The following is a 63,278-nucleotide window of genomic DNA, read 5'->3' on the forward strand; positions in this document are numbered from 1 at the left end:
TCTGAATGCCAACAAAATGCTAAAGGTCAAATCTTATTAAACTTCTGTGGCCGGAGAGTTTTACAGCTTATTCCTCTGTCTCCATTTAAACCATTAAAACAATTCCACTGGGAGACATGCTACTTCATGATGAGGATGAACCCACTGAAGATTTTTTGGGGAAAAGTTTTTGAAATGATGATACCGAATTGACAAAATGCTCCGGACATCTGTCTACACACCGATTAATGTGGAGTATAGGAAGACACAGCCCACGTAGGTGATGACGTCAGGAGTCAGCTCCCTACAGTGCAATGTGAAACCCGACCAACCGGATCGAATGTGTCAGACAAGAACCTTGCTCCATACTTTCAGATGTGAAAACCCCTTTAACATAAAAGTTAAACTGTGGCTTTTTTTCGTGGTTTTATGAGTTCATTAGGAACAAAGGAGTCAAGGCTGCTGCTCACTAGAGGATAATCAGGCAGATTTTAGAAGCGATTTGCCCCTTTGGACAATCATGAGGTCGCTTCTGATAGGAGGTCACTCTGTGTCAATTATCTGCCCAAATATTCTTATAGTGCGGGGGTGGGTTGACCGAATTAAACTTAATGTTGGAGCCTCCCCGATCTCTTATTCTAAATATCAAACATGTTAGTTTTTTGCGTTTATTGGCTCCGACAACGTGTGGTCTGTCGTTCTAGTCAATTTGTCCATTTGTTACAAGATTAAACAACAGTTGAATCTGACATACATGTCTGTTCGTCACCTGTGTTTTTAGAATCACTCAAAAGTTGAAAATCCACCAGTGTACATCAGTAAGAGCCTCAGTCAAGCTGGTGAATACAGCCTAACACCATGAGTACCATTAAAATTACTTTAGTACTATTAGAAAAGAATAAATCAGAGTAAAGTCTGAATCGTTCTCCACATTTAAGCACATATTACATTTCGCACAAAATTGTGTCTGAGAGCAAAAATCTGAAAACCATCTCAGCTGCGTTTCTTTTTTTTTTCAGTCTGAAGTTGTTCTGTGTACCACTGGAGCGAAGCAAAGTTCTTGCAATCTTCGGGCCAAACCGGTCCTTCATCTCTCCAAGTCTGATCAGCTGGTAAAGAAACGCATTAAACCAGCGAAATGTCCGCAACTGACCCACCCCTGCACCCCCCCCTTCCTATTCCGGCCACAACCTGTTTCCATTAGCAACTGAAGGGAAAAATACTTCCAAGAATATACCGAGCCCCGGTTGCTCGAGCCCCCTGGGAGAGTCAAGCTGTGAGCCTTTTCCGTTAAATCCTCTGGGACAGTGTTCAATCTCTCTTACTAATTTCCCCTGATAGAATGGGACCTGGCATTTGCAATGAAAGGGCGATATCACAGTTGATGGGAACACATGTATGACTGGAGATGTGATGCCATCGCTACGACCCGAGTGTTTCGCCGGTCAAATCAGAACGAACAGGGCCTTTTCTTAGAGGTACAGAATACATATTGCCCAATTACTGCCTCTAAATGATATCGAGCCATGAAATTCAGATCTCATTCATAAGCTCCTTATATTGTTTCCCCCTTTTTCTCGCAGCCAGCAGGGAATGTGACATCACACTGGTAGGCAGGGATATTGAAACTCCGAGGGAAATTGGTAGTCGGATATTTTCCATTTGGGTCTGATTACCTTGGTGAAGGGGAATGGCAGGACAAGTGGCATCTCCCCCGGGGTTGGAATGGCCACTCGCGGTACAGTATAGATGAATATTTGATCAGCAGCAACAGTATTAAATCTGCACTGCTTGATGACACAGGAGAATGTGGAGCCTTTACAGCCAGAACCACAGAAAGGCTGATATATCCACTTTCCTGGGAGCGTTGTTTTACTATAATTTGAAAGGGTTTTGAGTTGATTTATTTGCATGTTACCCACATCAGACTTTTTGTCTCAAATACAACCACATTCAATTATATCCATATTTTCAGCTAAAGGTTTTATTAAATGTTGTATTTTTGCCAACCTTTAGCAAACTGGAGATTTTATGAAAATGCTGACTTAAAGATTGTTGAATAAAAATGATAAATTAACTATTTTGTCACATTTATGATCGTCAAACATTTTCAGGTACCACCTTATTTAGATTTTATGTTTTTTTCTTTGTTGCTATACACACTACAAAGACCTCACATTTTAAAACATCAACCATCTGAAACATTACAACAGTTTTATAGGATATTGCTTTTGGTCTAGCCCTTAAAATACAGCCTTTAATGTGAAGGAGTAGGTGAAATCCTGTTTGTTGCAGATGGCAACTTTATGAAGTATAGAAGAAAAGCATCTCAAGCTGCCACTTGTCTGGATGAAGTTCTGCTGATGCTCGTGGCCAATGGCAGAAAATGAAGGCATCAAATCAAAAGTTACAAATGTTGCTTCATCCAAAGAAACCTGGGCTTTTGTCCCTTTTGGCTTCCTCATCACAAAATGATCCCAGAAAAGGTGAGATGTTTGCAGCTCACTCACATTCCCTATCTAACGTTCAGACATTGGCTGTGAAGCTGCTCTAAATGACTCAGTTCTCCTTCCTCTTTGATTCAGGCTGCGACAGTTCAGCTCCCACGTCATCTGCTACTGCCTTGACGAGACCCTCCATTCAATTTATTCAATCATTTATAGACTCAATAATTCAAGGTTTGTGAGACAGTGACAACTCTGACCCTGTGATGAGTGCAACTCAACCTATAACTGAACAGACGACAGAAACTGAACTTAAGCCGGTGTGAGTTACAGTTTAGCCCTTTATCTAATCAAGGGGTCTGTCATAGACGGAGCAGGGGGGGGTTATATCCATCCCTCTCTCCAGGATACTTCAGCTTGACACCTAAAGCCTCTGCAGTGACCTTGACTGCAGCAGCCGCTGAGCTCATGAACCTTCTTTCCTTCATCACCTAAAAAAGACAATACAATCGTCCTTGCTTCAGACAGGAAGTCCCAATAAAAAGAAAAACCAGAGGGACGCTTCAGAGGCTTGGCCATGTGTGATGCCACGTGTTCAATACTTTACCTGCTGGTTGCTTACCCATATTTCCCTCCAAATTGCATGACTAATATCTAATACTTAAACAAAACCTTTGTTTAAGTAGCTACGCCCTTTTGCACCTGAACCCTATGCAGCCAACAACCTGACCTACCCTTGATTTGAAGGTTGCAGCAGCCACAGATAATCATTTCAACTCATTTCTTGGTGTCAAATGATATCTTGAGATTCCTGAGAAATGAAGGAGAAATTCACTCTCCTGATTCCTGCATCCTGATTGGCTGCAGCTCAGCAAGCGTAACAGTATCACTCTGGTGGTTGAGAAACATGAATATATTCTAGGACGAGAAGATTCCAAGTGGGACCTGATTTTTGGGGATAAGGTTAACAACAAGTGTCTCATGTTTTAAATCCACCTATGCTATTCATCAGCTTACTCAAAATTGTTTTTTTTTACAGATTTTAAGATCAAAGGAGGAAAGACAGGTCCAGTTTCAAAGATAAAAAAAGCTATCACATTTGTAATTGTGTATTCTGACAGAAGTCTTCTGTTAAATCTCCTGCCATTTGTGGCTTTTGATTTATGCTTTCTTTTGTTCTCAAAAGACATTCTGATATGACAACGAAGGCCCATTGGGCTTTTCTATTAAGCAGTAGACCTCCATGTCCACGTGGGTGTGAAGCAGTCGCCTGCCAAACGTTTGATTCAGACGGGACTCTGATATCCGTTTGAGGTGTTTTTTCTGACAAAAGCAATTAAGCTTCCGTTCTGTGAGATTCCAGGAGGATAAGAGCAGCGATGCTAATTGATTATAGGGATGTAAGCATGTGGTTTGTGTACAAACACAAGGAAATGCTCATTAATTTCTGAATAACTTATGCAGGGAAAATGCGACTCATTAACTAAAACCCTAAACGCACTCTCATGAACTCCGTTTTCTTCGTGCTCTTGTGGGTTTGCAGAATTGGACGCCACTGAGCTTCTGAGAATTCTCCACAGGCGCTGATGGGAAAACATGTTTTTACTGTGATAGTTAGTTGAATGATCGAGCCGACAAACAGTCGAGGGAAAACACTCTGGAGAGTGATGCCAGGCTTTTTGAAAGAGGACAAGAAAAAACTAAAAACTCATCACTCCTTTCCAGCCCATTCTTAATGTGAAGCCCGGCACATCAAAGCAATAAAAGGCAGAAATAGATGATAGTCAAGATACAGAGATTAAAAATTATCCTCAGAAGAAGAGGGCACAACTTGTATCTGCAGAGCAACATTTATCACCGCATTTTTCATTAAATATTTAGTCAGGCTGTATAGTTTCTAAAGTAATGTTTGTTTATAATTTTTTGCTCAGTCCAAAATCAAACCCTGTGTATTCTAAACACGAAAACGCCAAATAAAGAAACATTGTCTATTGATATTCAGTGGCTATTAGTCTCTGAGCAGCCTCCAGTTAATGCTCACTAACCATCTCATGCATATTCTTAATGCTCTGCTTAGTATTTTCTACCCACGGGCCCTTGGTAGACTCCCGGGGAGAGGACGGCCTCAATTCAATTAAAATTGGGAGTTCGGTGACTCCTGATCCAATCAAGCTCTTGGCTCTGGTCCGTGACCATGACGTGAATGATAATGCCACTGAGGACAATCGCAGAGACAGACAGAGACATGGCAAATTGTGACCTGGCAGGAGGAGACTGTGATGGAAATTTATAGCACTGGAATAAATTAAAAGCCTGATATCTATGAGTCGTATCAGCGTGATGGTCGAACGGGAGCAGAGCAACGATGTTTGAACGGTGGAGGGAAAAGGTTGTGGAGGAGGAGAAAGCTTTGCCCGGCGCTGCTCCGTCAGACTGATGGAGAGAAGAAACGTTACATTAGCTGATGGCAGAAAGAAAAATGTCACTGGAAAGTTTTGTATTTATTGTGGTAAAAACGTTATAGAAATGTATACAGAAGGACAGAGGGGAGCAAACACAACAGCTAGAGCACAGAGGTGATCCATCAATTTATTATATTCTGTCGGGTTATTTGAGGTTTCTCTCTGGGTTCGGGTCATTTTATCCGAGTCATCCACATAACATTGCACTCTTTTAACCCTGTTGGACTCACGATGGATATTTAAAATAAATCTATGCATCAGAACCAGAGAATATAGCAAATAAGGATAAAATATACCAAAACAAGATGCAGCGCTCTGGTCATATGGTGAATATAATCCAAATGGCACCAAACTAATTGTGGCCACCTTTGGTTGACATGCTGTATTTCTAGGGCTTACTTGTGGCCCAGATCTGGAGCTGGACACAGAAATGCCACTATTCAAGACGGTATGTGAGCCAGAAGACGGTATGTAGAATCCCCCTTTTCTAAATCTGCACCTGCAGAATGAGAGAAACTCCAACAGGTGTAGTAAGCTTTAAAATGTAAGTTTCAATCTAAGGCTCAAAGTTAGATGTGTGGAGTTAAACTACTAAAAGGGTTTTGGTTTGAGGACATCTGTGAGTTCACCTTGACTCAGGTGTGAGGGTTAAAGATGCCTGACAGGCCGTCTTATGACTTCTTTTTGAAATGATGAATCAATTACAATTTGAAACTAAAATTATTTGCCCCGGCCACAAAATGGTATTTTTAACTTTGCACACAAAACCCAGAGCATCTTTTAACCTTCAAGTCCTCTCCTTCCTTTTATGCTCACAACTTCAATGGTTATGGGTTGAAACCATTAAGACTTACCATTCAGGTTACAGGTGGATATGATTGCGGTGAAGTTGTGGGATACAGTTGTTGTAGAAGTTGTACATATAGTATCTCAATCCCTAGGTTTCTTGTGTGGGAACCAGCTCCTGCAGCACACAGCCCCTGAGCCTGTTAATCTGAAGTTGTGGGACATTGTCTGTCTGGGGGTCACGTCTCTGGATGTTTTAATTCAGGTTATCCACATTTGAGGTATTACAGGCCGCTCATTAAATTTACCAACCATGGCCTTTGACTTGTTGTGACATTAAGCTTTCAATTAAGAGCTTTTGTAAAGGTGAAATTATTTAGTATCCCTCTGACTGGATCTCATTAGGTGTAAGAGCCTCTCAGCCTTTTGTGCAAATACAAAGTTACGGTGCCTCATGCACAACCAGTGCTGCCATCATTTGACATTTGATCAATTCGTTGTGTAAAGTTTGCTGTGTCCAGGCAGTGATTGGCATCATCTGGCTGAGTGGTTAATTTATAATGGTTATGAAGAAGTTGAAGAGGCTTGAAATGTATCCTTAGTAAAGATGGTTTCTTCAGTAGTTTCACCAATGTTTTTGGTTTCCATGGGAGACATGTTTACAAACTTTACAAAAAGATTCTGCATCTCAAAGATGATTTCAAAAAAAGTATTTCAAAACTGTAACAAGAGTTGGGTAAGATTTGCCTAATTATGGCTGTGGCACCACTTTCAATAAACTGAATTAATAACTTGAACACTTTTTTTGCACAACAATTGTTTGTGTCCAGAGCCATTCAAGTATTTTGAATTTTCCCTGATGGTGAAATTCAGTCACATCTCCATAACATATCGTTTGTAATCCCACTGCAACATCTCTACTGTCACATGATAGCAGAATGACAGAAGAATCCCAGAGCTCCTCCTCTTGTCACAAACATCAAATATCGTTAACAACCAAGGGAGGAAATAAAAGCCTCTGACAGCTGTGTGCTCCATCTGCTCCCATCAAGTCCAGCGCTGATGACATCCAATGGGTCCCCGGCTCCTCTCTCGCACAAACAAACTGGCCTTGACCCCGGGGTCGATTTGAATAGCACCCCCTTCCTGGCAGGAAGTGTGACACTGTTTGATTCCCTGGAACACGGTTGATTACTGTTCATCTCCTGAGCTGTGAACGTGCTGGATGGGGATGTTGTTCCAGCAATTGGTGATTAACCGTTGGTATTGCTTTCACCTTGTGAGTCTGCGTGTGAGTGGGTGTGCGTGTCCTTTTCCCTCTTATCTCGCTCTAAGTGCACACTCTAAACCTGCCTGTTTGGAATGTGGTGATGCTGGTTGCAGCTTTTCTTTCTGAATCTTTAAAAGTGACCTGCAGTAATTGAGCTGCTGCTAGTAAAAAAAAAATAAGCGGTTACCGCACAAAGAGCTTGGTGAAGCTCGACTCAGCACGCAAACCCCCGAACTGGAGAGATAGTTGTTGTTGCAGTTGTCGAGATCAACAATGGCTCGTTGATGAGTCCCTGTCGCTGCTGCTGCTGCTGGTTGCCTGTCTATTCAAACTCTGTGATTATCGACCGTATCATGTGTCCAAATCGCACCAGATTTGACACTGCACCTCCCTGGGTCCATAACAACACACAAGACAAGTGTAAAGGAGACGTGATGAAGAGTCCTTGATATAAGCGAGTTGCAGGCAGGCAGGTTTATGGAATAAGTAGATGAATTTGGTGCAACAATGTGGTAAATGTATTTGTTGGAGGTGTCAAGTAGAGTCAAAGTATAGTGGATCTATTTTAGAGAGATCGTAATCCACGATGGGGGTTAATACAGCTGAACTCCCCTCAATAGCTTCAGTTATCTGCACCCTTTGTTTCATAATAGAATGACCTCATTTTAAACGACTCAAACGCTGGACCCCGATGAAAGTTACGATTCAAAGAATAAAACATTAATAAGATCAGATTCACAGTTTCATCTATTTAGGCTAAACAGGCTCATCAGTAATGGATGAGTAGGGTTTTTCCTTTTTCTACTTTCTGCTGTGAGCGTCGGGTTCTTCAAATCGCTCTGTTGGATATCGGGCCTGATGTGACTGCTAATGTCCCTGTTGAAAACACTGTGATCTGATGCTGGCAGATACAGACCTACAGTACAGCCACAGGAGAGATGGGCTGCATGTCGTGTGGATCACAGACGAGTCATCTGCATGCAGCCGGGGAGGTCCGACAAATGATGGTGATTGGCAAACACTCCAGACGGTCCCCTGACGATTAGCTTAGTCGGATAGTGCAAATGTGTTCAGCACCTTATTGAGAAATGATAATGATCTGATGTGCATCCGACGCCCAGGAGAGCGAGGAAGATTGAAGGAACCGACTGAGACGCTCGGCCGTGCGAACCTTTTAATTCGGAGCTGCAGCCTCACGTCGAACAATTACTTTGCAAACATCTGTGTGAACGTTCGCCGTGTGCACACAAACACACACTCTGCACCTGACTGGCAAACAGTCAAGCAATTAGTAATTCAGCAATCAGTGTTTTCCTGCTTGGTTACTTTCCTCCCATGTGAACATTTCTATCCCAATACGCTTTTTATGGATACAGAAAACGTATTTGGTTCTCTGATTCACTCCCGGCAAAAGTGTATTTTGATTACCACTCGTGCTTCGGCATATCGGCTTTGATCTGGTGCTTGTTTGAGTACGGCGGAGAGAAATCATGTTAAATTGGTCATTTTGTTCATGAAGCTCTAATGAGATCGACAAAACTTCCTTGAAGATGGTTTTACGTTTTATCTCAGAGTATTTTTGGAACATGTTCTCATGTACTTTCATTCCGTCCTTTAGGCTCTCTGCCAACCGAGGATCTCAAGTCACATTAGAGACCTTTTCAAACCTTTGCTTGTTCTCTTGAAGCAGCATCAAGATATATATTTTTTCTTAATGAAAAGCCTTTAAGCTCCACCGAGGAGGAAGCTTGTCCCTGGATGTTCAAAGGCACCGTGGCGATCTGCAGAACGTCAGGGAAAAGCCGTTTACGGGCTGATGCAATCGTTCTCTCTGTGAACCCTGCAGTTGAGTAATAACGTTGCAGTGAGTCACTGATCCCACTGTATCTGGGATAAATCTGGCTTCTCTCCTGAAAAATAAGAAACAAGACTCCAGCGCCATGTAGAATCTGACAGGTGCCTCCTCCTCCTCTTCTTCTTCTTCCGCTATGATTCATGTTTTCATGTGCGACTTCATTTTCTGACCTCCATTGATCATCAGGTCGGCTACAGTTTGCCAATCATTGGTGTCTGCTTTTTTCTTTCATTCTTTTATTATATCTTCAAGGTTTTTACACACACACACAAATGATTGTCATGGCAGTTATTTCATTTCGGTCACCAGTGTTGACCTTGAGGCGTTCAGCAGCTGATTAATGTCGAGACAAAAGTAATGAAATACTTTTCCCATTTCCTCTCCCTCTGGGAATGACACAGCCGTTACTCATTCTGGCAAACAGCCTGTTGACTCCAGTCAATTTGGAAAAATGTGATGACACAAACATCCACTCTCTTATTGTGACGTCTGTACAATGGGTTAATACATGAAAATACAATTCTGCCTCAAGAAATATAACAATTTTCAACCACCAGCATGTTCATCTACTTCTTTTTTACCTGGGAATGAATCCTGTCAATTTATTTGAGGATATCTTGCGTTTGCTCCATTTTCGTACATGTGTGTTTCAGGAGGACGTAGTTGGAGGTTCTGTCTTTAAGCTATTTTTACTCTCGGCATCAGGAACATGCAACATGATTCATCACTGTGATTCCAGAGCTTTGTTACAGTAGCTGTTTCTCTCAACAGTCTCAGTCCCTGTTTTACTTCAGTGGAAATTACGGTTAAATTAAAAAACAATGTTTGTTTTTTTAACAATTAGTAGATCCTATTTTAACTTGCTGTTTATTGTAGAATATGAAAAAAAATCAGGCTAAGATATGACTCTATGCTTAAATGGTAGTAGTTTTTTTCATTGTCTTTACAGAATAGTATCATGGAAACAGGTAACCCGAAAAACATGTAGAATAATTCCTGGAGATGTTCATTAATGATAATAAACACAAAAACATACAGTTGGGCCATTTGTGGCTCAGGAACTAGAGTCGAACCAACCAGTAGTTCGATGGTTTGATCCTTAGCCCTTCCAGTGAAATGTAGATACAGAAATAATAGATATATCTAGAATGCTGTACATATTGGATGAAATGCAGTTAATTTAAAAAACCTTTTTTGGATGAAGTCAGCCGTGTCCTACAAAACAAACAGGGACCAAAAACTCTCGTAACTATTTCATCAAAGCAAAGTTAGAGTTGTTTCATTCAGAGTTTGTTGTTTGGCTCAAACTCCATTCTGGGACACAGACCCTCTATCTCCTGGCAAATAGGGAAACTTCGAATCTCCTCTCACCACCCACTTGCTTATTCAGCTGTGAGCAAGCAATAAGTGCATCATCACAACATTTATTTCCAAAAATGTGAGGACAAAATAAAACACATGCAATATCCTAACCCCAGTGTTTGTGTGTTGGATGCAGCAGTGCGTCATTCCTCAAGGGAATGGGAGCCTGTAATGGAATTTTGAGCTTCTGCTAGTTACGGCACAAGTTTTAAGATAATTGCATTTTCTGTACATGGAAAACAAGCAGATGTTCACAAGCTGCTGATATAAATATTACTGCATATCCCGAGTCTGCTTTAAATGACCAGGATTGTCTGACCATCACAGGTGGACATGAGATATAAGAGGTGATTTTGTTGGGATAAATGTGACAGATTCACAGGGCTCAAAATACTCTGCTAAGCCAAAGGGCAACTCAAACTGGAATAAAGCAATCAATGGATTCAGCCAAGCTGGGAAAATCCATTCTGGTCCATGGATTTCAATCTGAAATGTCAAGTTGTCAATCAATACCGTGAAACTGATCCCCAGCATTTCATAGAGTCGTCTCCAGCCCCGTGATTGGGGATTTGACAATCGAAAATTATTCAGACACGCAACACAGTTGGCGTATGATTTTTATTCATGTGAAATACCATTCCACACACATAGAAGAACATCGGGTGGAGTCAATGAACAGATATCACAAGATCCAAAGACGAGTATCAAAGTACAGTTCGATGGAAATATAACATTCAGTAGACTATCACCAAGTTCATACTGGTATTTTCACCTGTAAAAAGAAAATGAATATTGGTTTGTATATTTTGCTCTGAGGACAAACAATAAACCCATGACACATGTATGTTTATGTTTATGCACAAGTGTCTCAAAGAATAAGGCAACAAATCAAATTATTAATCTTTTATTCCGCATGAGAATGTTCCCTCAGTAATGCTATGATAGAAGACTAATGAGGCATGATCATTTGTCAGTCGGTAAATATTCTATACCGCCGCACTCCTTTCACAAAAATATACATCTATAGTAAAGTAATTTTATGTCTAACTATATCTAAACATGGATGAACAATCATGGCGGTGAGTTGTTGTTGTGCGCTGAGGCACATCTTAAAGTGCAAAATGGAAACAAAGGTATTAGTAAATAAATAGAGCTTTCTTTTCTTTTTTTTTAATCGGAGTGTTTTCCCCCACAGACTCGACACTTTCGACAAATTGCCGAGTGCATCAGATAATCATTATCAGGTCTGGCTCCGGGCGAAAGGGAAAAGTCTAATTCAGGTTGCGGCTCTCGTGTGAGATCCATGTTCGGGGCGCTGCCAGTAGCGATCCTAAAGGGGGATATTTATGAGCTGTGAATTATTCAGCTCTCTGTATTTCACTGTCTTATTTTTGAAGGCATTGTGAAGGGCTTTTTTCTTTTGACTTTTCAAACACAATGCTGCCCTGTCAAAAATTCAAATTTGGCTTTGAGAAACCCCCCCGTCCCCCTTCACTGGTTTCAGGTTAGATTGAATCCTTTTTAGAGCGTCTCCTGAAATAGTGAGCATAGGTAACTGTGGGTTTTCAGATATTTTAATCCTTCAAATCTTTCTTTTATTGTCTCTTATTACTAAGCTTGCTCTTGTTCAGTGGCCCAGTTGTGTTGGTTCCCCAAAGCTTTGGTCTAAGTTGCTTCAAATGCACAAAACACATCAATTGTGACAGACCTGACCCAGATGCATGCACAACAATCTAAACTACATCCAAACAAACCTTTAATGTGGTGCTTATTAATGATATTAATGTTTTATTGCAACAGTTTACACGATTTGGCCCCAGTCTCACTTGCAATGCAACGGGCATCCTCTAACACACAGGTGTCCACTCGTCTGTGATCTTCACTGTTTGAACATCAGACCCAGTGTCTGTTGTATTGCCAAAAACTCCAATTCGGAAAGTGCTATTAAATCTTTTTAACCTCAACAGTTTGTAGGTCCGTCGGAACAGATGTTTTTGAAGAATCCTGTGATGACTATTTAACACACATAGGCTCTATAGCAACACTTCCAGACGAAAAAGACACAACAGAACAAAACACAGTCCTGCAGATTTACACCCCCAACCCTAGCTAGATCAGTTTGATGCATATTCTTTAAACGGTCGAATGACGAACATCTTGAAGGAGTTTCCTCTTGGGTTGCTGTAAGAGACGATCATCAGGTGCCCCGTGTGAGGCACAGTGTCCATAGGGTAGCGATCAGGGATAGTTTTCACGAGCATGTACTAAAGCAGCCCTTCTTTTTCATGCAGTAGTATAATTTACTGTTGTTGTGATTGCTGATCCCCTGCACCACAAACAATTGCTCACAGTTGTCATAAAGTATTGAGAACAGCTCTGTTACACAGTCACAATGATTAATACATTGATAAGAACTTTTACAAATGTGTCAAGACGACTGTTTTTAAATCCATGCACTTCATGCATAGATGATGGTCACCCTCCAAGGCCCGCAAGCCCCCCTGTGGAGACAGAGCTGAGTGTTTACTGCATGTGTCCAGCCACTTTCCAGCCAGTTACCTTCACATTCAGACCCAAACACCTTCCTCCTGAGAGGTGTTGACCCGCTTCCCCCCCGGCTCAGCCTGAAGCCCTGCAGCATGTGAATGAATGACACCATCCACACAATCATGGGCATATCCCTGGAAACCTACACCTGCCAGTTTCTTACCGCGCTGTTGTTATTCCCAAGAGGTTATTTTTTATTTTTGAACAATGTTGCACCACATGCACTGCTCCCACACATCGCTGTGCACACCAAACCTTACAAAAACACTTTTCCAGACTCTGGAATACATTTTCTGCAATGTTCCCCACAATATTTCACAGATTTCTTTCTACTCTTTTATAATTAACTGTATGGCACACTCAAAAATACAAAACTGGACAGTCACTACACTTCTCTCTATAGCTGCCACCATAGTGAATGCAACACTGCTCAAATAGACATAGCTAATGAATACTAAATGCTGTATTATGAATAGTGATATGTATTTTCAGCTGTCCAAGTTAACACTCGCCTCTGTCTCTTTACATGTGAGGTCCTGTTGTCCTTGGTATTCCATGAGCTGTTAGCTTGTCTCTGTCCCCAAGACAGATTCCTGCACATGTGGTGTCCTTGGTGCCTCCAGCAGTCATATGTTAGCCTGTTTTACAGCTGGGTGATTGTCTGTAGAATTCTTCTATTTTTTATTTTGCTAGCTTTATCTCTCAGTCATTTATCTGTAAGGCAGCCTTTAGGTGGTGGTCAAGGCTGAAAACGCCACAGCTCCTATTTCATGCCGCTCCGCAGCACCTGATTGGCTGCGATGAGCATGACGCTGATGATGAAAGCGATGGCGAAGGCGCATATCAGGCTCTTGCGCACACAGGTTTGCTTCACATGCTGCGTCGGGCTGGAACCTGCACAGAGAAACGTAAAAAAAAATGTGATGGGAGGGAAAGGGTGAATGAAAATAATACCTGAAGGTCCATTGAATCTGGAGTTATTTAACGCTTGAACGACATCTGATAGTCATTTCCGAATGAAGAAGCTCATCACAGAACCTTACAATTACATGAACACAATTATACGGGATGAACACAGCCAAGAAATCTTTGTTTTCACACCTGTATGCTGCGTAACTGCATCTAGATTGAAATGTTGATTGGAGTTTTGGAACAACACACAAATGGACTGGCACCTGACTGGCATATTAAACGATGCTCATCAAACCAGCAGCCCCCTGAGGAAAGGTGCAGCGTACGAGCAGCAGCATCCGAGGAAAGAGCCAAGGCAGTCGGACCAGAGCAAAGTGTGTTATTGATTTTTCTAGCTGCTTAAAATTAATTCAGCTTTTTGATTTATCTCTCTTTCCTCCAGAGGTAATTGCTGTTCTCAGAGAAAAACACCTCACAAAAGAGTTCCTTATTGAAAACAACAGATTAGGTTTGTAAAGGCTCCAGCAGTCGTTGAATTTACACTTACGAAAAATGACCATTTGGACTACCTAAAAAGCAAAGAATCCTCAATTGCATCCGGTAAATTCCCCCTTTAAGGAATATTTCAGCTATTTTCTAATGAAGATGTATAATTTACTTTGTTATAGTGCGGACACTTTTACACTTCTGCTTCCGTTAGGGATTTCCTGCATTTCAATGACTCCATGTATCCTGTGCGGGCGGCGCTTTCACTATGGCGCAGTAATTTATAATATCATATATGGAGGCTTTCTGCTTCAGTAATTTCACAGAGATCAAAGCCATGCAGATCATTTCATTCATTGAAAAATATAAAAATGTTGTTCTGGTGCCCAGAGCCAAGATAAAACTTTATTTGAGTATTGCCAGTTACACATCCTTCCCTCTGTCTCCCTTGCTTCCTGTCTATCTTTGCTGTCAAAATCTAAGGGAATCATGGATTTTTGATTTGACAAATGATAAGCTGGGGTGAATGTCCAGTGTTTGTGTGCAATTTAGGGGAAATTACTCATTTACATTTCAAACGAAAATAGTACTTTTGGGAATATTGCTTGACCTCCAAATAGCATATGCACCTGGGCCACTTAAGGAAATGATACAGCACCTCTGGACCCTGCACAAAATGGATATGAGCCTAAAGTGGCCCATTTATAAAAAAGCAAACGTGGCCCAAAGATCCCCCCAACAAAGAGGGCCTTTAGTGGCAGATATGGCAAACAATTAGCCCATGTGGTAAATGGCGACTGTGGCCCAAATAGAACTGGCCTGGATCTGGAAAACAGGAGCAGACTACCCAGGTGCCATAACTACACGTGCTATGTGGGCCGGATTACGGTGTGAGCCAATTCTGGGCCAAACCAATTCTTTCAAACCACAACATAAACAGCACAGGTCTATTATTTAAGGGTTTTCCTTACTGTCTATATCCACCTGGCACTGCCCAGGGTTCTCTATGTGGTTCTCCTCGGTCATGATGATGTTCTCGATGTCTTTCATAGAGAGGTGGTCACAGAAGGTGTCGTACAGAAGCCTCTTCAGCTCCTCTACTGTCAGCTTCTGCATGTCTGTCTGGAGATACACACACACACACACATGTAATTGAACATTAATGCGGATACAAGGCTGGACACAAGCACACACGTGCACATGCATACAGCATGTAGGCACACAAACAAAACAAACACGGAGTGAACAATAACAGCAGTACAGAAAATATTTACTTTATTAGGGAATCAGGTTATGGAATTATAAGTAAATTATAAATACAAAGTTTGTATATGTGTTTCACCTGAATTAATTTGACCTCCAGAATTGAAGGTCCCCTCCCATGGAAGTTCCTATGTGGTGATTAAGCGGTGTGGTTTAACGATTGGAAAACCGAGTTCAAACTGCAGCATGTTGGTAAACCTCATTAAGATATTGCTAATTTGTTTTCTCATCCATATTTAAAAGTGCTAATAATGAACTACCTCTAATATAATAGCAAAACAGAAGGACGTCTGACAATTAGGGACAAAATGTGATGAAATTATTTACTCAAATGTAGGTTTAAAAAAATTATAGCTAAAATGTAACTTAAGGTTATAACTAAAACCTATATTTAACTATATTATGAAAAAATTCTAGTGCATTATACAGTGTTGGAACCAAACTATCAGTAGTACACCATACACACCACAAATCCTTTAAAAATGTATTTCCGTACCTGAGTATTATTATCAAAATGTAAGGAAAGTATCAAAATTAAAAGTATGCATTATGGCTACTGACTTTGTCGTACTATTATACTGAATGTTTTTGGATCATACTGCACATACCTTTTAGTAGTAGTGCCTAATATACATGGTATACAGTAACAAAAATAATTTTTTTTGGACTAAACGTCCCTGGTTGTATTCCAGCACTGGTATTATGTAAAATCTGAGTCAAATAAAATAAACGTGAATGACTAAGACCGAAAACTAAAAAACCTAATCCTGGATCGGTGCCTGCTTGTAAAGATCGTGTTACTCAGCGAGCTGCAGTTCAGCAGAGTGACCGGAGGCTGGGAGTGATCAATCCAGCAGCACATGCTTGATACTACAACTTAGTTATATAATGTTATGTGAAGCTATGCAGCTTCTTCAACAATCCCACGGGTTTCTTGGCTTTCCCAGCAGAAGGCTTGGGCTGACAATCTTCTTTTTCATCCTTTTCCTGCACTGACTGACTGCAGAGAGAATTCCCATAAATCCCCTCTCGCTTTAACAATCAATTTGGAGCCGGTTTTCTCACGGCTTCTCCAGCTCTGTTATCACGTAACTGCAACAAAGGTGGTTCTGACACGAGTGCCGTCCCCCTCATTTCCATCCCAGTGTCAGAGCGAGTTGTTGATTCTATCAAGTATGATCTAATAAGGTGTCTGCAAATAAATCCTGGCTGTTCTACATAAAGACTGATGGTGGAGCCACACACAAAGACGTAGAAGTCCGAGTCTCGATGAAGGATACATTTCCTGAGGGAATCCGAACCTCTCCCTTTAAAGACAGTGAATGTAATCATTAATTTTGGATTTCCTTTAAAGTCGTACAGTGGCAGAGGCTCTGTACTTCGGGGGGTTTGCTACAGCCTGCGTCTCCGCTGTCTGTCTTCTCTCTAATTGGCAGGAAATGAGTGACTGAATAATGAGCACCTTCCAAAAGACGGAGTCAAAGTCGGCGCCGTGGAACTTATCCGGCAACCCAGCTGCCGTCAGCTTCGGGCCCAGGAGAGTGACAAACTCCTCAAAGTCCACCTGGCCATCGCCTGTAGAAAGGAGGAACAGTTGGTGTTTGTCGTTCACTGCTTGTAGGACGTGCTACACTACACTACACAAATAGAGTCAAGTTTCTATACTATACTGGGATTTGAGATGATAACAATCTGTGGATGTGCCTCACCGTCCATGTCCAGTCTCTGGATGATGACCTCCAGCTCCACCTCGTTCGGCATGTAGCCGAGGGAGCGCATGGCCATCCCCAGCTCCTGCTTTGAGATGAATCCGTTTCCATCACGGTCGAACACTTTGAAGGCCTCGCGGATCTCTGCAGAGGAAACACACAAACACACACACACACACACACATGAGCTCAAGTCTTTCAGCAGAGAGGGAGATGAGAGCAGGAAATGGTCAACGCACCAAAGACACATTTGCTATGCTGCATCAATGCTTGAGTCATAGTTATATGTGGGTTGGCAGCTTAGAGAACAGAATCCACCAGTTCAATGAGACAAAAATGATTTATAATAAATAAAGAGAGCTGAGCTCAGGATTTAAAGCGATTCTCTCTGGCTTAACCTGAAACTTAAACTTCATGGGGATTAATACAACTTAAAGGCTTTGACTGGACTGAGGAGTTCGACCTTGAGTCAAACCTGTGGCATCGGAAAACTTGACTTTGTTTAATCACCTTTTATGTTGATTTCAACTAAAATGCTCACAGGACTCTACGTCTAACATCAGTCCATTAAGATAAGTCTCACATCTGAGCAAAATATGACCGCATTTTTACGGAAATGTAGATTCTAAAACGTCGTAAACAGTTTTCCGCCTCATACATGATACTAATGCATTACACAGTGGTGAAAGTCATACTGAGACTTATAATTATCAATACAACACAATAAAAATAATCAATTACAAGTTATAATCTGACAAAATCATTCAATACTTTGGCCAAAGGCCTGACATTCAATCAAGATGCAAAAAAGATTCACACACTCATAGATATCAGTTCCCTGAATGTGCCTTGATTTTCTCATCATGATACATTAATTATTTCCTGGTAAAAACAATATTAAAGTAAAAAAATAATTCCTGTGATCTGCTCCCTGATCACACTAAAATCAAGTGGATTTTTCCCTAACCAATACCACATCCTTCCATCAGGTTGCGTAGAAATCTGTTCAGAGGTTTTTACGTATTCCTTCTAACTAACATAAGAACAAACCAACCAACAAACATAAAAAGAGACAGGTGCAAAATATATCCTCCCTGGTTGAGTCAATAATTAGCTGCTTCAACCTGGAGAAATGTATTGTATTTATGAGCTGAAAACCACATGTGTAAAACCATATTCTGCAAAGAAGCTGCGGCTGTCAGTTTAACAGTGAAGTGAAAAATAGGGCAGAACTCACTGCCTTCTTATATTTTAAATTTTCTGAGGATGAATCAAACCTATGAAGTCTTATTCACACAGCTGCCAAACTCTGCACAGCTTTAATGCCAAAAATAACCTGCAGAGGAAATGTTCAGAGTGCACTCGACAGGAAAGTGTAGCTTTCCGGCTGTTTCCTAGATTCTATCAGCCCAGTATGTTCCAAGACAAAGGATTGACAGGGAAAGTTGAACCCAATATTCAAAAGAGGTGATGTAGTGAAAGTAAAATAATGAGTCAACTACAGAGAAAACTGACACTGCAGCACAAGAACATCTGCAACATGTGTGGATTGTAAAATATTTAGTGAACCTTAGAGTTCTGGATGTTTGTATCAAGGCTCAGAATCTCAAATCAAACTGAAAATGTAGTAATCATTGTGTTTGTGTGTGTGTGTGTGTGTGTGTGTGTTAGTCTCTGGTAGAAGTGGATTAGCTGCTGCTCTGTTGGTAATGTTGGTATTTGATAATTAGTGTGTGAGACAAAACACAAGGTCATCTCTACTACTTCGAAATTGTAAGTCCAGAATCTTCCGTTCACTTTCTGTTATGGAAACTTTCTTGTATTTTTTACTTTTCTGACATGCAGCATATTGTGTTGTTGTGTATAAATTTAAGACACTTTAATATTTGTGAAGTTTGACGTGTTTTTTTAGTTTTTGAATTATCCGATAGCCAAAAAAAGCCCTTCATCTTTCTTTTCAATGTTTTCTATTGGTACTGGTTCACTTATTTCAATTGGTTTAAACGGAATTCTCCAAGTCTATTAAATTCTGCCTGTGATTTGTTCTACAACTATAGTCAGTTACCACCTGTAGTTGAGCAGGTATGGAATTTTAATTGCTAGATGATCTGCATTTTACGTTTTCAGTCTATGCTCTGGTCACATTTCTTTTCCTAAACCCAGGCGGCATCACAAAAGGCATCAGGCATAAAAACCTAAACCAAATCAAGATGATGATCTATTGCAGTGGCGACAAGTTTAACAACAACAGAAGACAAACTACACAGCCACCTTTCCAAAATAGACAAAACACCACGTTCTACATGAACCCAAAGCTCATCAACAAGATGTCAGAGCCCTTAACCACACTTTTAGAAACACACTCTAACATTGACGCCGCGAAGGAAACTGTCAAGCAGGTAATTTCTCCGCGCTGCTGCATATTCTGTCCTCATTCTCAACTTGTTTACTCTTAGCCAGGGACCAGATCCCTTCATTTACATGCAGGGGCATCCACCAACCAGTCACCTACAAATCTGGGATTGTCACATCCTCGTGTCACACACCTCATTAGCACACAAACGAGCAGAGCAGGAGGAGAATCTTAAGATGAGGATGATGCTGAGTGTGAACTCTCTGTAAATTGTGTCTGGCTTTTAAAAAACCTGTTTGGATGGTTGAAGGAGAGGAAAATATAAGCGAAGCGAAAAGATACGATTACAGGAGTTTTCAATGAAGAATGAAATCAAAATAAAACGTGATCAGTGACGCAAAATAAAACTGAAAATGTAAAAAAAGTTAACATTTCACACAATGGTTTTAAAATGTCTGTAAAGTACTTAACTACTTGTAATATTGAACAAACTTTATCGATATCACCCCAAAGCTCAGAGTCTGGTAAATCGGAAATGCTGTTTCAGAACAAAAACAAACGTCCCAAGTCTCAGGCCAAAATCCACGGCGTGACAATATGTTACAAATATCTGAGTTGGAAAACAAAACGTAGAATATCGACGATGGCAGGAAACTGTGTGTGTGTGTGTGTGTGTGTGTGTATGTGTGTATGTGTGTCAGTCTGAGTTAAACATCCTACAGCAAGGCTTCAGGAAATTTGTTGTTGTAATCAAGTAAACTGAACAGAAACCGTTCCACAGGGACAGAGGTACTTGGCAATCATGTATTACAGCGGATTACATCCGGCCGTGCAATTCACTGAACCCAGCTGAGCGGCCGTCGCGGCAGCAGCAGCATCGGCAGCGGCAGCTACTTTTCACGTGGCTTTCCCCTGCAAAATGTCTGACTGCAGGTTTGGGTTTGAATCGCTGAGCCCACCCAGAGCCGTGTGCTCTTCTCCTTCCCTGATCTCATTGTTTAGAGAATTGCAATCCCTCCGTCTCCACCTGAGGTCCCCGGCTCCATCTGTTGACTTTAGGTAGAGGGGAGGGGGGAGGTGCTTTCCACTAGACACTTGAACATGTTGCCACGTCGCAGGAGGCAAACACGTTCCCAATAAGGTGCCAAAACAGTTTCGGCGAATTCTCCCGTCTCCCCCTGAAAGCTTTATTTGTTGTAACCAAGGTCAAGGTGAGCGAAACCTCCCGACTCCTGAGTGGTGCACCGTGTTCGATGTAGAAATAGAAATGTGAGCAATTTGGCGTGGGAGGATTTTGATACCCTATCATGAACCATTTATAGAATACAAAGGCCTCAGTCCTGAAATAAGATAATTGGCTTATCAACTCTAGTGAGATATGAAAGTGTAAAGCTGGGATCTATAAATGTATTATTGAAAGTGCTTGGCTCTGCTTGAAACCGGGACAGAGCTACTGGAATGAAAACATGTCTACAGTAAAACAGAGCGAGTAACAGAGGCTGACTAATCATCCCAAAATAATTAATTCCTCTTTCATAGATAGATCAACTCTCAAAGAGATAAACCTCTATCTTAATTACCCCCTGGAGAGACAACGATAATCTTCCATTTCCACTGTGTGAGCAAATGAACACGTATGACCACATAGAGGAAAAAGAGACGTAATTGTTTCGGAAGCTAAAATCACTTTCATGTGATTTAAATCAAATCATAGAAGTAAAAGAATGATCAGTGGGTTTACGACATAATATTTCACACTCTTGGTGAATTCCTCATGTTGTATATAACATAGAATGGTTTGACTCAGGGGCTGCAACTAAGAATTATTTCCATTCTACTCTAACAATAATATATTGCAGTCACAAGTTCCCGCAGCCCGAGGTGACATTATCAGTCTGAGCCGCACTTCATAACCTGAGCAGGAACAGTGAACAATAATAAACACAAATCCTGACCTTTCAGAGGCAAAACCCCCAAAACATGTTCGGCCTTTTTCATGATTGCTATGATTAATTGAGTATCACTGATTACTTGATTGTCACAATATTGATATTTTTTGGTGCGAAAACAATCGGCTTAGTGTAATTTCTTGTTTATATTCTACTGATTTATCTGAGCTGATCTTTACTACCTGACATTTTTTACCAAGGATAACCACAGCTTCAGGAGAAGTTCAGGACTAGGGATCTATTGTGAGGACTCTCCCCATGCAGACCATGACTTCCAGAGCAACAGGTGAGGGACAGGGACTTTCATTCCCTCTCTTACCCTGATGTCTGCTGTTTGTAACTTTAGTGAGTGGGTTCGATCTCCTGTGAGAAGAACTGACTGAGAGTCACAGCTTCAACTGTCAGAATCAGCTCCAACGAGTTGAAGACTAAAGCTGAAGATCAGTTGAAAACCAGAGTTTATCTCCAATATTCAGCAGGGACCTTAAATTATGAAAAATTCTACACAGAGTTTGGTGGATTTGTAACAGCAGCAGCTCTTCTGGTTCAGGAAGCCGGGGATCGTGGGTAATATCTACCGTTCAGATGTGTTTAAGTTTGCTTAGTGGGACTCTGGAGTCAAAACATTAATAGAATTAGGTTTTTTCCTTTACATGAAAAACACGTGATCGCTCAGACATGGAGCCAAACAGGTTTAATCACCACACGTGGCTGCAGGGGGCGCTGTTGCTCAGTAAAAGTGACATGGTGTTTCTTTAAGGTAGACCACTGTCACCTTGCCCTGTTAGAGTCTAATGACGCTCTGGTCTTGGTAGAAAAACTAATCTTTGAACATTTTACTGGCACATCCAGAGTCAACATAATTGTAACTCACCCATTAATCTAAATCTATTAAATTTCTTAACTAAGTTGAGAGAAAACGTAAAAAAATAATCCAGTCGCAATTATTTTCCTTCACAGCATCTTAACTGTTGCATGTTAGTCGTATTTAAACATGATTTCTGAAAGACTGTGTTTTCAAATAGATAAATGACCTTTTAGTTAATATCATTTTACTTTTACACCTTATTAATATACACATGATTTATCTAAATATTGAGGAGCTGCATTTGTTAACATCGTACACTTGTTCTCTGGGACCTCAGCTCCTCAGAGGAGGTGTGAATATCTTTGCTGAAAGTGCTATAACACTGGAATGTGCTATTTGCTTTGAAGTCAGCGAGGTGCTTGTTGGCCTTCAAAGACGCGGCACCACGCGCTCCCTTGTGTTTCGCTCCGACAGAGGATGAAAAGCCCAAGTTGGGATCGCGAGCTGCAAGAGGCAAACATCTAACGCCGACCTCCCACAAGAGAGAAAGGTGCGGCGTGCTCTCGCTGCACCGCTCTCCAGCGAGCACTGATATCAATGAGCCGCACTGGTTTAACGTCTGTGGAGACAAAGGCAGGAATCACTTGGAAACGGAGCTGATTCATGCGGAGGAATAAACATCAGTGAGGAGGAGCCTGACATCCACCTTCTCTTTGCTATGAGTCTGCAGAAGACACAGCCCCAAAGTGATCACAGCTCTAATCTTTGTCTTATACGAGCAGCAAAAGAAACAGATCACATGGGGAATATTTCCGTGGATATTTGAGGCTTGCTTGGAGCAAAGCCTTCCCCTTTTCCGTTCTAAATTTAGCATCAGGAAAAGGTTTTTGCTAATTACACACTTGGAGCAGAACTCTGTGGCTGTTTTTGCGATGGGTGAATGTCCGTGAATATAATCCAGACCTGGTTCTGGCAGCCAGAGATCCTCCTCGCCTCGGTGAGACCTGCATCTGCTCGGGGGTGCGTTGGATCTGTAATTGCAGCACTCCCACTCTTTATGTAAGACCTTATCAGTGTGAGGAACAACACAGCTTCGCTCTGTGTCTGTGTATGTGTGTTGCGTGTGAATGTGTGTGAACCTTGGGCGACTATTTTTAAACACCCCTAGCAACATTTATCCATCTTTAGCTGGATTGGGCCAATTTGGGACCACAGAAGATTTAAATGTAACCATAACGGGTTTCTAACAAGGCTCTGGGGTATTAATCTGGGTATATGGCAGAGTCTATGTAGTCTGGGTTTGGATTGGAACTCCCTCCCGGCTCTTTGAATCTCAGGCGCTTGAACCTCTGATGCAGGTGAGGTCCTTTATCCTCCTCACCAGCGTCATCACCTCCATTTGACCTTGAATGATTAAAGTCAGTGTAATTTCAGCCCTCTTCTCACCTTCTTTTGTTTTTCTATTCCTGTAGAAAAGGGGGATTTATCGATCCGGCCTCAATATCTTTTCACTCCCTCTCGCTTTTCCAAAGCCTCGAGTTTTCATACCGAGCTGAGCTGGAGCCGATATCCACAAAGAGACAAAGCCGTGAGAAAAACCTCAAACAAAGGTCAGCGGAAAACGATCAGAGGCGGCCGCCCTGAGTTACAGCCCCCACGCACACTACGTCATCGCTTCGCCACACACTTATATACGGATGCAATTTTTCTGTGGCAGGATTTTGTTATTGTCTAATTTAGACTTTGAGGTATTGCTCATCAAAGGGAGGAGAAATTACCCGGGAGAGAAAGTACTTCACCTTCCAGAACTCATCTCAGTTCATTTCACAGGTAATAAAGTCTGCTGCATCCACTCCTTCGTGGCAATCGATCATAATGGAAATAAATGACTTAACTTCATCCGACCTGACAGCCATAATCACAGCACTTCATGATATTCCCCCGCTAATCTGCACCACATGTTTTCCAACAAAACCCAATTTGGCCGGCTGGGCTGTCAGGGACCGGATTACAGCAGCTGATTAACGGGAGATGAAAGCAGCACTCTGTCTAATATGAGACTGTGACTGGTCACTGGGTTAAAGATTGTTTTCAAATATCAGCTTCTTTGCAGTTTCATGTAATAAAGTGATGAGAAGTAAAGAAAAAAACAATTTGCTTCATTTTTAAGCTTGTGTTGAAGGATTCAATTGTCCTTCTGGGAATTTGGCTCTTGAATTCTGGCAGAGAGACGAAGATTAATATCACACATCATTAATATGTGCGGAGTAATTACCTGGAGAGCCCGACTGTGAAAAGCTGAAATGTTAAAGTGTCAAATCGCCCTGAAATGACTCGTAACCAATAAGCCTTTTTTGTATTTATTAAACATAGACTGTACATAAAGATTATGACATGACAGCTCCCCAAAAAGTTGAGCCTGGATTGGTTGTTTTCCTCTTTCCAGTATTGATGCTTTAAGGGAACAACCTGCCGACTAAATCCTTTCCCGAGGCAGTTTCACTCCACTGATGCAACCTGTGGCTTTTGCCAGCTGTGGTGCCGGGTCACCACCCCCCACCCTCTGAGAAATGGCTCGTTTCACGCTCACATCTTTATCACCATCTATGTCAAGTGAGAGCCTTTTTTCATATGCCGCCCGTCTCATCCAGGCCGGGTAATACAAGCCACGGAGCCATTTGCAGATCCATTCCTGCCCGTGTCTGTGTCTGTCGGGCAGATTGCTCGAGATGACTCTCCATCACTTACGTGACGGGAAGCGACGGCGAGACGCACAGAGACGGATTCATCATCCTCGGCCCTGATTGCCTACAGTGGGGAGGGAAAGTCTGGGACCGCTTTCCCATTAAGGAGAGGGATGCGAGCAGGATGCTTTTCATGGGTTCCCCCCAGGTCCCCATGGATGAAGTTGGAGGAGTCTTGTATTTACTTCCTCACCCAGGGTTGTATTGTGTTATTTTACGACAGATCCACCCCCTTCCCTCTCGCCTCGCACTGTGCCTCACCTTCCTGGGATGGAGTGTGTTATCAGGTAGATGCTCACGAATCAAATATCACCGACGTCTTAATTCTGACAACGGACTCTAAACATGACACAGGCGTTTCACTTTGGAGCGATTTAACAATTAGAGCAGTCGGCGCTGTTGATGCCGCCACGTCTTTCTTCTTTGTTAATCACCAACCAAATCCGTCTGGGTTCTAAACGGATGTTTCCCACACTTGGAAATTATGTCAAAAGGATTTAACAGAAGACAGAAAGTGGAGATTTGTGATGTGTTGGCATGCAGTGGATAAAAAAAAACAGCTTCTAGCTCGATTGTCTTTTTCAGAGAGAGAATACTTGGTTGTTTTATTTCTGTCAACACGCTCGAGGGCTCTTATCTCTGAAAGGCGAAACTAACAGTTTGTTCGGGGGATTTATCTGGGGGTGAATCAAGGTGTTTCTTTCAATAGGAAACCATAATTAGTCTAATTTCCTGGGAGAGAACCTTCCTCTCAATAGCTGAAGTGAGCAGGACAGATAAATATGTGTTTAGGTAAATGCATGGAGATCATGTGCACGTGTCATCCTCCTGAAAATGAGCCAGCACATCACGATTGGTCATTTTTTGTTATGTGTTGTTGTCCAAATCTTTCCTGAGAAGCTTACGTTTTTAAAAAATGGTCTCAGTTGACCCCTTGGAAGTACACCCCCGCTACGCCCACGCATTCTGCACCAGCGATACGTTGTGTGCATAATTTTCTGTCTTGCCAAGCAGATGCCGATGTCTTTAAATATCTTCATTTGTATTCATGTAAGTCTTTCCAAAGGAGTGGAAGTCAACCCTCCACCTCGGGGCAAAGAAATGAGTCAATGTTTCTCTGCCGCAGCTTCAGTGGGAGTCGTGCAGAAACATCAAGATCGGCTCACAGGCGATTTGTGCCGTCAGGAACACAGGGAAGTCAGTGTTTTTATTTAATGCGCTGCTGTCAGTCAAACACAAATCTGCAAAGTCCCCAAAAACTGCTGAGGGAACAACTGACGACAAAATGTAGAAAAAATAAGTCCCAGTAGCGTGTTCAACTTTTGCTACTGAAAGCAAACTGCAGCGAGCAAGTCTGAGCTCCTAATGAAAAGAGTGCGTTTTTGTGACTTAGGGAGAAAGAAAACAACCCAATTAGTGTCGGGGGTCCACAAGCATATGGCAGCAACTTTCACAGTTTCAGACTCTGCAGTGAATATTTTACCAATATGAACTCACTTTACAGAAAAGACCTCACATCCAACTCAAACTCGTCTCTGCGACAAATCAAACTAACTTCTTATCGAGACAGACAACCTTCATTTAGTGAAATTAATGTGTTAATGGAGACTTGAAGGCTGTGATTAATGATCTACGCAAAGATACTGAGATTTCCCGGTGATGAACTGGTTTCAGAATCTGCAGTGTTGTAAAAAAAAAATTGATTTATGGATCGTGAATCTGAATCTCCCCCTGGTGGCTGGCTGCAGTTAAGGTCATAAACTCTGTCTCCTCCATGTTAGAAGATGGAACATGGACAAAATCAAAAAGTCAAGGTACACATCTAAAATACGGTTTCTGTCATTTTATGTAGATCTTATTCACATCCTTATTTTAAGTACTAACTTTGGATAAATTTGGTTTTGACTTGTTATTTGATGCTACGATGAATATAATGATTGACAGTTGAGACTTGGTCGAGACTTGGTGTGTATCCAAGGGACATCGATGTCAGATCACTACTTCACAGACACTGGCGTCACCAGGGCAAGATGGCAGTTCCAGTATCCAGGTTTATTTTGGCTTTGTTTTTGTGCCAGAAAGTGGAGACGCTTCATCCGTCTTTATTTACAATCCAATCACCAACGTGGAAACCGTAAGGACGAGGACTGATCAGCTTGTGTTTCTACTGTCCCTCTGTATCAAAGAAAGAAGCTTCTTGGCCTCAGTGACTTTGTTCCCTTGATTCCAATTCCGCTTCCTGTTTTGTTTCATCTCCGCTTCCTGTCTCTTGAGGGAGGGGGGGTGACAGTCCAATCTGTGTTTGATCCTGAGATAAGGGAAGCCCCTTGTCACTCTGCCACAGAACAGATGCAGAGGGAACTTAGTCGTCTGCAGTGATTCTGATCAGTGCAGACAGTCGAGCTACGAGTGTAAAATCCTCCTCTGGAGATTCTGTATTTGCTGCGGCACCTGAGACAGTTTGACTCTGGATTCACTTTCATTTGTGTGACAGCGATGAAGATGAGGCTTCCTGCACCGAATCACATGGAGGAAGTCGAGCTTCATGCTTATGGATATTTATTGTATAATTGTAATTTTAGTGACGCCTGTGAATGTTTTTTAGTTATAAAACTGTCCTGGCTGCCTTTCTCTCCCTTAAGATGTCTGCAAGTAAAAACAGCTTTAATTTGAGTTGTCAATTTACTTGCAAAAAGATGAAGTAGCATATTGACTGAGATTTCAACAGAGTATTTACCACTTTTTTTACGAGTTAATTGAGTCCTCTGCAGCTTTTGTAATTTTCAAGTTTTTACACATACAATTCAGCCGTTTGAAAACAGTCTCTTTTTGTAGCAGCTTGCTCGTGTTTTTCAAATGAATTAATTTACCTTTATGTCAGTGTTTTCTGATTAGTTATGAATAAATTCTGTTTTCACACTTCCAAATGAATAAATGTGTTTATGAGGTTTTTTGGGACAATTCTCAGGAGGAATAACTAATTCTACAATTGAATTAATCCCCTGAAGCTTTTATTTACCTACAAATTGACTAAAGGAAGCAATGAAAATGTGAATGATGATATTCGTAAACATTTTGATCTTTTATTGTCTCCATGATGAAGGTTTTACAGAAGAACTGCTGGATGGATTATCAAGAAACTCGGTGGGAGGATGTTTTATGAACCAGGGAAGAAGCTCTTAATTTTTATTATACAAATTTAAGGGGGTTGGTATCTGGATCCAAGTAAAGATCTGGATTTAAATGTGGGTTTCATTTGTGTGTGGGTTTCATTTTGTGTGTTCTCTTCAGCTGCTGAAGTTGTGCACCGGTCACTAACTTGTCAGAAAGATGCAGACACTCGGCTCCAGTCCTGTGTTTTTGCTTTTGCCGACAGAAAACTGCTGGCGTCTGTTTACATGAGCCTCACTCGGGGACCTGTTACAAATACTTTAAGCTCAGCCCTGGGACTATTTTGAAGCTGCTTACAAATAGGAGTGTTGTTGGGCAGTGTGGAAATGGGCTTCCCACTTAATTCCACCTGGAGAGATATTGACACTGTGTGTGTGTTTGTGTGTGTGTGTGTGTTCTTGTGTGAACGTGTGTGTTTTAGTGGTGGCGGAGGTCTAAACTATATTCAGCTCCTGTAATATGACCAACTGTTCTTCCCTCCCTCTTGTGTGGGAGGGGAAATGGAGAATATGGACTCCTATTCAATTTATGCTCACATCATCGTACATTAAGGTACTTGCTGCCACCCCCCACCTACTACCACACATACACACACATGCACACACACGTGCACACAAAGGCTTATCCAGCATCAGAAAAATAGGATTTTCTTCCAATTATAGCTTTGACAGGCTTGTGGTTCACAAAGTATGGTGCCATTGGTCCATTCCCTGAGGTGTCCACGCCAGTAATTGAAAAGCCCGTCCGTGGCTATGTGTGCCAATGGGGCTCCAGCTTCCTGTCCTCATACAAGGCCCCCCCGCACACACACACGTATACACTAATGTGCAATTTGGTTTCGTGACAAAGGCCTGTCTCCTTGACAGCAGAGCTGATGCATGTGACACTCCAGACTTCCACTTCTCATCCGTCTCTCAAGGGAAGATGATGACAAGAGGTGGAGTCCGTCGCTCCAGCTGCAGCGCGTCTCTCATCAACGTTTATGAAACGTCACAGCTTTTCAAATCTGACTGACAGAACCTCCAGATTGTGTGAATGCATATTATAATTTCAAGCTTATCGACCTTTGCAGCATCTGCAGGACTTAGAGTAACATGAATCCCTCTGTTTGCTGTAAATTGACCTCCTCAACCTTTGTGGTCGTTCAGCACCAATTCTTGCATATTTCAAAACCATCAGAAAATCTAGCAATCTTTGTTTCATCTTTTTTATTCTTCAGCCCTTATTTTGAAGCGTAAATTTGACGTGGTTTAGTACAATGAACCTGGTGCTTTACAGGTTCAGTGTGTAGGATTTAGTGACATCTAGTGATGAAGGTGCTTATTGTAGTACCCCTCAAGTAAGTTTGTTTTATCCATACTTGTCTACCGTAGAAACATGGTGATGCAACATGGCGGCCTCCATAGAGGAAGAACCGTGCCGTTATGAAAACACAACAATGTACACATTAAAGTCATAATACACAAATAAAAACATCAGTATGATAATATTTGTTATATTACATGTTTGTCAATGAATCCCTTTAATCTGAATCTTACACATTTGACGTTTAAAGGATCGAGAAAGAAAATTAAATGAGAAATCCAAGATAAAAGTCCAATAAAGTGGAAAATATGCCAAATGCAACATGTTGCTTGGAAGGAAAACGTCGCAGCTGTTCACTTGTATACACAGAGGACAGCAGGTTTGTTTCCAGATGCAACACAAGAGGCTTGAACGCCTGAATCTTGCCTTTAAGATATTTATTCAGTCACTTTCGATGCTTTTTAACAGACCAATCAGCCCTGTCGTGTATTTGTTAGTCCAGTCTCGTGCTTTCAGGCAGGAAAAGGTTGTGAGTCTCTTGTTTGACAAGGACGACGACAGCAGCGCTCGACCTCCTCTGTGACTCTGCCTTTCGAAGCTGCCTCATTCGCAACCCGTGAGTCCTCCCTCACACGGGATCACTGCTCTGCTGCGGCTGAGAACGCTCCTGTCGCCGCCGTTAGCCGTGAATGACTGTGCTCTCCTGCTCTCCTGCTCTCCTGCTCTCCTGCTCTCCTTCTCCCCTGCTCTCCTGCTCTCCTCCTCTACCTGCTCTCCTGCTCTCCTGCTCTCCTGCTCTCCTGCTCTCCTGCTCTCCTGCTCTCCTTCTCCCCTGCTCTCCTGCTCTCCTCCTCTACCTGCTCTCCTGCTCTCCTGCTCTCCTGCTCTCCTGCTCTCCTGCTCTCCTGTTCTCCTGCTCTCCTGCTCTCCTCCTCTCCTGCTCTCCTGGTCGCCTTCTCTCCTGCTCTCCTGCTCTCCTGCTCTCCTTCTCTCCTGCTCCCCATCTCTCCGCAGAACACAACTTATCGTTTCTCCGGTCAAACTGAGATTTATACGTTGAGCTGTAAAGCCCAGACGGCTCCCCTTGAGAGCGGCCGCAGCAGGAGAGTGCAAGTTGACTTGAGTAGTTAAAGTCAAAATTGAGTGTTGTCTGTTTATTGCACCCAAAGTGGACTGTGGATTTAAGTGGGAGGCTGAAGACTGAAACACAGATTCCTCATGTCTCAACAACCTAACGGCTTCCTCCGGCTTCTTTTTACACTGCAAATCATGTTTGACAGGAAAGAGAAGCGACTGATGCAAGGCCATGACAGAGGTATGGCATCATGCAAAGATCACTTTTGGCATTGTTGACACTTCTCTTTTATCGCAGGCTCAGTTCGTTGAGAGAAGAAAAAAGGGCAGACGAGTATAAAAAGCAGGAGGCACATTGACACTCGTTTGGCTTCTATTCTCGTCATTTCCTGATGTTTTTTTTGAGCTGTGTGTGTGTTTTCTTTTCTTTGAACATCTTTTCAAAGGCAAAACCAATTCATGTTCAGCACAAACCCCTCTGCATATGACACAAAGAAGCGCATGTGGCTGTGTAATCTCAACTCGACTCCGGGCTCAGTTCATTCATTCCAGGTTTCTCCCTGTGATTTCTACACCAGCACCCACTGACAGATCCCTCACAAGACCCAGCTTGTCTGTAATTTACACCTGTTGGTCAGAGCCTCATCGGGAAATGCAACACTTTAAAAGACACGTGTGCATTCGCGATAATCTCTCTGACTCGGAATCATGCAGATCTATCAGAACGCTGCAGATTAATAAGGACGGGAGATAAATAAAAAACAAATAATTCAGCGTCACCACACTGACAACATGACAACAATGCACGAAGCTAATGTCATCACGCACGCCTCGGGACTTGGAGCAATGTCCCAGGGGCTGCTGGGTGATAATGTGCATATGTCACAGGTTCACATTACAAAAGGGCTGCAGGCGTGAATATTCTCAGGAAACAGGAAAAGGAAACAAACTGCTCAGAACAGTTGTCCTGTGTCATGGTTGTTGAGGAGGGGGTGATAGGCTACTTCATTTGGTATCAGCTGTTACTGCAGAGCTGTGGAGGTTCAATGTGTATGATGCGGAGAGAAGAAAACGTTTAACATGCATATTTTTTGAATAATTTAGCAGCTGTAGTTTTCACAGCTTCCCTGGAAAATATGTAGAAATAATATGGAATATCAAACTCGAAGAAATCAGAATTCCATGATTCCACCAACCAGGAGCTTCTACTTCTTCTCAGGCACAATGTCTCATCATCTCAAGGAGCAACACTTTACGGCAGAGAAGCTGCAGAGATGTTTTTTCTTTTTTTAACGCAACCGGCTCCAGAACTGAGAAGAGAACTGTGACCCTCTGACTCAGCTGCAAATCTATATCTCCAATCGATGGAACCCAATTAAACAAGTTATCTGATCTTTGAGTAACACAGGTAACAAAGTGGTTGATTATGTTTAGCAGATTCTGTCTCATGTGGTAAGATGAGGAGAAAATAAGGGGATTGGAAATCAATGAGGAACCACAAGCCAATTAAAACCTCTCTGTGCGCTGTCCATGGTGCTGAATGAGCTCCACCACAGCCACAAACACAGAATGAGACAAAACCACCGGATCCTGTGTTGATCTGTGACTGTGAACACACTCAGGTGAACACGAGCAGGTAGGGTTAGGGTTAGGCATCCTCCTCATCATCCTCATCTTCATCATCATTATCATCATCTCACCTTCAACTTCGTCTTCGGGCAGGTTCACCGGCTGGCTGTACAGCATGTCCGGGATGGTGCAGATCCCCCGGTACATCAGCGTGGAGGTGACTGGATGCATCGGCATGACTGCGACCTTTGGCTGCCACCTGCGCCCTCGACATGCAGATGTGTCCACAGAGAGGATCCCAACTTCCCCCCCACGACCACCGAGGGACCCCGCAGCGCGACAGTGGACGATGGGGGCGAGCGGTGGGTTCCGCAGAGTGTTCCGCCGAGCAGGAGCAGGAGAAACCTCGCTTTGGGTTCAATGAATGAGGAAAATACAGGCGGCGTCTTACCTCATTGCAGTTTCATTCTTTGCGTGGAAGAGAAACGGAAAACACTCAAGTCGCTGGAGAGAGAAACTACTTGAGAGCGAGACAATGCGCATCTGAGGCACAGCGAAGGAGCGCGGGTTATAGTTGAGTCTCAGCTGAGAACCGGTCGATCGATGGGAGGGGGGGGGGGGGGGTAAATTAGCAGGTGATCAATCAATCCACCGGGAGTTTGTGCGTCTGGTCCGCTCGTGCGTCCACCTGTTGGACACGCGCGCTCTCCGCCCGACGCGCTCCGTCCTCACGGTCCTCACACCTTCATGTAATCCACAGGGAACCACGGTGGAGGGAATGAACCGAACAATGTAAACGTGTGTCTCTCTCTCTCTCTCTCTCTCTCTCTCTCTCTCTCTCTCTCTCTCTCTCTCTCTCTCTCTCTCTCTCTCTCTCTCTCCGGTGCGCGCACAGGTGGCAGGTGGGCGCGCGTCCGGACCCTCGGAGGCTGTGGTGATGGATTCCCTGTCCGTCCCAGTGTGTGAAGGAAGCTGCACCGCGCCCGCATCAGATATGTAGTCAGTCTCCTCTCGCCCCCCCCCACTGTCTCTCTCTCTCTCTCTCTCTCTCTCTCTCTCTCTCTCTCTCTCTCTCTCTCTCTCTCATACACACACACACACACACACACACACACACACACACACACACACACACACACACACACACACACACACACACACACACACCCTCCCTTCTGTGTGTGTCCCTCTCACCATGAGCATTCTTGTAAGTGTGATTGATGATCACGTGTATTGTATCTGAACGGTTGTTTTCCTGTCTCCCCTCTGAAGTTATAAGACAATATTACAGCCATTTGCCTGAATGAGGATCCATAAGGTTGATGATCGGACACTTATTACGCGTCTCGCTGTAAAACTGCATTAACACTGATGGGACTGTGTAGACTTAGGCTCCAGGACACGATAGCAGGAAGTATTTTATAGTTTGTTAAAGAGGCAAAACAATGAAGAGAAGAAAATGAGTTGAAATCTCTCCGGAGTTTTCTCTCTCTCTCTCTCTCTCTTTCATTGTTTCCAGTTTAGCTGCAGGTTTGGTGCAGAGCAAACCCAGTGACATTAACTGTTGTTACCATTTGGCTTTGCAGTTCCCCCTTTTCTAATCAGTTCCCTGATTGGATCCCTCTCTTTGGCAGGAGCCTGCACATCAGGTGTTTCTCTCCTCCTTTCTTTCCTTTTAAATCGATATACACATTCGACTTCTCAGGGCCCTGGGGTGAGACTTTGGTTTCAGAAGCTCAGAGTTTCTTCCATGACTTTTGAAATGCTCCTGCAGTTATTGGACCACAGACTGCAGTAATGACCTTGCCATGCCATATCTTGGTGTATATGACTGGTTTGGGGAGATGTTATATATTAATGCAAAGTGGTTATGGAAATGTTTAAAAGTCAATTTTGTGGCTCCACAGTCACCCTTGGATTGTATACGATTGTTTCAAGTCTCACGGGATCTATTGGGAATTAAATATGTAGAAAAGTATGAGGTGAAAGGAAAGTGAATGGACGTATTTGGGAGATTTGTGCAGCCTGAAAGTTCTCAATATCAATCACAACGCAATGACTAAGACATTGTTACTGAATGGAAAGGTAGGTATTCAACAAAATCGACCTAAATCATAATAATGTCCTCTACTTGAATTTTCTTTTTAACCTATTCGCCACAGCCCGGTCCTGGTTATAAATAACGTGTGAATGGTTTTATATCCCTCCTAGAAAATCTCCTCCAAAACTCCAGCCCTACTTGCTCACTGAGACGCAGCATCGACTGAGTCCGCACTTTGAGACGTCCACTGTGCTGGCTGGCATTTCCCAAAGCTCGACGGACCGAATCTCCAGCCTGACAGTGTCAGCAGCGTCCAGCCACCGCTGGCTGGACACAAAGTGCGCCGCTTACTCTGTATCCCGCGGTAACGTGTGGCGCCTTGTTTTTATTTTTTACAAAACCAGTCGAACCGAACACCTTCTCGACGGGAGGAAACTTTGAAGGTCGAACCTCTTTCGAAATCCGATAGGTTCAATGTTTGGACTGCAGTGCATCACAGGGCCCCCCCCCTTTGTGCCTGGAAATGTTTAATGATTGTCCCCCGCTAGGTTACAGGCCTGAGGTCTGTCAGGTTGTTGTTGTACAACTTCAGTGAGTGTGAGAGGGAAGCTCCCCCCCCAGAGACAGCTCAGATCAGTCAGGTCACTAAAAGCTGCTGTGACTGCGGATGATCTAATATTTAAATGATATCCAACACTAAATTAAACATGTACACATATCCGTCTTTATGTATATTTATGGATGCTTATAAGAGTTGTATTTAATTAATGACAACAACAACAAAGTCAATTCTTCTTTTTGTTCTCACCCTCATTTGAAGATGTAACGGCCTCGTTAGCGCAGCAGGTGCGAGTCTGAATACTTCTTTCTACTTGTGTGAATTCCAGAAGAGCAAAAAAAATTACCCAAACCCAATTTAGTGCAAAACAGCAGAATATTCCAAGTATGTGGAAGCCAAATGATTCAACTGTGGATTCAGGAGTCCAATATTTCCCTCATTAAGGCCTCGGCTCCTCTCATTTGCTGTGTTTCACCCTGCGGCAGTTTGGCTGAACAGTTTCTTAACTTCATCTGCTCGTGAGCTCAGCTACTCTTTACCAAGTGGCCACCATCAGATGAAATCTCATTATGTGTTCAAGCTCTTTCAGTTTCTGAAAAATCACTAAAAATCAACTTGTGCATCATCAATTATCGGCGGAGAAGCGCAGAGCGGCTGCAGAATTAATCAACTGGATCATAATTTAAGAGATTTTGAATCAAAGTGGGGTTTTGTTGATAAACAGGATTACAAGAAAACCTGTCATCCAATCTTTAGCCTTTTAAGTTGAGTAGCATGTTAACATGGTGGATGTTGTTCTTACCTCCACAAAGGTGGTTAGATTCCTTTGTTTGTCAGCAGGATTACGTAAAAACAACTGGACGGTAAACTGAGTGGAAGGATGGGACACGGGCAAAGAAACAACCCATTAAAAATTGGGGGTAGACATGAACAAAATACATTTACTGGTTTCCCAGAAAATAATTAATGGCTCTAGATGAAAAAATCTGTTAAATGTTAGACAGTGGACTGAATTACTTTATAGAACTAAAGAACATGGATTCAATTCAAGCAAAGACGCAAACATGTCCTTCATGAATCATTGGAGATGATAATGTTTGATATGTACCTGGACAGGACATACTCATAGTTATAGGACAATATGGCAATTAACTTTTTACTCATGTGATCAATGCTGTAAAGTTATTTTGAATGAAATTAGTGGACACGTCCTTACCTTTGATTTCTAATGACAACTTGTCTTGATTTTAAACTTTTCCCCTCATCAGTGCAAACAATAGTCATAAACACATTAAACTCGGCACCCTGTTAATTCTTTTGTCCGTCCACATTCCTTCCTCCTCAGATTAAACAAATCTTGACTAGAGAGGAGCCTATACGTTTGCCCACAAGCTTCCTGATTGAATTGTTTCAGATCGAAGGGAGAGGGAGTGAAAAACTGTGATTTCATGTCAGACCTGCCAGAAGTTATTACGTCTGAAGATTTACCTTATTTCAGAAATCAATAACAGCACCCAGGCATTTGTAGAATATGTGGAACCTTCCTCTTCTGTAAGGAGCCTGTGTGAGACGAGGGCTCGCTGTGATTCTGCCCCTGTGGTCAGATCTGTCTGCCCCAGTGAAGCAAACAACCCTTTGCAATTCTGATTGTGGCCAGCGCAGAGAAACAAACCAAACAGAGAATTGAAGTGAATAATGACTGGAACCCAGAGCCCATTGAGCTGCTCCAGGATTATGAGCATGGAGCCAGAGAGAGCTGGAGACTGAGAGGTTCTGGTCGGAGGAAAAAAGAAACAAAGACAGATGTGGTCATTTCACAAATCCCTGAACTGACTCATGACATCAGAGCTCTGCTTTACAACCAGTTAATGTCGTTAGGTGATGCATTTAGCGAATGCCTGCCTCACAAAATGCAAAAAAAGTCTGACTAAGCTCTACATCGGATCACTCCGGCATCCCTCAAGTCCCACTGCACGTCGGTTCCTCGGTTTGGGGGAATTGGCGTCATCCCTCTTTTCATATTAAGCCTCTCTCTCCTCAAACAAACACGAAGGGTCTGGTGCTGCCATTCTTAAAAGTTTCTGGCTGCGGGAAGAGGAGTTCCAGTCTGTGGAGGGAATTATAAACCAGCCAGTGGGCGCCTGCGCTGAATCTGCCTGTGAATGAGGCGGCAGGATCAACATAAGCCGCACTGCAGCCGCAAACATGTATTCCCCAGGTGTTCTGGCTTGTGTTTATCTCCACGATGCGCCCTCCTCCCTCCGCTTCCTCCTCTCCTTGCTGGGCAGCCCCAAGCTGGACCCCGTCAATGCTTTTCCAGAGGATGTCGGTGCCTGTTTGAAGTGCTGCTTTGCTATTTGGGGAGCTTCCGCCGGGAGGAGGTGTAGGAGGAGAAAAGATTGGATTTGGAAGCAAAAAAACAAAAAAATGAATGTCTTTATTGTGAAAGAAACAAAACAGCAACCTCTGGTGGAAAATGGAAGCAGACTGGTTCCTCCCTGTTGTGACAAGCTCTTGATTCTAACACACACACACACACACACACACACACACACACACACACACACACACACACACACACACACACACACACACGCACGTCTTTGCAGGGGTTGAAACTTTGAGGGCATTTGAGGTAGTGAAAGAAAAAGAGCGCATGGAGTCTTGTGAGGTTGAACCAGGGAGAATATTTTATGCCATCCACTATATCTTGAGACTAATGTCGGGATCTATTTTGTTAAAATTTAAACTAAAGATGAACGACCCCTTATTTATTGAAAATGAATTATGAATCTTTGCAAAATAAAATGTTTGCAGGTCCTTAATCCGGTGATTGTTCTCTGTTAGAAATGTGTTTAGCGGTTCAGGCACAGTCATGAGCCCGTGTTCATTTGACATGTTTGACTTGTGATTAAGATCAATAAAAGTCTCCGGATTCAAGAGGAAGTAGGAAGGACAGAAAGAAATCTGACAGAATGAGCATCAGGCAGAAATAATCACACAAACAATGGATGAAAATAGAAAAACAGAGCAGTCAAACGAGCTCAGTGAATTCTGTACGTCAGTTTACTTCCCGACATTCAGCTCCAATTCAACACGTACCAGGCTTTTTGTGTCGAGAAGCAGGAAGTGAAGGATTTCCCAGGTTCGAGTCCGGCCAGTGACTTAAAAAATACTTTTTACGAGCTGTCACTAGAATCTTTCCCTAATCATGAACCTGTGTCCACAACAGGAAGTTTCCCATTGCTCCAGAAACCAGGTCAGAGTTTCTTAAACTGTATCTCCTTCACTGGAGAAACACTGGGAACACTGGTAAAAAAGAAAACACCCATTAACATCTGGCTTTTGGGAATGGAGTCAAATGGCATTCACTCCAGTCTCAGGTCCATTGACTCTCAGCTCTGGCACTAATGGAAACACGACTCCCGGTTGAACAGACGCCGATCTGGCACGACAGCGAGGTGAGAGTGCGCCTCAGTTGTCGACTTGTTTCTGACATTGAACATGATGCTGTGGGGATTTAAAACTCCTCTATACTGGAAATGGCAAAGGAGTCAATCGCCTTTTTAGCATGTTTTACAAGTGCCTCAGAGATTTTAGGGGTAAGTAAATGTGAAAAATAGCCGAATACTCCTCTGTGTAAAGCTGGGGGTGAGTTCACTGAGGTGCTGAAATATCCAACGTCTTTTTCGTGCAGTCTCGGTTTGGTGCAGTCCGACCATGAGTCTGATTCACACCTTTGACACCAGCAACACAGAGAAAAATAGGTCGGACTCTGTTTTAACAACACACAGGGGCAGAAAGGTTCAGTGATTGTAAGATTACATGTCGACGCACATTTGGTGAGTGGTCAGGTTCAAGTGTTATCCCGTATCATGACGTCCAGGGGAAATGGATTTGACAAAGATAGATAGATAGCACACTGTAGTGTATATACATGTATATATATATATGATGCAGTAACTGGTAAACCACTGATGATGCATCCTAGTTTTTATATATCAGGAGAGAGGCCATGTTAACGCTCCAGTGCGTCATTGAGCGACGATTTCGGGTCCAGACAAAAATAAATCCTAAACACAAAAATGAGTTTAACGCTCTAAGCGCACATTTAACTGGAGAGGGTGTAAGTTGGAAACATCAGACGTGCAATAATCACTGTGTTAAGTGTGATTGGAGTGGGCGTCCCTTCTCTTTTACAATCTCCGAAAGTATCACTGTGCATTAATCACCCAGACGTCCAGCCGTGAAAAGCAGGAACCTCGAGCTGACAGCCTGTTTGTGAAACTTAATGCTCCATTAAGGGTTCATCAGTCAGATTTAAATGATTCGGACGCCCGTTATTCTCCGCTGAGCTGAGACCACTTCCTGTTGTAACACCAGAGACAGAATCTTTTCACATTCAGCCCCCAGCTTCGGCCCTGAGATGTATTCGACTGGCCGCGTTGCCAGAGGCGTCAGAACAGCAGCGTAAAAGAAACTCGGTGAGAATCGCTCAGGAGAAAAATCCCTGGCAGAGTTCTTCGCCCTAAGCTCCGAGTTTGAGGGAGATGTGATGAGCACGAGCACAGGGAGCTTCTTCCAGAATGTTAATGCCGTCGCTCCCAAACATCAAAGTTGTGGAAAGTAGGGTAGGAACGCTGCGTCATGTTTACCTCCTGAGCGAGCCGCTGAGTGTTTACACACCTTTTCTGCAGGAAGCGTTTCGACGCCTGATTCTCTTCTCCCCCTCGTGACCCAGAAATGAAAGACAACACTGGAGGCAGCGAGGAGAGAATCCACGAGGGACTTTCGTTTTTTGATAAAAAGTCAGGCAGACTTCAAGTTCAGTCGGAGTGAGGTGAAATCTTATTACATAACGGTGACACTGGTGGGAAAGTGTCTTTGTTGTCTACTTTGTGTTCCTGACGGCAGAAAGTCTCCCAGTGGACGAGCTTGAAGATGAAAATGCTTTTCCTTTAGGGTCCTGGTGTTTGTCATCACACCACATTCACGCCTGATTGAAGCTCCATTTTAACATTGACATCCAGGTCGACCTGTGGATGAAAAAGTCAAACAATTTTGCTCCGTTTCTCTAAATAAATCTCTGTATTATTCCCTAAAATCCTCTGGGAAACATCTTAGACCTACAATTTATGCTTCCTCAAACTTTCCCAAAGTGTTGCAAGTATCACTCGACTATTGAATCACCTCCTGGAGACTCTCCTGGAAATGGAAATGGGGCGAAAAATCCAAACGTCTCCCTGGTTAAAATCAATTATTCACAGTCATCTCCAGGGATGTGCAGGCTCCGGCAGTATCCTAAGATGATTCCAACTGTGTGAGTGTGTAAAGCAGAATGTGAATAACATTCCGGATGAGGAGAATATTCGGGTAAATGCTCCCTGCTGCTGCGGCCGTTTCCTCCTCGACTGAACCCCCCCGCTGAGAGACTGGGCCTCTTAGGCCGGTCTGCTGGAGCCGATAGGGAGAGATTACAGTGTCTCTCCACTGCGGGAAGTTGTGAATGTTTTATTAAGAAAAGCTGCACTGCTCCTCCGCAGCCTCTTGTGACTGGATGTGGATGCAGTATGTGTGTGTGTGTGTGTGTGTGTGTGTGTGTGTGTGTGTGTGTGTGTGTGTGTGTGTGTGTGTGTGTGTGTGTGTGTGTGTGTGTGTGTGTGTGTGTGTGTGTGTGTGTGTGTGTGCTCCCTCAACTGTTCACCCACCAAATTTATTTTCATTTTCATTTGTTTCCAAATATGGTTTATGACTAAATTCTGCACTTGCCACGTGTCGGTAGAGGAGGAGGTTAAAGTCTGTGTGATAAATACATTTGTTGTACTTTAAAAGCAGATAATGTTACTCAAGTAGACTTGTAGTAGAATGAGCTGTGACAATATGACCAGTAGCTCATCATGGATATAAAATAATCGAATCTCAGAGTTCAGATAAATCTGACACCCATGTGTTTACTTTACCCATGTGACTGGTTCGATTACATATTGTGGATCAGCAAAAGTTTGCCATCTGATTTGTATTGTAAATGCAATAAATAAGTAGTTTGTATCATGCAGTTTGTATCAAAAGCTTAAATTATCTTGTCATTATTTTGAGATAACCACATTTATTTAAGGAGAGTCCGACACTGTTGCATTATGTATTATGACAGAAAATAAGGAGAATGATAAAAGGTCTTCTTCAATAATAACCTCCATCAATCAGCTTCCCTCTGCTTCACTCAATCTGAGCTTCGCTGTGTTTATTTACAGTGTAAACCAGAGGCTGATCACAACAGTCAATGAGCTCTGACACCCGCATTCTCTCACTCGTATTTGTTGGCTCCCCCCGAATACCAAACAAGGCTCCGGCTTCCTGTGTCCGTATCTTAACGGTACATTAATAAATCGCTGTGTGACACAGGAATAAACCTCAAGAATGCTTTTCCTCTTTATCAGCCCCCCCCCCCCCCCCCTTTCCACATGAGTCTTCTCAATGAGGTGGAAGCACCCGTCTGTGACCGAAGAAATGGAAGAGAAATAGTGGTTGATTTGAATTATATATATAATGAATATATTATATTATATTTACATGCCGTGCAACTTCTTAGTTTTGTTCGTCTCATTATGAAACAGCAGGCATCTTTTACACTCATTTCTCTCTTTGTGATTTTCATTATTTTTTTTAGTTTAAACATCCGACTAATTAAATGTTAAAATGTCAGTTTTATCCTGCTTCTATACATTAATTATGTTTAAACATCCAACTACTTAAAATGTTTAAATGTCATTTATTTCCAGCTTCTATAATTTGATTTGTGAACCTGCGGCTGTGAGAAATGTATATATTGGAACACGTTTAATTGAAAATGGATGAATTCTTCCTCTTTTGGGTCTTTATTTGTCTAATTCGCTTTCAGACCTGCACTAATGACATATACAGGATCCTCTGGAGAGTCCTGCACTGCAGCAGGCACATATAAAGAGATAATTCTTTAAAATGTAAATGAGAAAACACACCTCATTTAACATCTTTCAAACCCAGGAAGGCATGAGTAATAATCCTCGCCTCCAGCTGTCAAGAGCTTACTCTTATTCCAGCGATTTCTATTATTAACGTCCCGGAATTAGCTTTGTCCGATCGAACCTGCAGCGGCTGAGACGTGTGCAGGTGAAATCACTCAGAGGCTCGTGGGGTCGCAACCTGTCAGAGGTGCTGTCAGAGGAAAACAGCTAGTGTCACTCTGCGTTTCCCCGACACCCATGAAGAAGAACGTGGAGCCTTAGTCGTGGGTGGAGGCTGCAGCGAGGGATGACGGACAGACGGGTGTGGTGTCCCTCATTCCTGCTCCATTCTCAGGCAGCTCCCTCGTGCAGAAAAACCCGCTGCTGATGGATGGATTTGTAACAAAGCAGTAATTCTGCAGAGCCACTCGATGGCTCCTGTCCATCAACCTGGATCCCTGTTATTTCCCCCCACTCCAAACTTTCTATCAGCAAACAGCAGTGTTTGTCCTGCAGGTAACAGCCCGTGGTCGATGCCCCCCCCCCTGCCGTCGAAGACTCCATTTCCCCGTGACACCATGACGACGTGTCTGCAGCCAAGAATCCTCGCAGATGGACCCAGTGTTATTTCCCCTTCCAGTCAATCTGTGTTGGATGGTGACAGGTTATATAACTGCGACACTGTAAAAAGCTCCACAGTCATTTGTTACATCAATGTCAAGATACCACAGGCAATGATGTTTCCCTGCTGGTGTCAGGGAGGCTGCTGGATTAATCACAGGAAACAAGGGCTCAGATATGGACACAAACCAACTTGCATAAAAAAAACGAACCAAATCAACTTCACACATCTCATTTTGACATATTGAATATTCTCGATCTGATCTGGGGCACGAGGTGAGGATGAGAGGAACACCCTGTTAGTGTTGCACTACAAAACTGACATGTTGCAAAAGTGACACGTTGAAGATGTTCAGTCACTTCAGGTTCAGGAGCTTTGATGATGGCAGCTGAGTTTGAATGACAACAGACTTTGTAAAGTCGACTGTTATGAAATCGAAGTCAAGTTGATGTTGACTGATGACGTCGTGAATAGGAGAAGAAGAATGTTTTTGGCAACTGATGAAAATCTGCATTTCGTAGAGCAGAGTGTATTGAAACAACACATCACACACAGAACGTATACACAACTTATTTACAACGCATACACAACGTATACACAGAGCAGAAAGAAGTAAAAACAGCAACAGGTTGGAACTGGGCTGCAACATATGCAACAGTGACTTGATACACAAAACTCATGAACATATCTTTAGCTTTAATAACTTAATTGACCATAGCTGTGCATATTATAACATGTAATCAAAAGAAGATCGTGCTTTTATTAGTACAACCTGGAGAATTCAATTGTTTTATAGTGATTTCTGATAGAGAGAGAACGTGGCCCACAGTTAAAAACACCAATGCAGCTTTTTTTACACTGTGATGCCAAATACAAGTTTAAACTAGAATGTCACTAAGTAGAGTCCAAATTGCTCCCACTCAAAGATATCAGTCCCCCAATTGTGAATGATTTTTTAAATCAAGATAAATTAATCATTTCCTGGAAAAGCTGTTAAATGTGAGATCAGATTGTTAAAGAGAGAAAAAGTAAAATTACCTAGAATTATCCTCTCATTTCATGATTTCATTCTTGGGTCGTGTCCCTCCACAGGATTTCAGGGAAATCAGTTGAGTAGTTTTTTGCGTAATCCTGCTCAACACCTACCATGTACCTTCAGAAGCACAAGACATGTCAAGGTAAATGTTTCTCGGGCATTATTAAAGACGATTGATGTTGAAACCTTGGAATAATCTTCCTCAAAATATCATAAAATCTATAAATCTTTATTTATTTAACACATGCAGGTTTGAGCAGTTTAAACTAGATTAACATAATAATGAGATACAACAAAGCAAAGAAAGAAACACTTTACACAATTGAAAACTATTTCAGACTAATACATACAGTAAAATAATACAGTAATGAATAAATATAATTTATTTTAATAAATTACCATAAATAACAGTAAGAGTGGTGAAAGGACTACAAACTAAATCGATCTTACTTTATTCATATCAATGACTCAAATGTGTGTGTGTACATGTTGTATACACACACACATTTGAGAACACACAAACTCGTCTTTTTTGAGGTGGATTAAGAGACTGGGCGGGGGGGGGGGGTGAAGGGTCCTCCTGATCACTGAACCTTATCTGGAGAGGCTCTACAGCAGCTGCGATGAGCCGGACAGATAACAGAGCAGCGTCAGCAAGGTCAGCAGAAGACTGACGGACAGACACGTCCGCCGAAGACAATCTGACGATTTGTCTCTGAAGAGTCCTCAACACACAAAGTCCTAGTTGAACTTTTTACATGTACAGTGTTTGACACCGATTATAAATGCACCCTACATAAGTGCAGTGATGCTCTTAGCAGGAGGATGGATGTTAACAGAGAAGGTCAGAGGAACCTGCTCTCGGCTTCAGAAGAAAAACTGTGAAGACACACGTTAACAGAGATGTTGGACAGACACACACACTGCTACACACACACTGCTACACACACAGCCTCTCTCCTCTGGTGCTCTGCTCAGCACGGCTCTAACAACCCAGCTCTGATTCCAACCATCAGACCAGAACTATTACACACGGGCCGCATACCAATACGTTGCACTCGCTGGCTGAACGGTGAGCGTTCAACAAAACGTCTCATAAATCTTTTAGCTTTATCGGAAGCTGATTTCTCTTCTTTTTTTAAAGTCATTGTTACACAAAGACAATTGTCCCCAGCATTTGATTTTCAGCAGCATCTGTGATTTATTGTTTTCTTTACAGACGGCGGAGACTCGAGCCGTCATTCAGATCCCTGAGGAGGAAGGAGGAAGTTCTGAGCCCCCCCCTCGGTGCGCTCACTCTCCTGCCTGCCTGTGTAAGGCTGTCAAATGGGAAGAGGTCTGTCGGGGGGGGGTAATTTATTTCTGCCTGTCGGGGGATATCAAACCGTGTGCCTCACTGGAGGGTGAGGAGCCTTCATTCTCCCCCCCTCCTTCCCTCCTCCACTCTATACTGTCTGAAATGGGATGCCCTCTCAATCCCCATTCCATTGCTGCAGGAGTCAGGAAGCTGATAAAGCCTGGATATCAAAGACTATTAATGATTTTCCTGCAGCTTTGCATCTACAGTAGTTTCCCATTAAAGCAGAGGGAGTCAGAGGTTTTCCTATACGTCCACATGGGAAACTGCTTAATATGAACTGATAGTTTTAGATTTGCATCCTTGTTTTGTACCAATGTCGAGCACGTATGCATGTGTAGGTGTTTTATGTCTTTCATTGTTTGTGGTCACACATCAGTTTTAATCCCTTGTCAGTTTCTACTGCGTTTTCTTATTTGTTTATTTGATGTATCCGCCTTGTTTTATCTCTGTAATAACCTTCAATATTGTTTATTCTTTATCTGGCGGAGCGCTGCTGTTATTCCGTCCCTTCCTTTATTTAATCTGTTGTGTTGCATTGTCAAGCACTTTGTCACATTTCTTCTGAAAAGCGGTGGCATGTGGGTTGTGGGATAGAATAATATATTTTATATTCCAATGGTATTTTAAAAAAATTGTTTCCATGAACTGAATCACTTGAACTTGAAAAACATGAGGCAAGAAAAGGTTTTACATTTCACGGTAAAAATCACTTTGTGAAATAGTTTAAGTTTTGCAGTTCACAAATGTTTTACTCAGTCTTACTAATCTTATTTTATCATTCTCTTTTCTAAGCAGACAAAATCTTTGTTACCTATTAACCACTTAATAGTTGACTGATAAAGTTTTGCTATAAGCTGAAGTAGAATATCTCACAAATCTTCATATCAGCAGCTGTAAGGAACAAAAAGACAGAGCAACAGACAGAAGATCAACTGTTATGTTGTAATTTATCCTCTAAATAACATCATCATCATCTTCATCATCATCATCATCATCATCATCATCATCATCATCATCATCATCATCATCATCATCATCATCATCATCATCATCATCATCATCATCATCATCATCATCATCATCGTCATCATCATCATCATCATCATCATCATCATCATCATCATCATCACCTCCTGATACCAGACATCTGACCCTCTGCATAACGGTTCCAGCAGTTGTATTAGAAACGTCAGCAGGACATAATATATGCAAACGTCTATGACATCAGTGTCCATCACTTTTAGCTGTCCTCTGGAAACACTTCCGTTGTCGTTTTCTGTATTGCTGCACGTTTCTGTGATATGTTGTGTAGTGTTGTGTTGTGAAATTGATGAAGATGTTTTCCACCTGCATGTGTTTTGTCCACTTGCATGTGTTTTCTTAAGTTGCTGTGCGTTGAGCTCTCAGGGCCACCGTAGTTCCCAATGTGAACAGAGTGGAAAGAGTTAAACAAAACCAGGAAGTGGAGCAGAGCAGCAGGGGAGGGGCCATCACCAGCGTCATCATACTGAAATGAAACTCAACGAGGAAAGTTACAGTTTGCTCGTCACTTCAAGCTGCTGCATCTAAAACTCGCAAACTTCACAGGTAAATTTAAACCTTTCTTTAAATATAACAGATTATTCAGCACAGATATGAGTTATAACTGCCTCCCATGTTTTTGTCCAGATATGGCTTCAGCCAGCTCTCTGCTGTCAGAGGAGAGGTTACTGTGTTCCATCTGTCTGGACGTGTTCACAGACCCAGTCACGATGTCGTGTGGACACAACTTCTGCAGCTCATGTATCCACACGTACTGGGACAGCAGGGACACTTGCCAGTGTCCCTTGTGCAAACGGAAATTCTCCACAAGACCTGAACTTCAAGTCAACACTTTCATCTCAGAGTTAGCTGATGAGTTTAAGAAGTTGGTTCAAGTCAAAGCCTCGACTCCAGGCCCACAGCTTCTGGAGGTTGACGTTCTTTGTGACTTCTGCTCTGAGATGAAAGAAAAGGCCGTTAAATCTTGCCTGACGTGTCTGACTTCTTTCTGTGAGTCACACCTGGAGCCGCATCGGAGAGTTGCTGGGCTCAAAGGTCACACATTATTAGAGCCAGTGAAGAATCTCGACGACAGGATGTGCAAGACACACAACAAGATGACCGAGCTGTACTGCTTGAAGGAGCAGGCCTTCATTTGCGTCCTGTGTTTGAAAGCTGATCACAAGGGTCACAACGCCGTCCTCCTGGAGGAGCAATATGAAAAAGTGGCGTCAACAAAAGACGAGGCACAGGCAAACATGCAGAAGTTGATACAGACACGGATTGAGAAGATAGCCGAGGTTGAAAAATTACTCGATGTCAGCCAGGTAGATTCTGAAAAAGAGGAACAAGCCGCCGTGCAGGTGTTCACCGAGTTGATCCAGTCCATTCAGGCGAGCCAGGCCGAGCTAGTTGAGGCGATCAAGCAGAGGCACAGTGCAATAAAGCAAAAGGGTGAAGAGTTTCTCAAAGAACTGAGGAGGGAAGTGACTGAGCTCAAGAGCCGAAGCAGTCAGCTAGAACATCTGTCACAGTCACAGGATCACTATCATTTCCTCCAGAGCTTCTCGACCTTGTCCAAACCTCCACACAAGAGCTGCCCCGACACAGATCTCGGCCCTGACCTGTCTTTCCAGGCAACGCAAGGTCACCTGACTCGGCTGAAACAGAGAGTCGAGGAAAAAATGGAAGAGATTCTTGAGATCAGAATGAAAAGAATGAGAGAGCACGCGGTCGACTTGACCCTTGACCCTGACACTGCATATCACTCACTTGTCATAAGCGAAGACGGAAAACATGTTATAGTAAAAGACAACATTGAAAAGGACAAAGTTACAGACAATCCAAAGAGATTTCATACATGTCAGGTTTTGGCAAAAGAGGGATTCATGACAGGGAAGTTTTACTTTGAGGTGCAGGTGAAAGGAAAGATACGTTGGAACATTGGCGTGGCCAGGGAGTCGGTGGATAGAAAGAACAAGACAAGTGCGTCAGTTAAAAATGGATATTGGTGCATTAGATTGTTTGAGGGCAAATATAAAACAACTGCAGAACCTATAATGTTGAAAGAAGAGCTTCAGAAGGTGGGCGTCTTTGTAGACTACAACAAAGGTGAAGTGTCTTTTTACAATGCAGACTCTAAATCACGCATCGGTTGTATCACAGGCTGCTGCTTTACAGAGAAACTTTATCCGCACTTCTGCCCTCAGCCGAATTATAATGGAAGAAACTCCGCCCCTCTCATCATTACACCTGTACCTCAAACTCACTAGTCCATCCGTCCCATTCTGGAGAACGCGAAACCCATGAAAGTCAAGTGGGAATTTCTTTAAATTCGGTACAAACATTCACTTGGAATCCAGGATGAACTGGTTAGAATCTGGTAGCCAAAGGTCAAAGGTCATGGAGGCATCACAGAACAACAAATGAGAAAATGTTGATTATTTATCATTTTGAATCAAAGATCTATTGATGAATTACATTGGTCAAAGGTCACAGGGACCCCATATAAATTTGGAAAAAATGTATGGACACAGTGCATGTTTCTAGTAATTGTTACTGTCTGATCCTTTTATATAAAAATGGTAAAGTTTACTGTCATAATGTGGTGTTGGTTTTAATTCAAGTATTTTATCAAGTGTTTCAATCGTTGAAATATTTGCATAATAAACTGAATATATACAGATTCTGTTGTGTCATTCTTTCATGTCACAGCTCAGCTGGATTTATATATTAAAGACTAAAGCAGTTCCTCTACACATCACACTACTCGTAGGATTACAGTCCGAGGCCCCCAGTGTTTGGAGCAGATCACAGGTTCAGTATTTTGCGAGATAAATGTTAAGGGGCCTAAACTACATCTTATTACAAGAGCTCTGTCTCAATGATCGTGGAAAATTTGCTAAACTGTAAACGTTTTTAATTCATTTTTATAAATAATAAACTTTATTTCTGCAGATGTCTACTGTTAACCCTCGGAGACCCACTGAGCTGTATACAATCTCAAATATCATGTTGTCTTTAGACAGAACTTACTCCTCTGGTCTGAGCTGGAGACATGCCGTGTTTTTCTGTTACACTGAATAAACAGCGCTAACAAGAAAGCCCCTGTTTGCATGTGGCTCCAGAGCCGAGGGTTGTCGACCCCTGTGTGGAACCGAATTTGTAAGATGTATTGGACGTTTTTGTGTCTCCTATTATGGGATAAAAATGAAATGAGTGAAACTACAAGTTAGTAAACGTGCGTCCTTCTGTTCATGCCTATTTGCTTTTATTTGTTTCCCTGCAACAACAAATCAAACTGAAACTTGGTTTTCACTCATCAACACTTCGTTTACATCCTGACTCCGGCTGCTGCACTGAAACGTGGACGTGGTCAATGTTGAAACTGTGGATGAAGTCATGTTAAAAGTCTGTCCAGGAAAAACCCATTGGCCCTCGACCATGTTAACAAAGGCTCCTCATCCGGCAGTCAAGTCAATTCTCCCTCTGACAAGTGACTTGACAACTATGGTTATGGAAAGACAGAATGAGCCGGTCATGCCTAAGTGATCTTGATTGATTTGGGATCCAGCCTTCAGTCAATGTTTCAGTGCCCACAGGAGGCAGAGCTGTCAATCACAGCCGGAGACAAGGCCTCGGCTAAGTTTGGTGCCGCAAATCAATGCGACATCACCGGCTGCTATCGGGGGGGGAAATGAAGCCTTTGTGTGGAAGTGAATGAGACGGAAGGAAAATCTTTGTGATATCTTTCCATCTCGAGTTGACAGTGACGACGAAGATCGAAGGAGGAAAGGAGCCAACTCTGGAGATGGAGACGTATTTTATTTGAGTGACACAGCCCGAACATGCATCATAAAATAAACCACACACACACACTGAACAATCATCTCTTCAAATTGTGACTATTACGTGAACTTATACATCAATGACATATTTACCAGCTGCAGTAAAAAGCTGGTATAAACTTTATTGAGATTTCGGAGATAAACAGAACAGACTTGGCTAATAATTTTAAAACTGGAGCTCTATATTTAAGTAAGTCTTTGTTTTCATTGATCTAAACTTCACGCATGGATCGGCAGATTTAACAACATGGAAGTTTCCGGTGAACTTATTAAAAGCTGCAGATGAGTGCAGCTTTTAATAAACTGCGAATGATTTAATGAGCCATTCGCAGTTTCACTGTACCGGCCGTGTGTACTTAGACTTGCATGGCTTAATCTTTGAGACAAGCATATGCTACTGGCAGGATCAACCAGGTAGCCCTCAACGCACAGAGGAGACCACTTCTGCAAATTACTGGGTTGTGTAAGGTGAACTCCATGATGACAACTATTGCATTACAAAGCAGGTAAAAGTTTCCTCCCACACAAACCATACGGATGTATGAACAGTAAGATGCATCCTCCTCCTCATGAGCTTATCCACTACAACAAGCAGCAGTCAAGTCAAGAAAGTCTTGTTTAAAATGAAATGTAGCTGTTAACTCATTGATCTCCAACTGGCAACTTGTGGAAAAACTCTCAACTTGGAGATACCAGCTTGTTTTAGCTGAGCACAGTTTTCTAAAGCGTGTGTAGCAGGGACACAGATGAGGACGACAAGGACAACCGGATGAGAAAAGACACACATTTCCTCCGATGTGTGAAGGTTATGAAATGAGATTACCTCTGACAGACGAGGCATAAGTGTCCAACAGAACCATCTGTCGGTGAGCTGAAATCCTTTGTGAAACAAATGTCCCTCCTGTTGATCTCTAACATCTACGGAGAGCGATGCACGTCATGTTCTCGTTAAAGCTTTCAAAACTTTGCTTAGATCTCGAATGACGTCTTTTCAATATGGTGTGAGCAGGTTGTTTTCACACAACACGTACAAACCCTAAGCTTGGATGCAGCCGTTCATTACATTCACACCGATCCATCTTTTTTCAGTGGAGCATTCACCAGCTGGATCAGGTCCACGCTCGGTCGGGGAAATGAGAAAGACGCCACTTCCAAACTCATTACGATGGGACAGCTGTTCCGGCGGGGACTCTCCAAAATCAACAATCACTTCCTGGGCAGCCGATCGTGGCTCATGAGTCTCGTCCCGGCGCCAAAGTCACTCTGGTGCTGCCGCTCTACGTTTTTAACACCTCTCAATTGGGCACGGTGCTGTAGAACCTGACTGCTTTAACCAGACGCATCAAGCTGATACATCTCTTACCACTGTGTTATGGCTGTGACAGTCGCGGGGAAGGGAACAGTCTTTGCAGCACATTTGAACAGATGAGATTCTCAGTACATGGTCCTGGAAACTAGAGCGGTTAGAGTTTGATTCCCTGGGGCCACTTGGTCTGAAATGAATGCACTTGACCACCTATCCACCAAATGGGACCTTTCATATCCCGCTGAGAGGGAGCAGCCTCATGTTTATTATATCACGCTGCTTTGGCATGTCGTGAATCAACTAGCATTCCTTGACAAGTAAATCTCATTAGGGGTATATTTGGTTGTGTCTGTGTGTATGTGTGTGTGTGTGTGTGTGTGTGTGTGTGTGTGTGTGTGTGTGAGTGTGTGTGTGTGTGTGTGTGTGTGTGTGTGTGTGTGTGTGTGTGTGTGTGTGTGTGTGTGTGTGTGTGTGTGTGTGTGTGTGTGTGTGTGTGTGAGAGAGGGCCGATGTGTTACATATGTTGTTGGGACCTAAACCTGTTTATACACCAACATTGTGGGGACTTTCCTTATGGGGACATAAAGGTAATTCCCCATAAATCATAAATTTGTACAAATGAAAATATAACATATAAAAAAGGTGAAGGCATGTTTTTAGTGTAGGTTAGAGTTATGCATGTAGGAGTTATGATACATGACTGTGTGTGTGTGTGTGTGTGTGTGTGTGTGTGTGTGTGTGTGTGTGTGTGTGTGTGTGTGTGTGTGTGTGTGTGTGTGTGTGTGTGTGTGTGTGTGTGTGTGTGCGTGTGTGTGTGTGTGTGTGTGTATGTGTGAGTGAGAGTATGAGAAAGTCAGGGGAGGATGAAGAGGAGCAGGACTAAGTGTTATCCCGGCAGATGTTCAACATCTCAGCCGTCCAGGCCAACCACAGCACGGCCTTGTGGGTAACGCCCTGGTGTGTGACTGGCTCTCTGGGGACACGCGTGGGAGGGGGGGGAAAGTGAGCCCAGATGTCCAGCTCCTGTCTGCAGCTGATTTACAGCCCAGCCAACGCAGGGAAAGAGGAGCTGCTGTTAGGGCAGACCCCCTTATTAGAGGGAGTCGTGATGCAGGGTGTGCGTGTTAACGACAGGTTTGCACTCTCGTTTGTTTGTATTGACGTGGCGCTGCTCGGGGGGGAAGAGCAGTCCTCTCTGGAGGAGAGCGTGTTGAAGTGTCCTCGAGCAAGACACTGAACACCTGTCTGCTCTGACTGTCTGTGATTATGTGAATGGGTGAATAAGACGTCAACTTTGAGTCGTTGACGGATTACACAGAATTCAATAAGAGCACTAAAGTGACACATTTTATCTTTACATGCGGAGGCTGCGTAATGGAACAATATCAACGAGTCAATAGAAAACCATTAAATTTCCAGTGATGTTTCACAGTGAGAACAACAGAGAATGTGTCAGTTATGTTTTTAAAAGCTAAAACATTTGGCATCGCCGTCCTTTTTGCAGCCAAAATCACAATTCACCTGCCAAACTGATTTAATTGTTCTGACAGCAGGTGTGCACGGTGCTTCCCAGGTCTGCACAGGTTTAATCTGAGAAAAGGAAACGACAGAGGAGCCACTGGTTGTATCCACCAGTGAGGTGGGGAGTCAGCTCCGAGTCAATTCTATTCATTCCTGTTCATTTTCAATTACTTCCTAATCAGTGCCTGCTGGGAAGTGGTTTTAACTCATCAAAACAAAGAGCAAAGGGAATAAAAGACTTGCTTGTTCAGATTTTGCTGCTGAACACAATCCAAGTGGAATAATGATATAGGACCAAGAAATATTGGTTCCATGTAGTGAAGATGTAAAATTTGAAATTATCTCTATTCTACATTCAGGAACCAGTATATACAGTGAAATTGACAGCGGTCAAACCTGGAGTTGCAATTTGCTTTGAACTCTAAATTGAATATAGTGAATATAAAGTTCTTTTATTTTGCAAACACTAATGAATGATACAGATTTGTGTGTGTCAATATTTGTTGTTCTAAATGTGGCCTTACAGGAACCCACAGTTCCATCTGAATGTAACATACACACATTTGAATCTTTTCAATTCCCACTTGTGTTTAGTGTCATAATAACTTTTGAAATCTGTCTGTTATATCAGCCCCCCCCACGCTGTGCAGCCCGTCACTAATTATCACTTCCCCCTTTCGATGTAAACATCATAATATGTCATTATGCAAATGCTCAATAATGAATGCCTTTGCCCTGCGCCTCTGTCGGGGACTCAGCGAGGAAGTGCCAGAGAATTCATCAGCAGATTCATCAGCAGATTCATCAGCATGCAGGAGCAGCTTGGACTTCAGAGGGGGGGGGGGGGGGGGGCTGCACTCGCCTTACTACGACCAGCTCGGCTTTATTTACAGGAAGCTGGATCCTTCTCCTGGCTGCAGTTTTAATGAGGGCACGGTGGGGCAGGTTTGCAACGATTGACGTGGAACATCTTGTATAATTTATTTATAACATTTTTAATGAACTTATTGCTCAATGCTCCACACCACACGGCTGTTTGTCAAAGTTTATATCTAAATGAGCGCATCCATTATCTATGATGACAAAATTGTCCGTACTGAAAGTAAACTAATTCCTGCATATTTTTAAAGTTAATAACTTTTTACATACACAAGCTCTATTAACCTTCGCTGATTGAAACAAACAATCTTAATAACAAACTTATCATATATTTGGAAATCACAGAAAAACATTACCAGCCCAATAAATGGAGAGACAGTTTCCAATGTTGACTTCAACCAATCAGGGAAATCGGTTTGGTTTCAGGGAGAGTAACACAAACACAAATACCTGTGAGCACGAGAATGGAATATTGTTTGTCTGACAAGTTGTCTTTTATGGTCAATTTAACACTGAGGAGACGAGCAAATGTCAAAAAAACTCTTTGAATTATGTATGAAGTCTTCCACACTTCGCTCCCGTCTCCACCGAGTCAAACCACAGCTTGTTATTCAAAGCTCTCGTCTGCTTTACACTATTTGTGATATACGTCTGGGTTTTGAATTTGCAATTGCCTTCGTCTTTTTAAATTCATGTTTGCAATGTACAAAAATTATATCTTTATAATCTAGTCTATCGTCGCTGTGTATGTTTAAGTGTTTAAGTGATTAAACTGACTTGATTCCTCAGGGTGAAATTCAGCCTCAGACATTAATTGTTGGACCCTTATTAAAAGTAATTATAAGCATAACCAGCTCTTCCTCCCTACCACAATAAGTGTTCTCACCTTTTGCTCAATACTTTGATTGTAGCAATACAATATTAAAGTACCTTTAACAGTGAGTATGTTTTCCTGCTTTGGCTCAACAAAGTTTGCACATATGGATTTGAGGATGTTTTCAGCCGTTCTTCTCTGCTCTGTCAACTTAAATGGGCGTCGTGGATCAACAGACATTTTCATTGCTCTGCAGAGATGTTCCACTTTGGTTCAGGTCAGGGCTCTGGCTGAATCACTCAAGAACACTCAGAGTTTTTACTTTTCCACCTCTGTGTTTTCTTGGCCGTGTGTTAAAGTTCATCGCTGTGTTGCAACATGAACCTTCTGAAAACTCTGAGCGACATCCACTGCTTTTTCTTCTTCAACTGTTTTTAGTGTTGTCTCAACTTCCTGCAATGGGTCCGAAAGTCTGAACTGTCCATACAGAGTGTTTTCACACGAACTGACCCATGGTTCAGTTTGATACGGGCTGAGGCCTCTTGTTTGTTCTGGACATGATTTTGGTCAGTTGGTTTGATCCGTGTTCCGAGGAACCAAACTTCCCTGTTATTATGGTTCAGAAGAGACTGAAACTGAGTTGTGAAAGTGCCAGAAAATTTGAAACGGACAATTCAGTTGTGTATTTTATTTAGAAATAGTTGTCAGGATATTGTTATGATATCTACCCAGATTTATATTATAAAGGACGTATAAAGCCAAGCGTCAAATAAGATGAAAAGCCACATATGTGAAAAGGAAAATAAAAATAACAAATGGGTCTACAAATATTTTATCGAGCAGAAAACCTCCCTTTTAATAACAGACATGTTTCACTACTACAACTGCTTTTCCTGAATAAAATATGCCACGAATAAGAAAAACAAACTGAAACCGCAGATCAAACATATTTATGCAGCTAAATCGTCCTTATTCACGTTCTGTCTCCCTTCAGCCTCGCAGTGATTTTCCCGCAGAAGACACGACACCAGCTGTGATGAACATTTAGAACAGAGAAGCCGTGCTTTTGTCAAACAGAGAGTTTATTTCCCCACTGCACCCCCCTTTGGCTCCTGCAAATATTGGAGGAGCGCCTCAGAAAAGCAACTATTTGAGTTGAATGTTAGATCGTGGACGATCGCAATTCCCACAATGACTCACTCGCGATCGCACGTTTCTGTACGTGAACTTGAAGAACTTGTTTATTTTTCCGAAGGGGGGGACTGGCCTCACACCAAACGTAATGGACAGTCTGTGGTAGTTAATAGAATAGTGACCGATAAAATGGCTCTCACCTTCTTCCCTGTTCGTATGTTCTGTTCACTTAAATGCAGCAAACAGCTTGTGGAATCTGCTTCGGGGTACTTTCCTTCTCTTACTCACTACTCTGTGTGTGTGCTGTGTGTGTGTGTGTGTGTGTGTGTGTGTGTGTGTGTGTGTGTGTGTGTGTGTGTGTGTGTGTGTGTGTGTGTGTGTGTGTGTGTGTGTGTGTGTGTGTGTGTGTGTGTGTGTGTGTGTGTGTGTGTGTGTGTGTGTGTGTGTGTGCGTGTGTGTCCTTTACGTCTGGGGATTTGGATGGAAAATCCCCATATCTGACAGAAGAGTCCATTAAGATTCTGCACAACACGCCAGTTGAGGTTTCACTCGAGGGCGGAGGGGGGGTATTCTCTCGCTTTAGTCTCTCTCACTCTCCACCTCGCTGTTCTCACTTGCATGCACACACACACACACACACACACACACACACCCTCGCCCGTCATCTTTTCGTCTCTCTGCTACAGCTCCCCCCCCCCACCCAGAGGCGAACCACGCTGCACCCCTGCCTTCCTTCTCTCCCTCTGCAACACTTTTGTTTCCAGACTCGAGCTGCGGCGGTACTGCGGCACAGTTCACTTCGGAAAAAAAAAAGTCTGCCCACCTGGAGAGACCACAACGATAACAAAATAAAACAACACTGGCATGACAGAGTTGAGCAGTGAGAATAGAGGAGACTAGACGCAGCTGGAATGGAATATAATTCAGACCAGAGTAGATGAGGACGCAAGGATGATTCTCTTTGTCCGTTTTCTGTTTCATATTCAAGAAGGATGGTATCAGTGCATTTCAGCACCTTATAGTTTTTAGTGGTATGAACAAAATCCAGGGTCCTGACTACACCTGACATTAAAGTTTATATGTTTGTTTACACATTAATGCAATAAGTTATGTGGATATTGCAGCTTTGAGGGACTGAAGTCACATTCCCCCCGTGATCCAAGCTTCACTTTGTTTTGGTAGCTGGTCTTGGTGCGATTTTGTTTGAGTGCATGTGAGTGTGTACGAGTTTATTTCTTCCCAGTTAGACTTCAGCTCTGATCTACAGTGATTTTAAACTTTGGACGTGTTAAAGGAGACATATTATGCCCATTTTACCGCAGTTGATATGGTTCATTGTGGGCTTAATTTGGTCAAAATACCACAAGGATCATTTAAAACAGCAGCCTTTTAACCCTGTCTAAAGCAGCCCTCCTCAGATTGACCTGTTTTGAGACCGTTTCTGACATAGAGGAACCACATCAAATCGCAGGAGTTGTTTTTTTCCAGAGTTTTTGGGACGGTAGACCTGCTAGAAACCCAAATTAACGTGTAGAAGCACTACAAAAGTGGAATTCATAATATGTCCCCTTTAATTCTAACGATGCTACCCCAAGCTCTTTTGCTGCTCACCACCATCCAGGCTCAGTGACCGAAGAATGGTGAAGGTACACATGATGGCATCATTTGGAGCCAGAGTCTGTGCAGTTGCCGAGCTGCAGTATGAAGTTCTCTGCTGTCAATCAAAATGTTTAACCCCATCTTAATAGCTTGGAACAACTAATTACAACCAAACTTATCAAAAAATTAACACTTCAACACACATGAGTGATAAGAACTACCCTAAAATGATGAATCAAGTTTGGGAAGAACCTATTTCTACTTTTTAGTTTGACCCAGGTCCAATCTGTTAGCATGAGGTGTTCGTACTTCCCATTTCCATTTGTTAATCTATATGCAAATAAACACGACCATCATTTCTGTTTTCAAAGAGCGAACGCATTGTTGTTGTTTTGTTCTGCTATGACGGACGGGTCTATTGTCAATATTTGTGTGTGTGTGTGTGTGTGTGTGTGTGTGTGTGTGTGTGTTTGTGTGTGTGTGTGTGTGTGTGTGTGTGTATATGTGAGAGAAAGAAAGAGGCAAGAAGGGGCTGAGCAAATCAATGTGTTGCAGCTGTAGTAGAAAATAAGATTCTCATCACGGGTAAAAAAAAACACACAGAAAATCCATATGTGGGGGTCAATGTTGATGTTGTGGTGATCTGCCACAAATAACTGTATGGGATGATGTATGGGGAACACAGATAACTGTAAATATATTCTCATTATAGAGCTGCAGCAGAGCGGGGGACAGAAACATCTGTGTACTTTGTCATATTTACTTTTCTAAAAAGGATAAATAACGTAATGTTTTATCAAAGTATTAGATCTAATTGAAATATTCAATCTTATTTTAGATTTAATATTTAGATGCAACATTACATTATTATGTTATATTTTTACAGATACAGTAAAAATGGAACACATGTGATTTCTGCCTCCCAGTTTTCCTCTCCCTCAGTTTCAGTGAGTCACAGTCTCTACCTTGTTTTCCATGACCTTTAAATGTTCAGCCGACACGACGTCAGCTGATGTTACCTGCCAGTGACTCAAGATCGACACGGAGGTTATTACACGTGTCAGAGTTCTCCGATCTGTGCGACACGACCTCAAATTCGTATCCCGACCTCGACAGTGAGACTGTAACAGCTGTGACAAATCGAAACAGGACACAGACGTCGGGCAGATCAGGGAGAAAATGGCAGTTTACTTTTTGGTCTTCAGACACAGAACAGGCGAAAAAAGACATGAGATGGGCTCAATCAAGTTAGCAGAATGTCTTAACTCGTAATTTCAAGCTTCTTGTATCCATGTTGATAATCTATGTTGACCACATATGAGGAATTATCAGAGTAAACTGTAGCTCAACTTGTTTGTTTAGTTGAATCAGAGGCAATAACATGTTTTTAGGTGGTTCTTTGCTGGAAACATGTTCTTGATACGGTCATGATGAATCAATGACATATGCACCTGACACAACAAGTACCTATACAGATTTAAAGTCTCCCTGTGTGATTTAACATCCAGATGAGACCTTTTTAATTCAAATTGAACCACACACTGCACCTGCATGTTCACTTGAGGGACTCGGAGATATCCATGGAGTCATAAAGCAGCAGAGTGAGGAAGGTGCACAGACAGGGAGCAGTCGGGGGGTCGGGGATGAGGCAGAGGCTGCAGACAAGTCACCGGTTTTGGGAAAGAATGATAGAGCAGGCAGGTATGGATAATGGATATTGGATATTGGACAGGGAAACCATCATGACACAGTATGATGCTGTTGAAACAATGACACCGGCTGAGCTGATCGGAAAAGTTGCCTCCTTGCTTCCTGCTGCATGTTCATGACATAAACCAGTGCTGCACCATTTAACAGATTTTTACCACTGATGATATGTAGAGCGACTCATTCCCACACTGGGAAAGATTAGAAGAGATAATGGAGGAAACACTTAGAAACATCCCAGATTAATTAGGTGCCTAAATAACGTGCACAGGGTGTGACACTTAATTGCCGGTTTTATGGAGGCACACGCAGGTTTTAATGCTGTCTTGGTCAACAAGTAATATTTCAGGTGGACCCAGTAAGTTCAAAGTGACGCAGTCTTGTGTGTAGTTGTGTGTCGGAGGAGGAGGCAAAAGTCTTTGTTATCACACAAACTTACTGAGCATTCGTAAAAATAACATATTCCCAAATCACAGCAGGTCCTTCAAACAAAACCTCGTCTCATTAAGTTGTTCTCAATCATCTCGATTCTCTTCATCCTTATGAATAAATCAGAATTTCACAGAGAAATAACCATCACAGACACAACATTCAATACTAATTCATTGAATTCTGCTCCTTGAACACGGCGCTGTAATTCAAACAATATTTCAATAACTGTCAGGCATCAGTAACCTCAGAGAGAAAGTAATTTTTCCCACAAGCCCAACGTGACCTGGATCCCGTTAATTTAAATGTATCACCTGATCATAGAAGCTTATCTCCCGCTCCTTCCATGACGCTGCCTGCGGATGGAAAAAAGAAAGTCTAATCTTCAAGCTTCAGCTTTGTTTTCTGTCTCACACGTCTCCTGCAAACTTGCACGAGAAGCAAATTCACGATCGGAGAGATATTAGCGCCACACCATTATTCTCAGAGGCAAAACCCTTTGATATGCATTTTTCAAGTGGGGCCCATTCCCTTATTGCACAAAGTTTCACGAAGAGAGATATATATGACATTAGAAATGCAGACGTAGCTCTGTGGGGGGCCCATAATTGCTACTGGTGGGTATCTTAAGGATAATTTGGTCATTCTAATGTCAAAGAAAATCCACAAGGATATAAATGAGGTCTAGTAGTTTGGATAAATAAACAAGATGCAGTTACTGAGATGTCATCGTGAAATGACTTTGGATACAAACGTGTGAAACTGTGAAATATGTAAATATGCTTTGCCTCTGTGGCCACTTTACTCCATCAGTTCTCAAACCTTAAAAAAAAACAAATTAAGTGTATTTTTATTACCTTCTGAAATAATTAGGGTTACTGGATCCAATAGTGTGGAAACGTTTGTTAGTGTATTTCAGACCAGGTACAGAAACTATTTATATTTAGTTTAAATTGGTTGGTTCGATACTTTAAATTCTCTTAGGAGTTTTCTAATTACATTGTGCTACCAACAAAATCACTGGAGAGATTATGTTGAGAGGCAACGTTTTTTAGTTTTGTTTTATTGACAATTCTAAAGCTGCCTGTCTGGACTGGGCTGTTTGTTTGGGACTGTGGTGATGCTGGTTGCTGCTTTTCTTTCTGAAACTGTAACAGTGACCTGCAGTAATCGACCTGCTGCAGGACTGAGTCCTCAGAACATAGGCCTGCTCCTCCACTGCAGCACAAAGAGCCCATCACCTGTTTACCCAAAGTTCACTGAAGCTCGTCTCTACGCAGAACCCGAACTGGAGATTTAGGTGTTGCCATTGTCATGAACGAGCTGTTGTTGTGTTCGACAACATCACATATTTGGATGAGCCCCAGACTCTTTAAGTCTCTAAGTATCGAGCCGATAAGATGAATAAATAGTCTAAACATAAACGTCAAAACATGTAATCAAAGCTGCAGCCACTCCAAATGTAAATCCAAAATCAGATATTTCAACAGAAAAAAAAAAAAACTGTCGGAGAAGAATTTAAGTTTCTACAATCCACACATGAGCCAAATGGATATGTTCAATGCAAAAAGAGTCATTTATAGTGATGCACCCATAAAGTTATTACCATCTCTGCAGTTACTCTTATTGTTTTAGGAGATAATGGTCGAGTGACTCACTTGCCACCTGCCTATCATCAATTTCACTTATTGGCTGAAACAGTGAAGCACTTTGGCTCCTGAGTTTATTTCCCTCTTGTGAAAAACAATGCAGCGCTTCACCACTGGGGAATAGAGCCGGTAATCAGGATCTAAAGCTTTCAGATAACCGTCCTCTCAAGGTCGCCGTCTGCACGCAGGTTGACCTTCAGCATGAAAGCAATTACACCTGCGATTAATCATGCTCGTGTGCACAACAGAGAACAAATGAGGAGCAGCGATACGGGACGGAGCCGCTCACCAGACGGCAGCAGATGTGATTTGCTTTAACTGGACACATACATCACGGTGAAAAACCAGAATGAGCTCTCCCCCCCCACTCTGCGGGCCTCCTGTTAGCAGTCGATGAAAAGTTAAGACGCCCCGAGGCCACATCCGTCTCGCAGAGTGTCCACACTCCATTGTCTTCAAACAGAATTGTTAAACTCTCTGTGCACATCTTCAGGTGCAGAGAGGGTTTGTTTTTTAAATGATCTGAGGGCTCTCAGCAGTCTGCACCCTCTTTACTAAAGAAACCACGAAAGCCGTTCACATTATGGACAATATTATTCCCACAGATGATGACAGCTTCTGCTGAGAGTGTCTCCAATGTGTAATTTTGCCCAATTAGCTTTTAAAAATCTGCAAATATTTCCACGTGTGTATTAAAGGAGACATATCCTGCTCATATTCAGGTCTATAGTGTTAATTTGTGTTATTGCTTGAAAAGGTTTACAGGCTACAGAAAACACATGACTCTCCTCAGAGTGTCTGTTGCTGCAGCTCCTCTTTTCAGCCTCTGTCTGAAACAGAGACGATTGACAGGGGGTTTTCAGACGCAGCGATTTCTCCCTGTGAGTGTTTAACTTTAAAGAAGTTTTCAAAAAAGATAGCTTTATTGCTGCAGGGAAATTCAGTCGCAGCAGGAGAGCGTCTGGTGAACCTGTGGAAGCACATAAAACTATAATAGCAGAATATAACATTATAGAAAATGTACATAATATACACATTTCACTGCAGATGAAAATATAATTTTTGTAAAGAGAATATTTTGATGTATACTTTATACTGTACTGCTCTGTAAACTTGATATGAATGATATTTTGCATTTCACAGCAGTGATAGATTTGCATGAAATAATAAAACTAACGAATCAGCATTGATTCCTTATGGGCCAACAGCTGAAGAGTGAAATAGACTTGAACACATCTCGATTCCCGTTTGATTTTCCACCCAAAAAAACACACAATCTGTGAAACCAGTCATGCGGCATTTCACATGCAACAGCTTCTTGTGTGGGGGGGGTGAAGTGTGGAAGGTCACAGAAGGACACGTTGAGCCTGGAGACGTCTCCGCTCAAGTCTTTGAAGTGAGGGATGTCTTCACCAGCACGAGGCTGCACGTTCCAGTGGAGGCTGCGGGAGGAGAGAGGCGGGTTCGGTCGGAGTTATGTAAATCTCCCAGATGGTAATGAGTGTGTTTGATCGATGACAGCGACGGAGGCTCGTGGAAACAAAGTGATAAGGGTGGGGGGGTTCATCACTGGAGGATGTCTTTATCGTCACGGTGAGGAGAACATGCCACCGAGAGGCTACGTGTGTTGTACTTGTTTTGTTTTTTTTTTCGACGTGTTTCTCAATCTGCTCACGAGGTTATCTCGAGGACATCTGCATAATCATGTAATTACTCCCCCGGATTCACATCACCTACGTTCACACGAACATGAAAACACGGGCGTCAACACGGAGGAACTTTGCTCCCTTTCAAAAGCCAACTTCACAGACTCACTCAGCCTGAGCGCCCGGCAGCAGGAACTCCTTCTAACACACCTCCGGGGGGTTTTCACCACTCTCTCTCATTCATTTCACCTTGTTTATTTTTCCGCTAGTTCTGAGGCTAATGGAAAGAGGCAGGAAAGCCAATTGTAGACGAACCCAATGAAATAACCAGCAGCAGAACAAGTTGCGCATCGGCCCGGCCTCGGTATCGATGGCCCCACCAACCCAACTGCCTCCCAATTAAACTCAGTCGTGTGTTAAAAAGACAATAAAATGTGAGCTAATGCTGTTTCTTTTTGGCAGACCCACCCGGGCCAGAGGGAGGCAGATGGAAGCTTCACCCACAGCACTTCTCTGCTTTCCTTGTTGAGTTACACCGAAGGGGCTTGGGTGAAATAATTGGCTTTTTGGCAGCTGTGGCAAACACTAGGCATGACTGCGGGAAAGTAATTTCCAGAGGACAGGCGCCTTAAACCTAATTTGCAACGTCTATTAATGATGCAATTAATTTGCAAGATATTCCACTTTTCTCTGTAAATGCAGTTTGTAATGAGCTTTTTGTGTCTGCAGCCATTTTTCTTTTTTGTTTGTGAATTGCTTTATTTCTACTCCGCCTCCCTAACACGCTCTGTGTTGTGTTTCTTCAGTAAAACTGTCACGTTGTGTTTGTTGTTATTATCTTCTGAAAAAAATGCTCTCCAGATTTTCATCTAATGATTTTGCAAATTGTATCTACGTGTTGTGATGACAAAAGATCGAAACAAACAAACATGTTTGATTTTGCAATTATATCTTGATATTGCCACAAATGCTGTGTACTTCCAGAAAATGAGTTACTGCGATGAGTCGTCCTCGCTGACGCGTGCCTCCGAAATGCTCAGAGAAATTAGTCAGATTAGTTTAATTTAGTTTAAACAG

At 42.5% G+C, this 63,278-nt stretch overlaps 2 protein-coding genes across 2 annotated transcripts; one reads left to right on the plus strand and one right to left on the minus strand.

The window, feature by feature from the left end:
• Positions 1-13,468: 13,468 nt before the first annotated feature.
• Positions 13,469-32,285, minus strand: LOC133002390 (calcium-binding protein 7). The gene is made up of 5 exons (XM_061072193.1): positions 32,180-32,285; positions 17,076-17,219; positions 16,829-16,941; positions 15,075-15,225; positions 13,469-13,599 (listed from the first exon to the last, which is right to left on the minus strand). The coding sequence occupies exons 1-5, from the start codon at positions 32,283-32,285 to the stop codon at positions 13,469-13,471; spliced, it is 645 nt and encodes a 214-aa protein (XP_060928176.1).
• A 13,890-nt stretch (positions 32,286-46,175) lies between these two features.
• LOC133001858 (zinc finger protein RFP-like) lies at positions 46,176-48,324 on the plus strand. The gene is made up of 2 exons (XM_061071564.1): positions 46,176-46,236; positions 46,318-48,324. Exon 2 carries the CDS (start codon positions 46,320-46,322, stop codon positions 47,940-47,942), a length of 1,623 nt encoding a protein of 540 aa, XP_060927547.1. The 5' UTR covers positions 46,176-46,236; positions 46,318-46,319; the 3' UTR covers positions 47,943-48,324.
• The last annotated feature ends 14,954 nt before the right edge of the window (positions 48,325-63,278 follow it).

The sequence above is a fragment of the Limanda limanda genome, chromosome 5 (assembly GCF_963576545.1).
Source record: "Limanda limanda chromosome 5, fLimLim1.1, whole genome shotgun sequence".
Lineage (NCBI taxonomy): Eukaryota > Metazoa > Chordata > Actinopteri > Pleuronectiformes > Pleuronectidae > Limanda > Limanda limanda.

Excerpts from the sequence above, each read along its gene's own strand:
- LOC133002390 (XM_061072193.1), bottom strand. The coding sequence starts at position 32,285 with ATGCCGATGCATCCAGTCACCTCCACGCTGATGTACCGGGGGATCTGC. Across the intron at positions 16,942-17,075 it reads CCAGAGACTGGACATGGACG|GCGATGGCCAGGTGGACTTT; the intron begins GTGAGGCACATC and ends TCCTTTCTACAG. Across the intron at positions 15,226-16,828 it reads TTGACTCCGTCTTTTGGAAG|ACAGACATGCAGAAGCTGAC; the intron begins GTGCTCATTATT and ends GTGTATCTCCAG.
- LOC133001858 (XM_061071564.1), top strand. The coding sequence starts at position 46,320 with ATGGCTTCAGCCAGCTCTCTGCTGTCAGAGGAGAGGTTACTGTGTTCC.